This window comes from Sphaerodactylus townsendi, linkage group LG06, assembly GCF_021028975.2.
Source record: "Sphaerodactylus townsendi isolate TG3544 linkage group LG06, MPM_Stown_v2.3, whole genome shotgun sequence".
Taxonomy (NCBI): domain Eukaryota; kingdom Metazoa; phylum Chordata; class Lepidosauria; order Squamata; family Sphaerodactylidae; genus Sphaerodactylus; species Sphaerodactylus townsendi.
In genome coordinates, this window is record NC_059430.1 from 38121670 (window position 1) to 38193423 (window position 71754).

General features: G+C 43.8%; 2 protein-coding genes across 4 annotated transcripts in view; both read left to right on the top strand.

The window, feature by feature from the left end:
• The window catches only part of GGA1 (golgi associated, gamma adaptin ear containing, ARF binding protein 1), a 24607-nt gene extending 20627 nt beyond the window's left edge, over positions 1-3980 (top strand). For all 3 annotated transcript variants that reach the window (XM_048500765.1, XM_048500764.1, XM_048500766.1), the window contains 3 exons: positions 522-691; positions 2024-2134; positions 2320-3980. In XM_048500765.1, coding sequence (XP_048356722.1) covers positions 522-691; positions 2024-2134; positions 2320-2430 — 392 coding nt within the window. In that variant the 3' untranslated portion in view covers positions 2431-3980. The remainder of the gene's footprint in view (positions 1-521; positions 692-2023; positions 2135-2319) is intronic.
• A 5408-nt stretch (positions 3981-9388) lies between these two features.
• SH3BP1 (SH3 domain binding protein 1) lies at positions 9389-53174 on the top strand. Its single transcript, XM_048501530.1, has 21 exons — positions 9389-10007; positions 23065-23107; positions 25875-25979; positions 27117-27193; positions 27538-27649; positions 27857-27933; positions 29490-29625; positions 30743-30811; positions 31061-31151; positions 33766-33908; positions 34573-34684; positions 34891-34972; positions 35661-35741; positions 35931-36047; positions 37610-37707; positions 38702-38834; positions 42534-42646; positions 43702-44121; positions 46530-46606; positions 47192-47933; positions 51327-53174. Exons 1-21 carry the CDS (start codon positions 9946-9948, stop codon positions 51650-51652), a joined length of 3216 nt encoding a protein of 1071 aa, XP_048357487.1. The 5' UTR covers positions 9389-9945; the 3' UTR covers positions 51653-53174.
• Positions 53175-71754: the final 18580 nt, after the last annotated feature.

Sequence of the window (71754 nt, forward strand, 5' to 3'; positions counted from 1 at the left end):
TGCGGATTGATGGTCCTATCTTACAGCCCATGTAACTCTTGTGGACTAGGAGGGAGGGAGTAGCACACCACGTACCTTCAGTCAGAAATCTGCTGTGAATGTGCTCTGAGTCGTATAATTCGTGTGCACAAAGTACAAATACAAAGGCTGCATAGAGAAGCAACCATAGTGGCTGCGGTGGCCGTCAGTCTTCCTGCTCTTGGAAACTGGCCTCTCCCATCTTGAAGCCTTTTGCACTTGTTGCAAGACATTTACTGAGCCTGGCTTTTGGGGGCCAAGCTTAAACTCTTAAAGGGGAAGTACGTATTTAAATGTGTGTAGCTATGTGAATTGTAATGGCTTCTTTTTGTTGCTTTGATCTTTTGTAACCTACCCTGAGCGTTTGAGATCATGAGGATCTTTTTTTGTGATGCACAAAAGCTTGGGTAGAATGTCCAGGGAACTGGTGTTGGTATTTAGCTAGTAAGTGATTTTATTCCTCTCTCTGTTCTGTGCTCATCCTGACATGGCATTAATTCCAGGCAATATCCTCCCGGTGACTGTATATGATCAACATGGTTTCCGTGTCCTCTTCCACTTCGCCAAGGACTCTCTGCCTGACCGGCCTGATGTGCTAGTGGTAGTCATCTCCATGCTCAGCACAGCCCCTTTGCCCATTAAGAACATCATCTTTCAGTCTGCTGTCCCAAAGGTGATATCTTCATGGTGGGAAAAAAGCATAACCTTTTCTTTCCTCCTTCTCCTCCCCTATACAATTTCTCTATATCTAAGGGAACTGGTGAGGTAAAATTTGCTCTAGCAAAATAGATCACTGGTCTATTGCCAATGCTGCTTTGAGGAGGAAGACTGTGGGTCAGCTTCCCTTGCTAGAAATGCATCCTTTGAGCTGCCCGCTAGCCCTACAGCATCTGCTCCTTCATACTTTGTATGATGTTTGAAAATTTGGTCCAGAGGACAATGGTGTTTTGGGAGAGACCCTCAGCTTGGTATTGGAGAAAGTGACTTGCTTGGAGAAGGTTCCAGGTATGGTTCCCACAGCATCTCCACTGGAAGGATATTCTATAGAGGGCACGGGAAATCCCCTCCATTCAACCTTGGAGATCTGCTGAAGTAGACAGTATATGTTCGTTTGCTACCTCTCTTCCATAATGGAACCCAAGGCAGCATACATCAGGTTCCCAAGAGGTCTCCCATCCAGTCTCTGACCAGATCTAGACTTGTTTATCTTCAATTAGATGGTTGTTGCTGTATACTGATTAGAGCTGGGTGTCCAACTCTGGCGCCCCAGATGTTCATGTACTGCGATTCCCATCAATTGGCCATGCTGCCAATTGGCCATGCTGGCAGGGGCTGATGGGAATGTGGTCCATGAACACCTGGAGTGCCAGAGTTAGACACCCCTGGATTACAGGGTTGGACTAGGACTTGGGAGGCATGGAGTCATAACCTGACTTAATTGTGAAACTCATTGCTTGACCTCAGGCCAGTTACTCAGTTTGCCTACCTCACTAAGTTGTTGATGGTAAAAATGTGATAGATATTGTGTGCCTTCCTGCCATTCCCTGGAAACAACTGGTCTGACTTAAAACAAGGTAAATAGACCCATGAGTCACCGGTTGTGGATCCTTAAGTAGGTGCATTAATCGAGGCAAATCATTACACAATTCACATTTCCTGTGATCCATTGTTTGAACATGTTGCAACTTGTAGAGACAATATGAGAGAGAGAGAGAGTTGCTACAGTTATGAACCATTGAGATCTGGCAACTATTACTCTCGAGTGATCAAATATTTGTCTGAGAAAACCAACTATTTAAACCAGTGGCCAGCTAAGACCAAATAAGTTTTAAAGATTTTTGAGTAACAGTGGCAGATGAAATAAAAGGGGGAGAGTGTGTGGGAAGACACGTAGAAGGATCTTCATCCAGGTTATCCTATTGGCCTGATAGCCCAGTGCTGGGTGCAGGAGATTCTCTTAACTGGTGTGCTCTTAACTGATATGGTTACCCCTCATTTTTTTCAGGTCATGAAGGTGAAATTGCAGCCTCCCTCTGGAACGGAGCTCCCGCCTTTCAACCCCATTGTGCCCCCCACTGCAATCACCCAGGTCCTCCTGCTTGCGAACCCGCAGAAGGTAACAACACATTCTGAAGAGTGGGGTGGCAGCTCCTTCCGCTACCCGGTACCTTTTTGCCAGTGCTGCCCTGTGAGCCCCCTTTCACCATCGCCCCTCTGCCACCTTCTTTCAGAGGAGTGATGGCCACTGCCCTACACTCCTTCCTGCCCTCTTAATTGTTGCCTGTCTTTTCTTCCATGCAGGAGAAAGTGAGACTACGATACAAGCTGACTTTCGCCATGGCAGATCAGACCTACAATGAAATGGGAGATGTGGACCAGTTCCCCCCTCCAGAGTCATGGGGAAATCTCTAGGGCTGCAGCGGGAGTGCTGCGTCTGACTTCTAAGGATTCTGCCCCCCTAGGACAAGAGCCCACCCAAAGCTGGCTAGCACTCAGGCTCTGTCCTCAGACTAGAATACTGGCTGCCAACAGTATGCTCTGTGTGTGGAGGACAGCAGGCAAATGCGACGGGAGGGGGTGCTTGTTTTGAGGGTTGGTGGAGCTGCTGGAATGGCTTGAGTGAGTTGCTCTCTGTCCTGCGACCTGACTTTCGGAGCCCCCACCCTCACCCTGCTTTCCCAGTTGTGCTTTTCCTTTCACGGAAAGGCGCTGATGACTAGCTCAGGCTGACTCTGAGAAACCTGGCCCCAGGGATAGACTCTTCAGACCTCTTTTCTTTCTTGACCCTTCGGTTCTTTGGCCCTCCATGAGCAAACCTAAAGTGCTGGTCTCAATGAGTGGGTGCAGGGAGCGATGCCCCTCGTTGTGCTTGTCTGCCCCCAGGACGCAAGGCTTGATTGGTGGGTTTGCGTGGGCAAAAAAGTCTTGCTGTTTGTCATAGGGGCTCTCACTGGCTCATTCCTGTTTCCAAGGGCGGCAGAACCTTGAGCTTGCGGGGTAGGTGGGTCTTTCACACTCACAAGGTGCTCATTGCTCTAACAAAATGGCCTGGGGCTGATTCTCCCTTAGCACACATGTTGAGCAGAATCTGAGTAAGAAGTCAGGGAGGAAGGTAGCCTCATGTGTCTGCTCCAACATGCCTTATACAAGAAGGACTAGTGTTGTGGCCTTACAGTGCAGTTATGAGGCAGGGGTTGGACTTTCGTGGCCGTGGCAGCTGGCTGGGGTGACTTGAGCGTGGCTGTCCCACTCCATAGCTTCCTTGATCAGGACAGGAAACTGATGTTCCAAGTGGCTATTCAGAAAGAAATTGGAAGGAGGGGTGGCTCACTCATTGACGCTGGCTATGGAATGTGGCAACCCAACACCACTCCATATCACAAATCCCAGCAGTTAAGACTGTGTGGCACAGAAGGGGGTTGTGGAAGAGGAAAGATCGGCACAGCCAGCTCGGTTTCTCCACACATCCTTGCCAGCTGTAACCACTCCTTTTCTCCTTCTCACAAGCGGACGTGCTCACTGGGCGCGAGCGAAGAAGGATGCAACCTATATGACTAACCTTATTCTTGTGTCATGAGCAAACCACCTCTGGGAATGCCTGGCCTTGGCTTGCAGTTTGCCAGGTGGCTCTGCAAGAGTGGGAATTGGGCTTCAAGGGACAGGAGCTGCACGCAGGACTCAAGGGCTGACCTGACATTTTTACCCACACGGGATTGCGCACCTCTTTTTGGTGGGAAGGCCTTTCTGAAGTGGGGATTCTGCTGTGACTGGATGCTTTTACTTTCTGGTCCCTCTGTCAAGGTTATCCCCCCCCCCTCCTTTCTCTCTCTAGATTCAGTTTGGTTCTTGAACAGACTTCTGGATATTTTTGGTGCAAATTCTGCACATGGAAAAGGACTTTAAAATAGACTGTGTGTGAAATCTGCTGTATTAATGGGAAATAAAGAGATTTCTTCCCTAAAGTGTGTCTTAAGAACAAGAACTAGTTTGAGAAGGGTGTGAGAGCCCTGGGTCAAGAGCACCTTATCCGAGCACCTCATCAAAAGCATTTAATTCTTCCTCTGCTGGGAACTTGACAATTCATAATTGAGTTTTCAGCCTAAAAGAGCTGTGTTCAGATGATGACCATATTAGCAGCCTGCTAAAAGGACAAAGCAAACATCAGACTTAACAGAAGCTGAATTACATGGTTTACAGCAATGACACTTTCCAGTCAACTTTATCACAATTCCTACTTCAATACCATGACTTTCCAGGGTGATTTTTAGATACGGCTCTGCCCACCCGCACTGGGCCTCCTTCCCATACTTGTTACAGGGTAGTGATGGATGGGAACAGATCTGCAACAGCTAGAACAAAGTATTTCTAAGAAGGTGGGAGGGTATGGAGTTATTGCAAACGCTAACAAACTCTGGGAACTGTCCCCTTTTCCTGCTGCCTGGCAGAATTGGCTTGAGCTCAAACTGTGAACGTTCAGTTTGTGGCCAGATCTGCTGTTTATAGTCCCCACTTCCTCTTATTCCCTCACCCCGCTCTTTTTTGCAGGGGCCTCTGCACCAGTAATGGCAGTCATGTGATAACAGAGCTGGATTCAGCCACAGCTGAGAAAAAGATAGTTGCTTGGCATGCAACAGAGCAGCAGCTGCAGGGCAGGTGGGTGCCCAATTTGAGCACTGGGTAATGCGCCCATCAGTCACTCAGAATCCAATCTCTGCTGTAATTGTGATAAACTTACTACATGGAATTAGGTTACTTTTTCCATTCATTGAGACTTCCCTCACGATCATGCAGTAGAAATATAGTCAGAACTGGAATCTACTGCAATACAGTAGACTTACCAATATTTTGACAGACTGAGGTTGGCTTACAAAAAGGAAAGTGGATATTGCCTCTCATGGCATGGCTTCTTCATGCCATAATGTACAATACTTTGCATCATGCAGAATGGCGTGGTTGGCCACACCTTTCCCATGAAAATGACACTCGTGTACCACTGCCTAGACACCATTTCTAGCTTTCCTAGGTGGTAGAAGGAACTGTATAATTTATCAGTTACTATTGCCAGTTATAAAATGGCAGATGCTAGAACAGGGGTAGGGAACCTGCGGCTCTCCAGATGTTCAGGAACTACAATTCCCATCAGCCCCTACCAGCATGGCCAATTGGCTGAGGGGAATTGTAGTTCCTGAACATCTGGAGAGCCGCAGGTTCCCTACCCCTGTGCTAGAAGAAGAAGAGTTTGGATTTATATCCCCCCTTTCTCTCCTGTAGGAGACTCCAAGGGGCTTACAATCTCCTTGCCCTTCCCCCCTCACAACAAACACCCTGTGAGGTGGGTGGGGCTGAGAGAGCTCCGAAAAGCTGTGACTAGCCCAAGGTCACCCAGCTGGCGTGTGTGGGAGTGCACAGGCTAATCTGAATTCCCCAGATAAGCCTCCACAGCTCAGGCGGCAGAGCTGGGAATCAAACCCGGTTCCTTCAGATTAGAATGTACCTGCTCTTAACCACTATGCCACTGTTGCTCCCTATCTAGGATAGTACTATCTAGGATAGTACAGGTTCTATGAAAATGAGTGAAATGTTCAGGAGGACAAACAACAGAATAAAGGTATTTGTTTCAGTCAGGCTTGTATCCTATGTAAATAAAGTTTCTCTAGAGAGCACACAAGATGCTTGCAGAAACCAGCATCCCACTGTGCTTTTTGGGTCATATGGAGGAACGTACAGGGAGCAAGGGATAGCTCTACAGTGAAGCAAGTCAGCAGCAGCTTCTGGTTGTGGCTTTGCCCCCCACTTTGGTAGTGGCTTTGCCCCTAATTAGTGCTCCTTGCTGCCCCACGAGTCTTTCAACACATTGTGGCTTATATTGCACAAATATAGTTTGTCATGCTGTGACAGAAATGAGGAAGGAAGGAGTGTTAACTGTGGAAGAGTAGGTCTAACCTCAATTGACATGTCCTGTTAAGCCACCAGTCCTGGGAACCCCAGCTTTGGAGGCTCACTGTGATCACCATCACACAGATTTGATGAAACTGCTGTTGCTGTTCATTTGATAAGTTTCTCTGAGAATCCTGGCTGAAAGATGAGCAGCAGGCTATCATCTTGCTAAAATCAGCTACAATTCCTTTGCAAGAGGTATATGCCTTACCAAATACGACGTAACAGCTTGAATTTGAAGCCAAACTCAATCTAAACTGTCATTTCCCCTTAGAGTCAGCATCGCATAGCCTCTGAAATGCACAAATCAATATTGTGGGCTTCATGTTGTGAATTTGCAACAAATCTTTAAAACCTGGGGTCCCAGCTGCTGTGTGGGTGTTTCAGCAGCCCTCTGGGTGTTGTGCAAGGATTACTTATTGAAGTGTTGCTCCAGAAAGTATCTTTTGAATTGCACATTCCAGAAGGACAGCAGTGTTAGTCCTCCTCAATCAAAATAACAGAGTCTTATTTCACCTTAAAGAATTTATGGTGGCATGAGCTTTCTGGCCATAATAAATACATTTGACTTTGGTACCACAAGAATTGGCTCCTTTTGTCTGTGTAAAAATGAAACACAAGTGACTGGGAAGAGCTATTGCTTGCTACTCCCACCTTACTCAGTTTCCCACAAAATGGCCCCCTGCCAATATTCCTTCTACTAAGCTATTTCGTCACTGTGCCAAAGCTAAACCGATCAAAATTTTTAAAATTGCCCCAGAATATAGACAGTACCTGCATTTGAATTAATACACCTTACGACGTTTTGATAAATTCCAGTTTCCTGACCGTATGGTCCATTTTTAAGAGTCTGGGGTACAAAACTCCCATAACCAACCTTAGACAGGAGTTCAGAGAGACTTTCAAGGAAATATGGCTCAGATTGGAAAAGCCCGATTCTATTTCCCATCTTCTAGCAGACTAAGGACTGAAACAGATCTAAACTGTCCTTTTATAAAGTGAAGGTTAGAATGTCTTCGTGCATATCCTAAGTATTGCATCTGATGGATGTCCAGAGCCAGATAGGGGTTTTTTTGTTTTAGTTACATGAATTTCTTTAGCAGGCTCATTAGAAAACTAGTGATCTCCGCTCTGTCTTGGCTCTGTCTTGGCTGCTATTCAGTATGTTTTTAATTTTAAAAAACCCCGACACCTGCCATCAGGCTTGCCGGCTCTTTCTCTTTAGTTTCGTTCTGTGTATTGAGTGGCACTCGGATCAAAGGATGGCTTTAGTTCACTTGTGCTTCAGTTGGCATTGTAATGCAAATGTAAATCTTGCTTTGGCCAGTGTGCAAATTTGCATGACAAATGCAGTCCCTCTGCTTTCTTCTATGTGAATCCTGCAAAGGTTCATGATAATGTTGGTTAGTGCTTTCTGTTTCGTGAACAGGTAAGGAGTACCCTGAAAGCTTATGAAGCATTGCTAAAAGCTGCTCTTTTTAAAACAAACAGAAACAATCTTTTACATCAATGTGGCAGTGAGTTAGACCAGTTGTCAGTCTTATGCAGTCTTATGAAGTATGTGAATGCAAGATGTCTCGATTTAGCTATGCAGAGGGAGGTAGTTCCTTCTTATCATGTACCCTTTGTAGAACTTTGACCACTTCCTCACCAGGTTTTGCATTTGTTTGATCCGTCGTGATCCCACCTCGGTCTCTGTGGTTTTACTGCACCGAGTAGCAAATGGCTGCAAACTGGAAGGAAGACTTTATGTGCTGGGAGTGGTGGGGGTTGAAGTGGGGCTACCCCGCAGTTGGTGCCCCGGGGTACTCATCAGACATCTTCAGAAAGCCACTGCATATTTTAGAATAGCAACGCTGAGTTGTTCATGCCTTGTATGGACTTCGCTCTGTAGCCTCCATTCAGTGAGTTTCACAGTGACTCACACCTAAACACGTGAATGGCTTCTGCAAAAAAAAAAAAAAAAAAAGCACTGTTTTGGCTTGGTGCAGAATACAGCATGCACATCAGATTGAAATTATTATTATTGTTGGTTGATTTCACAAATGCCAGTTCTTTTGTTGTTGTTGTTGTTGTTTGCTGGGATCCGCACAAATGCTACACAGATACATTACAACTTCCTAGGACTTTGGGTGAGGCTCAAATTGTAATAAAAGGCCAACTACCAGCTAAAGAACTGGCAGCGGTAAAATCAACCATAACAATGATATAATAATAATATTAATAAAACCAGCTAAAGAACTGGCAGCTGTGATTTTAAACATTCATATCTTGTCTGCTGTAATTTTAAACATTCATATCTTGTCTTTTATATCCATAGTTCAAGGCCACTTACAATAATATACAATCACAATGTTTACAAATTTCATTTAAAACCAAAAGTATAATAGCAAACCCCAGGTCTCTCTGCAATGGTTGTTGTGCTCCTGTAAATGGTTGTTGATTAGCAGTGTTCAGCTGCTAGGGTGCCAGGTCCTCCCCGCCCCCTCACCAGTAACCAGCAAAGGATGGAGGGCTGTAGGGTTGCCAAATTCAAGGTAAGAAACTCCTGAAGATTTGGGGATGGAACTGGGACGGACAGGATTCTCAGTGGGGAACAATACCATAGAGTCCACCCTTCAAATAATACATTTTCTCCAGGGGAGCTGGTCTCTGTACCCTGCAGATGGGATGTAATTCCAGGGGATTCCCAGATCCCATCTGGCGTCTCTATTAGCCCTTACTGTCATTCAGTCATAAGAATGAAAGAATTGCTATGTTGGAGCTTCTTCTTTAATTAACAAAGAACCTGGGACATGCATAGCAAATATGTTCCCTGTCATGGAGGTATGGCCTTTCCCCTATGCCTTTCTAGGACGGAAATGACCCTACATCTTGCCAAGGGTCCCTAATGAGCTCGTGGCTGAGGCAAAATTGGTTTGGGTCCTTTTTTGAAATTGTTACTCTTAGTTATAGAATAAATTGTGCGAAGTACCGTTGTGTTGGCTCAACTGGGGTAACAGCGGTCAGCCTTTCTGGGTCCAAATCAGCATTTTCATGGGGCAGAATTTTTTACAGAAAATTCACAGCCCTAGAAGTAGGCACTGCGCAGGCAGGGAAGAATTGTTCACAAGGGAAGGAGGGATTTTTGTATTTTATAATTATGTGTTGTGTCCCGTAGTGACTATGACTGAATTAGTACGTTGGCACAAAGCACAACCTTTTTTTTTTCCTTTTTGGCTGTCCGGGAAATAGATTGAGGGACTTGAAAAACCAGCAGCTCTTCCCCAACCAACACAACTGGTTGGGCCAATAAATGAGAAATCCATTTTACACCGTGTTGCAAAAAAACACACACAAAACCCCCACACTATTTCTCTGCTGCTTATCAGTCAACCGTCTTCCTCCTTGTCTAAACCTCAAGCTCCGCTGAAGTGTCAGCCCCGTGCTGTCAAACGTAGCTGAGAGAGAAAGTAGGAAGTGCTACAGCCAAAGCCAAGCCGTTGCAGCAGGAGCTTGTTCTGCCTTGTTGCATGTTTGCTGTAATAATATTTCCCCTTTAAGGCTTGGCTGAAGTTATTTATACTTTTTGGGGTGGTGACAGGAACCGAGAGAAGCAGCAGCAGCAGCAGCAGATCTTACCTGAAGAGCAACCGAGAGAGGCGCTGAAGGAGGCTAGAAATTTGGCAAGAAAGGTAGTGCGGGGAGAACAATGAAGAGAGAGTGAAAGAGATCAGAGGAAAGGGAAAAGAGGGGAAATCAGTGAGGAGCAGAGAGAAGGTAGGAAAAAAAATCAGAGGAGTGAAGCTACAAAAAGAGAGGGAGGAATAGAAAAACAAGCAGGGAGGGCAGGATAGAGAATGACAAGGAAGTGACAGGAAGAAGCCTGCTGTGGAGGAGGAGAAGAGAGAGCAACTGATGGCGACAAGTGCAGCTGGCTTGTACTGAGAGAAAAGACCTGGCAGGTTTGGTCAATTCTTGCTGGGGACACAGCTCACTCTTTTCCCCAAGATGATGAAGAGACAGTTCAACCGGATGCGGCAGCAGCTCAGCCATCCCAACATTGGTGGACGGTAAGGACCAGCTTCTTGGCCTAATTTGCAGGATCCACCTCCTAACACTCTCTTTTTAGGCAGAGGCTCGAAATGGCACACAACACTCCAGCAGGCAAGGTGGCGCCTCAGAATTTGAGTGGGCAAGTTGTGCCTTTGGTGGGTGAGAGTCAAGTAGCGTTTCGGAACTTTGAACAAAAATTGAGCGGCCCAAACAAAAACGTTATCTGGATTTCAACAACTGCTAGGTAGGCAGTACCCACCTTTAGACTTACCTCAGGCCACCACATGGAGAAGTGCTCACCTGGAACTTGCAGTCTAGCAGGAAGTTCTCCACCTCCTGCATGCGCTTCACTGGGTTTCTAAATGGCCTACCGACAAAAATGTCAATTTTTTTAGAGCAGCTTGGAAGTAGTTGTCCAAAAAAACCCTCTTTTGTGATTAACGGTTGTCTGAATCCTTCCTTCAAATTATGGTCAATGCTTCTGCAATCAATCACCCTGGGCTATCAGTGGCAGGCTAGCTAGAGGGTATGTACACATGACCATTTATCAAGGTGTGCTTGAGGCTACTTGCTGGTTGTCATGTGGTGTACACCCTAAGATTAGCCAAGAATATGAGAGATTTTACTATGTCCGTTATCCTGAACTTCTTTTACACATCTGAACTGAGTCCTGAGCTCTTCTGATGTTCTGTGTACATGACTGTTATGCAAAAACTTATTCTGCTTTTGTGAGAAATTAGAAGGTACATGGAAGCTGGGCAGGCTACTGAAGTTCTTGCCCACTGCCACTGAAAACTTTGTTCTAGCTTCTGAGTTTTCATCAGGTATGATAAGAAGAGCTCTGGTAGAGCAGCCTGAAGGTCCATCTAATCCATCGTCCTGTTTCCCTCACTGGCCAGCCACAATATCTTGTGGAAGGTCACAAACAAGACAGGAAAGGAGTAGCCTGCTTCTGCCGTTGCCACCAAGAACTGGTGTTCAGTTGCATATTGGTTCTGGCCATGAAGGTTTCATGGGTAGCTAATGAGTCATTGATATGTATCTTCTCTTCATGAACGTGTTTGAATATTTTGAAACCTGAATTTACAACTATATGGACTAGAAACTTGTTTTTTATTTGAATGAATTTGAATGTTCTCAGGAAAAATGAATTCTGTGCCTATATAGAATCACAGCGTATGCATAGATTGTTCAGCCTGTCATACATGTGAGACACCCATATGAATTTGCTCTACTGTTACTTCCACTGACTGTTGACTGACCCCTGAGGGCAAATACTTTACATATTCTTCAGCTTGAGGGTGGTAGTATTAAGTAGAATATATTGGCAGTTCTGGGTATTGGGGGTATCACAAGAGGAGAGGAGATTTAGTGAAAATGGGGTGCATCTTTCCTGAAGAAAGTCACAGATTAATTCCCGGGCATCTCCACTAAGATGACCTCAAAAGAGCAGATTATGAGAAAGGCATTTTTTTGCCTGAAAATTTCCTATGTTACAGCAGCTAACAATAATCTAGGGGGATCAGTGGCTTCATATATTCAAATTAGATCTGGTCTCTGCAGCCAGCACCAGATAGGTTGATTTAATCACCTTTTTTTCATTTTAGCCAAGTAGCAGCTAGTCACATGGTAGAGTAGTAGAAACATGTAAACAGGATGAACAACATAGGTTTTAATTTTATCCTTCTCACTCAACATAGGTTATAAAAGACACTTGGGGTGCTATTACTCTAATTATTTATTAAGTGTGTGTATAATATCAGAGGTTTAAGAGAAGTTAATCTACATTGTCAGTTATCCATACAACAGCCTTGTAAAGTAGGCCAATAAGAGAGTCAGCATGGCGTAGTGGTTAAGGTGTTGAACTAGGACCTGAGAAACTCAGGTTCAAATCCCCACTCATGCCATGGAAGCTTGTTGGGTGACTTTGGACCAGTCACCCCCTCTCAGTCCTGACCCTGGCTAGTACTTGGGTGAGAGACCTCCAAGGAATACCAGGGCCATGATGCAAAGGCAGGCAATGGCAAACCACCTCTGAAGTCCTCTTGCATTGAAAACCCTAGGGATTGCCATAAGTTGCCTATGCCTGGATGGCAGAAAGAAAAGGTAGATCAATATTATCATTTTCATATTGCAGATATTTTAATGGACATTAGACTTTTCATTATTTCTATTTAAATAGAATAAAACTTAATGTAGTACTAGCTTCAGTTTCAGCTCTCTTCTTGCACCCATGTTGTTAATTTATTTTTCATTTGCCTTTTACAATAATAATTATTAATATTACTTCTCCTTCCTTGTTAGGTGTGTTCCTCCCACTCCCAGACACTGTGCTCTACTTTTATGAGCTCCTCCCATGCAAAACTTGAAAATGACATGATGTGACCAGTCTTCCTCTGAGATGTAGCTGCTTTTCCCGTCTTCCCTGTCTAGCTGTTAGTGGGAGGCGTACAGAGAGTGAACTTAGGTGTTACTCATCTCTTCCCAAGCTAGGCCAGCAGGAGAAACTGTTTACAGGCAGATCAATGGATATCTGTATGTGGGGAGTTTTGTTTTTTTTTTTGGGGGGGGGGGGTCTACATTTGTTGTGCAAGGCACATTGGAAAAGTTATGCCGATTATAACGTCTATTTGATTTTAACCCTTCTGTGTGTGTAGAGGGGGCTTATTGTTAACCCAACCACAACGATGAAGCTTTTCCCAAAGCTGCCCATCATTCTTCTTCTAGACACTGAAATAGGGTTCTGTTGTTCCAGTCCTTGTACCCCTTGGATATTGGTGTTGTTAAACAACTCAGAATTCCACTAGAAGGGTATGCTGCTAGGTGTTGGGCAGTGTGGTGTGGTGGTTAGAGCACAGGACTAAGATCTGGGAGACCCAGGTTCAAATCCCCGCTGCGCCATAGAAGCTTGTTGGGTGACCCTGGGCCAGTCAGACACTCGAAACAGTTTGCAACTCTCTCTGCCTTAGGAAATTGCTGGAGTTTGGGGGTAATGTAGGTTTCCCTACCTCCAGGTGGTCCTGGAGATCTCCTAGAATTACAGCTGACCTGAGAACAGTTTCTCTGGAGAAAGTGGCCCACTGAGGCCCATCTCCTACTCAAACCGCTGCATGTTGAGTGACGAAGAAGAGTTTGGATGTATACCCCCTCTTTTCTCAAAGACTCAAGACAGCTTACAAACTCACTGGCACAGAGGACCATCCGCTATCCTAGATTTTACCTTGGATTTAGGTATACCATAGAGGTCACCCTCCAAAGCAGCCTTTTTTTTTTCTCCCAGGAGAACTGATCTCTGTAGTCTGGAGATCAGCTGTAATTTCAGAAGAACTCCAGCTCCTATGTGGAAGTTGAAAGTCCTAAATATCAGCCTAACCTACCTCACAGGGTTGTTGTGGAGATGACATAAGAACATAAGAACAAGCCAGCTGGATCAGACCAAAGTCCATCTAGTCCAGCTCTCTGCTACTCGCAGTGGCCCACCAGGTGCCTTTGCAGGAGACTCACATGCTTAGGATGTAGGCATGAGAGCGCCAATGGCCTTCATCGCGGCTGTTGCTCCCAATCCCACCCTGGTCTGTTGATAAGGAAGCATTTGCAATCTCAGATCCAAAGAGGGATCAAGATTGAGTAGCCATAAAATCAAACTTCTCCTCCCATAAATCTGTCCAGAGCCCCTTTTAAAGAGCTATCCAGGTTAGTGGCCATCACCACCTCCTGTGGCAGCATATTCCAAACACCAATCACACGTTGCGTGAAGAAGTGTTTCCTTTATTGAGTCCTAATTCTTCCCCCCAGCATTTTCAATGAATGCCCCCTGGTTCTAGTATTGTGGAGAAAGAGAGAAAAATTTCTCTCTGTCAACATTTTCTACCCCATGCATAATTTTGTAGACTTCAATCATATCCCCCCTCAGCCGCCTCCTCTCCAAACTAAAGAGTCCCAAACGCTGCAGCCTCTCCTCATAGGGAAGGTGTTCCAGTCCCTCAATCATCCTTGTTGCCCTTCTCTGCACTTTTTCTATCTCCTCAATATCCTTTTTGAGATGCGGCTACCAGAACTGGACACAGTACTCCCAAGTCCGGATTCGCACCACTGCTTTATATAAGGGCATGACAATCTTTGCAGTTTTATGATCAATTCCTTTTCTAATGATCCCCAGCATAGAGTTTGTCTTTTTCACAGCTGCCATGCATTGAGTTGACATTCCCATGGAACTATCAACTAAGACACCTAAATCCCTTTCCTGGTCTGTGACTGATAGCACTGACCCCTGTAGCGTGTATGTAAAGTTTGGATTTTTTGCATAAAGGAATGATTTGGCACCCTATTGTGGAGAGAGGCAAGGTATAGATGAAGTAAATAAACAAATCATTGAAGTGAATGGGGAAAATGAAATACTGCACTTTCACGGGACAGGGGGTTGGGTGAGTCAATTTGAACAACATCCTCTATGTTGAAGTAGCAGTTAAGATGAGCATAATATATATGCATGCATGAAGGTTTGTGAGTTTTTAATCCACAATGCGATTTCTTAGGTCTATCTTTTCAACGTGGTATCATCATAGACCTTAAATCATCCCTGTATAGTTGTACTATGAACAAAAAACCTTAATACAATTTAGGAAGCGATTCTTTTACATCTATCTGGAGTTATTATCAAATGCAACTTTTTTAAAAATATTGAATTGCTTATCCCAAGTGTAGGGAACTTTAAAGGCACCTCTTCTCCCAGAGGGAAGCTAATACCTCAGAGGACAGAGTCAGAATTCAAAATTACCTGGACAGGTTAAAGAGCTGGGCCAAAACAAACAAAATGAATTTCAACAGAGATAAATGTAAGATACTACACTTAGGCAGAAAAAATGAAATGAACAGATATAGGATGGGTGACACCTGGCTTGACAGCACTACATGCGGAAGGGATCTGGGAGTCTTAGTAGACCAAAAACTGAACATGAGTCAGCAGTGTGATGCAGCGGCCAAAAAGGACAATGTGATTCTGGGCTGTATCAATAGGAGTACAGTGTCTAGATCGAGGGATGTAATTGTACCTCTGTATTCTGCATTGGTTAGACCTCACCTGGAATATTGTGTACAGTACCACAATTTAAGAAGGATATTGACAAGCTGGAACGGGTCCAGAGGAGGGCAACAAAGGGAGCTGAGTATGTTTAGTTTGGTGAAGAGAAAATCAAGAGGTGACATGATAGCCATGTGTAGATATTTGAAGGGATGTCATGTTGGTGAGGGAGCAAGCTTGTTTTCTGCTGCTCCAGAGACTAGGACCAGGAGTAATGGATTCAAGATGAAGGAAAAAAGATTCCACCTAAACATCAGGAAAAACTTCCTGACAGTAAGGGCTGTTCAACTGTGAAATGCACTAACTCGAAGTGTGGTGGAGTCTCCTTCTTGGAGGTTTTAAAACAGAGGCTGGATGGCCATCTGTCAGGAGTGCTTTGATTATGTGTTCCTGCATTGAAGGGGTTGGACTTGATGGCCCTTGTGGTCTCATCCAACTTTGTGATTCTATTATTCTTCCACTTTCTAGATCACATGAACAACACTGGCAAGATATATATTCCAGATTCAAAATTGTTGTGAGCCTCAGTTGCTTTATCTGTTGCTATAACTGCTCTCTCTTCCCCCACGCTACTATCAAAGCTGTTCCCTCCCTTGGTGGAGAGTTTCCTGTTCTTTGCACCCAAAGCTATTAAAAAAACCTGTTTCTCTAAACCAGAAGACACAGTAAACATGATCTGTAATTACGTGACATTAGAAGCTTATCTGTATTACAGGCATAAAAGGGTTTCGTTACCAGCTCCGGGTTGGAAAATTTCTGGAGATTTTGAGGAACGAAACCTGGGCAAGATTTGGGGAGGGGCGGGACTTTAGTTGGTATAATGTAGCTATTTTCTCCAGGGGAACTGAACTCTGTTGCCCGGAATAATTTGTAATCCCAATAAACCTACAGCTACCATCTGGAGATTGGCAACTCTATAATAGGCATTCTCCCCAGAAAACTAGAGAAGTAGTTGCGGGGAATGACTAAGAACCTCTAGTAGAGTGTTTTCCAACCTTTTCGACGTCACGGTACCCTTGACCTCACTCTTCATATTTCACAGTACCCCTGCCATCCCCCCCCTTCCCCTCCCAGTTTCCCTGCTTGCCACCCCCCACCTTCCCCTCCCAGGGTGAAGGGAAGCACGGGTGGGGGGGGGGGTAGGAAGTGGCTGCTGACCTTGCAGCAGGCCCTGCCCCCTGGGCCAGCTCCATATCCTTGCTAGTGCCGGCCTGAGACACCACAAAAGTGAGGGGGGCCGGTAGCATTGCCACGGTACCCCTGGGACATGCTCACAGCACCCCAGGGTACCACGGAACCCTGGTTGGGAATCGCTGCTCTAGTAGAATGTATGGCATCTTCATCAAACAACAATCCCTAGAATTCTTTGGACAGCACTATGGGAATTACTGATATTATAAACAGTATAGTTTTATAGTGTGCATATACCCTTAGGGTGCAACCAGATAATTTTGGAAGTAAAGAATATGTCTTTGTGTGAGTGAGAGTAAGTTTGCGTCTGAGTAATCAACACATAATTTATCTGTGTTGCATTATTGACAGTCATCTCAGAAGTTTTGCACAGTAATGCGTGCAGAAAGGCAATATTACCAGTGAAACCTTTCGTGCTATTCTGTGTTGTGGTAGGGGGATTGTGGTTGTGGTTGTATTCAGCCAACCCAGCTTCTCCTTCTGCTTTTACTGAAATGCCAAAAGAGCAGTTTTGTGTAAAGTGAAAAGACTTGGCTCCTTAGCAAGGAAGCCTGTAACCGATCTTGCCTTAGCCATGAATTCACATAGCATTACCATCTGTGGCTTGAGAAATCCTTGGAGATTTGGAGGTGATGCCTAGGGAAGGCAGAGTTTGGGGAGGGAAGAGAGTTCCGTGGGAATGCAATGTCATTTTAAGACTTCTGTTTGACTTTGTGACAGTCTTGCCCTCCAAATCTGCCATTTCGTCCAGAGGTAAACTGATCTCCACAGTCTGGAGATTAGTTGCCATTCCAGGGAGTGCTCTAGGCCCTGCCTTGAGGATGGTAACCCAATGAATCAGGTGGTTTGTGGCAAGCCACTCTTCGCCTCAGCCCTTCATCTGCCATTCTGGGGCAATAAGTTTATTGTAGGAATTTCTGAGATAGTAGATGTGATATGCTTTGAACACTCACACTTTTATTTGTTGATTGCCTGTCCCATCTTGTTAATTATATTGACTCACCTTGCGTCATCTGCCTTAAATTGAAGAGAGAAAGTGGACTATAAATAATGCAAATTTAAAAAAATTAAAAACAGATGTGTCAAATAGCTGTATCTTCTCCATATGAACTTATCAGTCCGTTAAGATAATTTTCAGAGACTCTGTACTATGTTCTTACACTGTTAGAAAGTGAGGTGGCTTAAGCATCAGACTTTGGAAATCCCTCACCACTTAAGGTTGCCTGGCACCAGACTTGCGCTCCTTCAGGCACCACATGAAAACCTTTTAAACATTTATTTAACCTTTATTTATTTATTTATATTTATTTTATTTACGTAATTGCTCTATATACTATGAATTATTTATCCAGTTTTTCCTACTGCTTTTGTGTCCACTGGTTTCTTGTTGGATTTTAAGATGATATGACTGCTTTTTTGGTCTTTGTACCTATGGACAGTTTTTTATGTTTTTATTTTGTATGTTTCATGAATTTTATGTAACGTCATAAGCTACCTCAGACAAGTTTCATGGAGGCAGCGGGAATATAAACATCTATCTTTATTCTGGAGATGTAATGAAGAAGCTGGGACTTTTTCATATGTGGTGGACTTGTAAAAATATCAAGAAGTTCTGGATAGAAATACATAAGAGGATACAGCAGATAATCAAATTTAAATTTCCTCTCGCTGCAAAAACAATGCTGTTGGGTATCCTTCCAGAAAAGCTTCCTAAGAAACTGAATGAACTGTGTTGGTACTTAATAACTACAGCAAGAGTTATAATTGCAACAAGCTGGAAATCTGATAGCCTTACAATAGAATGCTGGGAGGAGAAAATCAGAGAATATGCCATCATGGCCCAACTAACTAATCTCGTGAACTGACGCCCAAAATATGAGTGTGAGGAGAAATGGAGTCCTTATTTTTCATATCAATCCGACCTGACCATGTAAAAACAAAACATCTTGAAGTCTGGAATTTTAACAATGTTTAAGATATAATAAATGGATTAGTAAAAATGCTTAGAAGTATATAAATGATAAAGATTTTAAAACTTTATAAAGTCGCTCTAATAATTAGAAAATATATTGGAATCCATTATGTAATAAGTACCTAATATAATCAGGGTAGATCTTTTTCTTTTTTGATGTAATCATGTGTATTTTTTATTATTCCTTTTACTTTTCTTCTTTTTCTTTTTCTTGTATGTTAGATAAATGTTGAAAAATAATAAAACGTTTTTTAAACATCTATCTATATAAAAGGTAAGGCATGTTGGCAACGACTCACTTTTTAAAGAGCTGTACAGGCTTGAGAGCAGAGGGGTTGACCACACTTACGCAAGCGTGTGCAAGGCGTATTGTCAACAACTCAGTTTTCTAGAGCCAACTGTATTTTCTCACACAACGGGCTTTATAAATAGTTTTAAATAAATTGCTAGCTGCAGCAAGTTGGAGGGAAGGACCCAAACATTCTTGAAAATACACACACCAAAATTATTAGGGCTTATTTGGCAGAGATGAAGTGTATTTAAGGCTGGGTCACAAAATTTTTGGAGACTTGGGGGAAATGCCTGGCAAAGGCAGCTTTTGGGGAGGGGAGGATGCTCAGTAGAGAGGTCATACTGTACAGTTTGCCCTCTAAAGCTGGCATTTCCTCCAGAAGAAACTGATATCTATAGTCTAAAGTTGAAATTCCAGCATGACCTAGGTATTTTCAGGAGGCCTAAAGGAAGAACATATACAGAAAAAGCTCTCCATAAATGCTGTAGATTGGGTAGGAAACAGGTGTCGCTTATTGGTGGAGGGGGCGTCTGGGAAAGCAAAATTGCTTGTATTTTGGGTAAGGTGACCAGACGTCCCGCTTTTGGCGGGACAGTCCCGCCTTACACCAATCTGTCCCGCGCCCCACAGGATTTTGTACCTGTCCCAATTTTGCCTTCTGGGGCGCTCCTGTTTCCCGCCCTGTCACAGGGTGGGAATCCAGGGAGTGCCCCAAAAGGCAGTGTGCTCCTGCGACTGCGCGCACGCCCCCCCCCCGTCTCGGTTTTAAAAGGTGACAATCTGGTCACCTTAATTTTGGGGTGACTGTGAGAGGTATTTTGGCTTGTTCTGCTCACTGGCCGTGCCTGGCTTCCCACATCTATATTGCCTGAAACAGCAGGTTTTCAAACTGTCTTCACGTTCCTGTGTGGGACAAGATCAAAATGCCCTAGTACTACTTTATTTTATTCTCAAAAGCTGTAGGGGGGTTGGATGTCCATACTTGAGGTCCGTGTTTGAAAGCATAACATTTTCAAAGGAGCAATTGCTGGTAATTTCAGTCTTATCTGAAGTCCTTCAACAAGGGAAGACTTGCAATGTTGCCCTGTAATCAGTGGTGGGATCCAAAAATTTTAATAACAGGTTCCAATGGTGGTGGGATTCAAACAGTGGCGCCACCGCACACACGCAACTCCAGTCCCTATTGAGCAGGGAGGTTGCTTTAGTAACCCCTTCTCGGCACTCAGAAAAAATTAGTAACCACTTTTAGAGAAGTGGTGAGAACTGGTTGGATCCCACCTCTGCCTGTAATGGCTCAGGATGGCAGCTGGCTTTTCTTTTCCCTTCACCCAAGAGTCCTCTAGACCAGTGGTCTAGAGAAGGTGAAGACAAACAGACAAATGGACTTAGCAGCAGACAGAAAAGATTGCAAGGAGGACCCCTCACATCATTTTGTCAGGCTGAGTATAAAATTGTAACATGGGCTGCCTATGGATGCATAATCCTATCCCATACATACGTTTGAATGAGTAGGGGAAAATATTTCTGAAATGAATGATACAGTCATATCGTGGTAATGGAATTGCTGCCATGGCTGTTCCATCTCTGGGTCTGAAGATTCCATAAAACATATCCATTTCCTTGGGGGAATGGGATGGTAAAACCATTATGGATAGGTTTTTACGTCCAGATTTGAGCTCTGGCTCTGTGCTAATAAGTACAACAAGTAGTGCATTATCAGAGAACTGAAGGGCAGGCAAACGGGTGGGTATCCGTGTAGAACCCCACTGGCCTGTTATGTCGGTTAAATCTGACCGAGCTGTTATCTGCACCAACTGCAGCGGCGGCCTCTTAAGCACAGCAATAAGAAGTTCAAGAGGCCTTCCTTTTGTTGGAATTCAAGCATTTTGGTCCCTCAAGAACCAGTAAGATTCTAGATCTGGTAATTTAGCAGAGCACACAAGACCACTGTCAGAAGGAAGCCCAATCTAATCTCTATATGTGCCAGGAAAAAGAAAAACTCAGAACCTTTTGCCTATTCAAACTAATATGCTACATTTATTGTAGGAACTCCATTTCTGGATAGGATAGAGTAAATATAGTTTCCTAATCTAATCTAACTAGGATGGAGGGAGATACAGGATCTGTGTCCTGCCCTCATGGTAGCAAGATGGAGAAGTGGAGTGCGTGCGAGTGGAGGAGTGAGAAGAAACAGGAAGGAAGGAAGTGTCCCTGAGAGTATCAGGCCCTTTCCTCTCAGATCTGCTAAAATGTTTTGAAAACATTTTAAATCACACACACACACACACACACACAACCACTTTACCACAATCTTGTTCACACTCATCCCTGGAAATTATTCATGGCCAACATTACATGGTTTTCCCCTTTTATTTTAGTTTGTTGATAAATTGATGCTCCCGTCCTTCATAGCTTTGTGATGTGATTCTCCACACTTCACTTCGAAGATTAGCTCCCCAAAATAAGAAAAACTCATAGAAATGTACAAAACACAGGCAAGGGGGAACAGAGAGTAAGCTCACAAAATGGCCCCAAGGAGAAAGTTCAGGACTGGCAGAGAGGCATGGAAAACGTTTTAAAGAGCTTCGCACAGCAGGGAAGTTGTTTTGAAAACGTTTTCAGTCTCAAGAGCCATTTTAAAAGGGGATTCATTTTAACTGTTTTGAGGCTGGAAATAAAATGTTTTGAGATTCAAAGGGGGTAAAAACAAAGGGAAACTCCATGGAGGAAACATTTCATTTCCTGCCTCAAAACATTTTAAATGAATTATGCAGAAAGGGCCACAGTTTACACATCAAAGAAACAGTGTCAGAATATTTGAGAAAGGATGCTCAGTGCCTTGACCCTTCTATCTTTCTAGGTAAGTCCTCTTCTGCTGTCTAAGGTTAAGAGACAGTGCAAAGTCCTTCACTCACTTCCAATACTTTTGACAAGTTACTGAAGTGATACAGAGAGTTAAAGCTGGTTGCCTAGTTCTCTTGTTCAGGAGCTATGCTGGTTCCTTACACTTCTCACACTTTACCTTCCATTAAATATTACTTGTATTGTGCAAATATTCCAGTTCTTTGGGAATTCTTCTTCTTAACTGGAGGTCATATGAAGCCAAGAACACTTCCAGGCACTCTGTGTTTCTTACCTACCTAATATACAAAAAAAATGAGAGAGTTCTATCAGGGAATTAGACTCCTTTTGTTAGAAAAATATAAAATGTGAAAATGTAGCAATATTAGAGCCAGTGGGGTTATAGTGGTCAGGGTTATACTAGAATTGGCAGACCAGAGTTCAAATTCCTACTCAGTCTTAGAAGATACAGGCTGACTCTGGGCCAGTCACTCTCTCCTGACCGGACATAGGTTGTTGTGAGGGTAAAATAAGAGGTGGAGAGCTAAGTATGCTGTGCTGCGCTTGTTGGAAGAAGGATAGGGTAACAGTGTAACAGATAATACTACATACCTATCTGCCATCAAGTTGAAACTGATTTAAGATGACCCCAACAAGGGCTTTCTAGACAAGTGAGAAGCCATGGTGATTTGTTGTTGCCTTTCTTTGCAGAGTCTTCCTTGGTGGTCTCCCATCCAAGTAACCATTCCTACTTAGCTTCTAAGATCTGATGGGATCAGCCCATACAATAGCATTTCGAAACCCAGATAATATTAGCAGTACACAAATGTACTAGTAAAACAAATGCGTACATACTAAACAGAAGAGTAGCAAGTAGATCATTGGACTCAGAAAGGGATGAGACGGATTAAGGCACCCACTTGGCGACTATGCTCACTGGACAGCCTTTAGCCAGTTGCTCTCTTTCTCTCTCAGGGTTGCTGTCAGCATAAAGTGGGTTAAAACCTTCCACATGCACACACTTATACACACACTGCCTTGACTTCTTCAGAGAAATATACATGTTTACAACGAAATAAAACATGAGTCCAATGGCATCTTAAAGGTCAAAATTTATTGCAGAATAGTCACAGTTTGCTTTATCAGATTCATCGGTGCATGAATCCTGCAGACTAATTTATGTACATGACAGAAAAGTTGGGAGGATGTTACAAAGAGAAGTCAGTGCAGGACAAGTTCCAATCCACTTAATTTACCATCAGCATGCAACACTGTTGTTAGGCCAAGTGAAATGAGACAAGCAAATACAATAGGAAGTTACAATAGGAGGTTCCAATATTGTTACACAGCCATAGATAAAGGCAATTAACCTAGTAAGGGTTGAGATATGCAAGATATTAACACCTACAATGGAATTTCAAAGAGAGATTCCAACTTGAAAACTGCTGATTTAGAATTCAAGACAGGCCTTTCCAGCCCTGGAATGCTTAATAGTGATTTGGGATTCCTGCCTCCTTCTGGGACAGCCAACATTTTGCATAATCCTTCCCCATATAGATTTCTTTCCTATACACATAAATGCTGTCAGAGGGTTTGATTTGGTGTATTGTGGTCTGTTGTGGGTTATTAATTCATCATCAAGAAAGGAAGATGCCCTAAGTCTGGAAGATTTTGACTCTTTTGCTCTCTGTTTCCCAGAGCCCTGGAAACAACTGAATATTTGACTGAAGACATGTTACAGGTGAGATGTGGTGGGCCTGATCTGTCAACATGGGCTTACTTATGCCTGCACCTGCAGTCAAGGAGAGAGAGAGAGAGAGAGTACATGTGTTCTTATGATTGTGCATCATATGTTTTTCCTTGTATGAATCACAGGACAGCCGTAGGTTGGATCTGCCCACTAACTAAAGCCATGCAGCAGCCACGGAGATAGCTGTGCTTATCTATTACAGAAAAGCAAAACAAGAGAAACCTGTAATTCTAGATGGGTACCCTGAGGGAAGGTGACAGATACAGCCCATCTTATCAGATCTTGGAAACTTAGAAAGGTCATTACTTGGACAGGAGACCCACTGTGGAGGACAGCAGTGACAACCCTCCTGTCCTTCTCATTTGCCTTGCAGCCTCTTGCTGGGGTTGCCATAAATCAGTTGTTTGCTGGCATATGGAAACGTGTTAGCCTGTTGCAAAAACCTTTTTTCCAAAGAAGTCTACTGTCTCTTTAAAAACTGACATTTATTCCCACAGAAGCTTTTGTGTGTCAGAGCCAACTTCATCAGATGCATGGTAGTTCATCTGTTAGGCAGAAGTTTTTATACTAAAAGCAGCAGACAAAGGCCGTTTCCCCATTTAAAAAAAAAAAGCAGAGGCAAAATGGTTTTGTAAGCTTCGGGTGTTTTTGAGCACGCAGTCACGCTCCCCACTGCAGGTAGTTGCGCGGGGTTTCCCAAAAGGCGCTGTTCCGAACAGGAACAGAAATGACGCGCACTGAGGGGTCGCGAGGGAGGCAGGCAAGGGAGGGGAGTGAGTGAGAGGTGGCATGCAAGGGAGGGAACGGGAGGGGACCCGGCATCTGGGCATGGCCCACCCACCCTAGTGGAGGGAGGGGGAGGGGAGTGCCGCTCCGGTAGTGGGGAGTGCCGCTGGAACCTGCATTACTTGGAGCGAGTAGCGCACAACAAAAGGTGAGTGGGGAAACGGCCAAAAGGGCGAGGGTCGGGGGTGGAGACATTACAAATAAAGGCCAGCTGAAAATAATATCCTGTCAAAAGTATAATCTATTAACTCTCAGTAGGATTACTATAAAATAGATCTAGTCCCAGGTGACCTATTATGCAGAAGCATGATCTGCAGAACCAAGTAGAAAAAGATAGAAGTGCAGCAGAACAAAAAGTACAAACAAGCATAGTGTAGATACCTGAAGCTGGACCCAATTTTCCAATCACTTGTATGACTTTTCTCAGAATTAAAAAAATACTTCTATATGCAAGTATTGAACTAATTAGTGGAAAGACTTGTGGCACTTTAAAACATTTATTAAGATATAAGCCTTTTTTTGTTTACAAAAGTCCTTTCATTTGATGAAGTAGTCCATAAAAATGTATACTTCAATGAATATGTTCAAGTGACTGTTGTTCTAGGATGATCCCATGAATTGTAAAATGATAGTTGCTTATTATAGTGGGTGGGGATCTCAAGTGTTAATCAAACAATGTGTCTATTATTGCAAGCTAAGTACAGAAACACAATGGTACTGATTCAGAATTCATGGTCACATGCCCCCGCCCCAAAGAAAAACTTCCCTTCATTCTGCACCACAAAATCTGTGTTTCTACATTTCTTTTTATATCTACAGTACAATTGCCTGCCTCTAAACTAGTAAGATAAAACCAGCTGCTAATATATAGAAATGAAAAGCATAGAAGAAATATGGGCAAAGTGAAATAGTTCCATGCATTTTTTTTTCATACTTTCATCTGTGGCTGCCCAACCTGTGACATGGATGCCACATATGGCTCTCAGGATAACAAGAGCACATAATTGTTAATGATTATACTGTACTTTTTTCTTTTTTATAATAATTGTAACTATGTAACTGTGTTATTTTTTAAATTAATAATAAAGTCTAAAAAAGGATAACAAGAGTGCATGACATGCACTAGGATGAGAGCAGGAAGGACCACATGGACTATGGCTGTTGCAATGAATCAGACCTATATTTGTGTCTGCCCTATGCTACTGCCTGCTTCAGAGTCCAGCCAAGGGAATCTGTAGTTTCATATGAATAGTAATTCATGCTAGTACGGCATTTTCCGATTCCTTAAACTTGTAGATAGTTTGCCCAAGAGGCTGACAGACAATAATCTGTACTTTAGTATTTAGGAGTTTGTAGAATTTATAATATTTTCTTGCAAAGAACGCAGTGGAAGGATAGGGATGGGAACTGAGAAGCAGAAAAGCTTCATAGGCAGCAAAGGGCATGACGGGGGGGGGGGGGGCTTTCTTTTTAATCCCATACAGTTTTTAATTCTACTGGGATACATGGCAGACATTCGCCCTTGAACTACAGATCTGAGAATGTGGTTCCCTTGCACATTTGAGCTTCTTTCATTTCTGTGAAGGAAGGGGCTGATTTGAGCGCCCATTCCTGTGGTTGTTTCTGTATTTAAATTGGAGCATGCCACTAAAACATTTTTAATGAACAAGGGAAGCCCTGTGAATGTGATAGGAATCATACACATGTGATCATGACAGGAATCAACCTGTGGTCTGCATCTGTGAGTTTTTAAACCTGTGTCCATATCCTTGAGGGCAGAAAAACGTTCAGAAATCCAAATTCTACTCTACATTCAGTGTGAGATCTCTTGAAATAGAAGCAGGCCAAACCAGATCCTTGCATGCTGTCTTCCACGGGAGTTTTTGGCAAAGAAACAGTTCCTGGATCAGTACATAGAGCCTAGATTATGTTGTATTTCATTAACCATTTGATCTTGCCTCCTATTTTCAAGATTGAACAGAGAGTTGAACCTGCAAAGCGTGCAGCGCATAATGTCCACAAGAGGCTTCTGGCTTGCCTCCAGGGCCCGTATGGGGCTGATGTGGAAAAACGTGTGGTAAGTGCTTTTGTCTCTTGCCCACCACCAGTCTTGCCCTTTATTTATTTTTAATCTGGCCTGGAAGATGGAGAAACTTCTATGATGAAGAGACAGTGAGGGGCCAGATGTCTTCAATCCCAGGTCTTTAGCTTTCAAATCTCTTGCAGATTCCATTCAAAGCATTGCAAGATTTTTCCAATTGGGCAAAGGGGTGTAGATCTGGTCCAAGACAGGACATAGAATGGAGAATATGGTGATCTTGTAGGATTGCCAACATCCAGTTTATATCCGGAGATCTCCTGGGATTACAACAGATTTCCAGGAGACAGAGATCAGTTCACCTGGAGAAAATGGCTGCTTTGGAAGGTTGACCCTCCTAAGGCTCCACCCCTCCTAAGGCTCCACCCCCAAAATCTCAAGGTTTTTTCTAACCCAGAGCTGGGAACCCTGCCTCTATGGCTATATCCAGACTGGTGGATTTCGTGCAATTGCTGCTGTTGACATTGTTACATTCTGTTTCTGCTCAGCACTTCACTTCTGGTTTTTCTAAGGTATTAGCCTATATCTCTGTTAAAGAGGTAAATACCTTCCTGCAGTTTGTCTGTACTGGAGTCTCCTGCTATTCCTTTCTGCAAACATTGCTCTCCTTTTCCTCATTCATTTCCACCATCTTGTTTCATAGCTATCCACATGCTGGATTTACACCTAGGATTGCCAACTCCAGGTTGGGGCATTCTAGGAGATTTGGGGGATCGGAATCTGGGAATGGTGGAGCTTGAGGAGGTGAAAGATCCCAGTTGGTTATAATGCCATAAACCCACCCTCCAATGGCTGTTGCTCCCCTTCTCACTTAGATGCACATTTATAGTTTATTACATTGTGTAGGACTAGGTAAAGTTGCTGCTTTTTTTGTTAGGAAAATGTTTGTACAGTTTCAAGCTACCATTGCTTGATCAGTGCCGCAGCAGTGGTGATGATGGTGGAAAGGAGGACTCCTGTTTTATATTGTTCATTTTTTCCTATTGTTACTACCTATTATGATGAAAACATGGGCAGGTGGTGGTTCACAGTGGTTTGCTTAATTTTCTTGCAGGAAAATGTTGAGAACTGATCTTATCTATTCATTGTTTCTTCTCATTTTCCAATTTTGTGCAGAAAAAGTTGTCTTTGATGTCACTCTCTGTTGCCATGGCTGAGAGCTTCAAAGAACTAGACACTGATTCCAGCCTTGGGTAAGAATATTTATGATGTTCATGGACTAGAGCGTAACACGCACTCTACGGAGCTGGTTCTGAGACACTCTGTGGAGATCGTTGCGGTCTCTGCCCCCTTTTTATTTTAGAAAATTCCCACTGCATTACAAGCCAAGCATTGTCTTTTGCAAGGTGATAGAACTCTTTGAAAGTAAGTTCTATTTCCAAGAAGTTGGGTGCCCTTCATGTTCTTGGGAAAACTTTGCATTGAAGCAGGGGTACTGTGAGGCCAACAGGGTTTCTTTGGCTGTGTGATCTTTGCTTGTATGAATAATCTCTAGTTGTGGACACTAATAGTCTTTTTCTTCCTCCTTTGCTTACAGGAAAGCTTTAGAAATGAGCTGCTTCATTGAAGGCATGCTAGCCAAGATCTTGGCAGAGTGTGAAATGGCTCTTGAACGAGAAGTCCTACAGCCTCTAAATAAACTGAGTGAGGTAGTCTTTGTTTTTCCCCTGCCCGCCTCCACTATTTCTGTTTTCCCTCTTCTCAACTTGCTCTTTGGATTGCTCCCTCTCCTCATTGTCCTTTTCTGCTTTTCCAACTCTGTTGTACCACTACTGCATGCAACAAGTACACCGATTTTTCCTAACAAATGGAAAGGAGCTGCAATGACTAACTTCCGCCATCCCAATTTCTCTCAGGAGGACTTGCCCATCATCTTGAAACACAAAAAGAACCTTCAGAAACATATTCTGGATTGGAACACCATCAAGAGCCGGTACTGAGCGAGGGCTTTGAGGAGAATGGAGGGGGATGGGATGGACTCCCGTGAGTCCTACCAGAAATGATGGGTGGAGGAATTCTCTGCCTGAGAGCAGAAATGGATAGAATCCTTGAACCACAGCCCCTGCCCAGCTAGGATCGGAGGTGCATTTGCAATTGGTGCATCAGTGCCACAGTAGACGGTATCTGCCATTCAAGGCAATGAAATGCTTAGTAACAATACCCACAGGTGATCGTAGGCTGAGAGGCAGATGGTTTTGCTAGCTGATGAAGCATGTGTCTTTGAGTCATTGTCACTGTAAAAGAGGCAAGTCTAGAGAGAGCAAGGAAGGGAAGGCTCCATTATTGCTCTGCCAAATACATAGACGAAGGGAGGGTGGGAAAGAAACGAGTGCTAAATCAATATGGAAACTGAGTCGGGATCCAAATAAATATGCTTCTAATGGCTGCTTCCCTTGTGTATGCTTAGTAACAGTTTCTATCTGAGTGTGCTCCACCGCACACAGTGTCCTGTATTACTTCTTATTTTCACTTCCTGTCTAAAAAGCATACACACACAAAAGCTCTGATCTGGTGTGTTCTCCTGTATCTTTCCAATTAGCAGAAATTTATTCAGACATTAACTTCTGTGTGTGTCAGTGGGGAGTAAATAACTACTGTTCCTCACTAATTGAGAAGAAAGCTACTGGCTGTACCACATTCCCTTGAACTGCTTGGAAGCTACTGAGCGCCATCATCCACTGAAGCCAAAGGGCAGGACTCTGCTCGGGGGCACTGCAAGTCACCCAACCTGATCAAATGACCTCTGGCTCAGAACATCCAAATAAGATCTAAATAAGATCTGTTTGATGTATTGTCAAAGGCTTTCACGGCTGGAATAACTGGAGTGTTGTGGGGTTTCCAGGTTTCCCCATGACGTTTCACCTGCATCTGTGGCTGGCAACTTCAGAGGATCATCAGGAAAAAATGCTACTGGAACATGGCCAGACAGCCCGGAAACCCCATAACACTCCAAGATCTGTTTGGATCAGCAGCATTTTCTCACGCACACACGCACGCACGCACGCGCACAGAGAGAGAGAGAGAGAGAGAGAGAGAGAGAGAGAGAGAGAGAGAGAGTTTTGCAAAACCTAACACTAGCATGATCAACCATTCTTCAAGTATCTCAGGGCCAAGATGAACAGATCTAGATATGGACTCAAGTCTGACCACCAGTCAAACACAGTATGTTCAACTATTGAATGCATTTGTCACAAAATCTGTGCTATCACTAATTAGAATAGTTAGTGCTTGGGTCCCATTTGACATGCAAACATAGCAAGAGGTGGCTTGCTTGTATGTGGAAGCAACCTGTTGTGATGTGCCGGCCCTAATGGCTCACACACGAACACAGGGTGATGGCTGAAAAGTTGTTTTTAAGAAAAACTGGCAACTGCTGACATGCATTCAATCTGATTGTCTCTTTTTAAAACATGCTGCTTGCTCATTTTTGGAATGGCATCAACCGTCCTGTCCTGTCCACCTCTTTGGCTCTTCTTTGAAAACCTGAAGTCTGAACCAAGCGGCCAAAACCTCCAGTAATAGCCTCAATGCAGGCCCTGGCCCAGCACCATCCTCCGCTGCAATCAAACTGGAGAACCTGAAGGAGGAGGAAGAGGAGATGAAAAGGAGGGTTGAGCAGAGTAAGGTGGGTGCAAACTATGATTCTGTTGTTGTGAATTAAAGTTTCAAAAACAAATGTCCTTTCCCAATTCTGGAAAGGTAAAATACATTTGGAAGGGATATATAGGAAGGGTTATGTGAGTTGGCACAGCATCATGGTTAAGATGGCTTGGTGTGATTCAGAAGGTGCCTGGTTCAAACCATCTCAGTTGTAGACGTGCTAGGTGGCCTTTGGCAAGGCACTTTCTCACAGCTTCAGTCAACCAATCACCAATATGTGGCTAATAACATAGACTTCTCTTGCCAAGACACTTGTAAAAATTACTGGGACAACAGCTGCTTTCTGACAGGAATGTTGCCTTAGGTGGACAGTGGGAAACCCCCATTACATTTGAAAGTATCTCCATGACATTGTGCCCAATGCACAAACCACTTGTGTTGCTTCCATGTTTTTCCAGATGAGCTGGATTTTTTAAAGCCCTGCTTTAATCTGGCTCATTGGGGTGGATTCTCTGCCCACAGCCAATGCAAGAAGAGTGTGAAAGCTTTGCTTTCAAAATGGCTTCCATGATAGAGCAGGGGTATGATCCTGGTATCCTGGATCCTAATCTGACACTGCAATCTTTGCCATGTGGTTGCAGGATGAGCATTCACACTCTTTAAGTTCTTTCTTAGCACATACATGTCCCAAACATACAGTGAAACATACTTGTATTTGGAAATTAATTACTACTTAAATATGCTGTAGAACCAGCGTCATGTAGTTGTTAAGGTGCCGGACTAGGGTCTGGGAAACCCAAGTTCAGAACTGTACTCTGCTATGGAAACTTGCTGGGTGACCTTGGGCCAGTCATAAACTCTCAGCCTCATCTCTGGCAAGTATTTGGATGGGAGGCCTGTAAGGAATACCAGGCTTGTGACATGGAAGCAGGTAATGGCAAACCACCTCTGAACATCTCTTGCCTTGGAAATTCTATGTGGTTGCCATAAGTTAGCTGTGACTTCATGGCAAAAAAAAAGCTGTAACAGGGACATTGCAGGGTACTGGAATGCAGTAAATAACAAAAGGGAATGGGATATTTCTATGCTCAGTGTTTTATGAAGGGAACAAAAAACGATGCTCAATACAGCTTGTCTTACAGGATGAGTACATGGCAGATCTATACCACTTTTCCACCAAGGAGGACAGCTATGCCAAGTACTTTATCAAAGTAAGTCACTTTCCCTGTCCCTGTTCTCCCCTTCGCTGCACCCCCTGCGTGCCACCATCTCATCTTCCCAGCCCCTTGATTTAAGGCTGTAGCCTTTCACACAACAGCTGCTTCAGTTTGCAAAACCGTCATAACCATCTTTCGAAGCACCTCTGGCTGCTTCCCTATTTTGGGACTGACAAGGCTTGCAAAAAAAAAAACCCTACAACCAGAATACAAGCAATGTTTTTTATGTTTTGTATATAACAGTTGCTGGAAATCCAAGCAGACTATCACAGGAAGTCCTTGGGATCTCTGGACGCTACCTTGGCAGAACTGAAAGAGACTCAGTGTCAGTCAGGTATAAGCCATCAAAAGATGGGTAAAATGGTCAAAGATGGATCAAAATGTGCGTGGGTTCCTGTTGTGTCAGCTAGGGCTTTGGGGTATGAATAAAATGGATTACATGTGCTGGCTGCAGTCAGGCTCTTGTTATCTTCTTGGGGCCTTCATCCATGTCTGCTCTTGATGGCCTTTGACAGTTGCTGTATGTGTATTACAGTATATGATGGGAAATCAGGAGTTACAACCTCCCAATGTGCCAGGGTCAGCTGGGACTGGATCCAACTAAACCACCCTTACTGGGCAGGAACTCAACAAAAGGCCCCTTCTGCACATGCAGAATAATGCATTTTCAGTCCACTTTCACAATTGTTTGCAAGTGGATTTTGCTATTTTGCACAGTAAAATCCAGCTGCAAAAGGCATTGAAAGTGGATTGAAAGTGCATTATTCTGCATGTGCGAAAGGGGCCAAAAGAGGGCCTGAGGGAAGCAATATGGTTGCAGCCTGGCCAGAGGTCAAGTATACAGCTGGCTTCCACCAGAGCCAGGGCTTTTTTGGCCCTGGCAGCTACATGGTGGAATGCTTTTTTGGCAGACATTAGAGCTTTCAACGGCATCAATCAGTTCCAGAGTGCATGTAAGACCGAAATGTTCTGCCGGGCTTACAACTAAAGCTGTATGATGTATATCAAGATATGTGTTGGCCCGAAAGGTCATATTCCTCCCAAGGTGTTATAGTTTGGGTTTTAAAGGCAATGTATTGATTCACCAACATCTAAGGACAGCATTGTTAGAATGTTTCAACTGTAATTATGTAATGTATGTAATTCACTGGTTTGAATACTGTTATTTTAATGTTTGTGTTAGCCACTCTGAGGCTGGCTTTGGCCAGGGCGGGTAGCGTATAAAATTGAATAACTAAAATAAAATAAGTATGACAGAGAAACAACAGTCCGTGAATGCAGGGGCAGGGTCACAGGCAGGCAAGGGGTCACATTCATTATAGTGGGTGATCAGATCTGAGGCAAAAGATGTGGTTGTAGGTAGGCAAGGAATCAAGCCAACAGCAACACCAGAGAAGCAGATCTCAATCTGTCTATATCAGACAAGTTAAAGACCAGTTTATATAGTCCCAGTTCTGCTCTGATTGGCTCCTTCAGGCACAAGGTTCTCCTGGCCTGGTCCAGTCAATCTTGTCTCTTTATTTGATAGACTAATCTTGTCTCTCTTTTTTTTGATAGATTGACAAGCTTGGTAGACAAAGGGAATGCTGTGGACATAGCATACCTTGATTTCAGTAAGGCCTTTGACAAGGCCTCCCATGATATTCTTGCAAGCAAACTCGTAAAATGTGGACTAGACAAGGCTACTGATAGATGGATTTGTATTTGGTTGACTGACCGAACCCAAAGGGTGCTCACCAATGGCTCATCTTAATCCTGGGGAGAAGTGACTAGTGGGATGCCACAGGGTTCTCTCCTGAGCCCAGTTCTATTCATATTTTAATCAGTGATTTGGATGATGGAATACAGGGCATGCTAATCAAATTTGCAGGTGACACCAAATTAGGAGGGGTAGCTAATATGCCAGAGGGCGGGGTCAGAATTCAAAATGACCTGCACAGATGAGAGAGCTGGGCCAAAACTAACAGAATGCATTTCAACAGAGATCAATGTAAGATACTCCACTTAGGCAGAAAAAAACGAAATGCACAGTTGACACCTGACTTGACAACAGTACATGTGAAAAGGATCTGGGAGTCTTAGTAGACCCCAAACTGAACATGAATCAGCAGTGTGCTGTGGCAGCCAAGAAAGCCAGTGCAATTCTGGGCTGCATCAATAGGAGTACAGTGTCTAGATCGAGGGAAATAAAGTGTCACTCTATTCTACATCGGTCAGACCTCACCTGGAATATTGTGTCCAGTTCTGTCATTGAAATTCAAGAAGTCATGACCCACCATTTGGGAAACGCTGGTATAGATGTTTTTGTAATCATCATTTTCTATATTTTTAGAAGACACAAGCGCGTGTTGTAGGACCGACTTGTAGGTTGCAAAGTGACAAAGAGGTTCTTGAGTCAGCCTCAAAGCACCAGGCATATGCAATGGGTGTGGGGGAAGGAGAATGGGTTTTCCATACCACTTGCTCCCACCAACAAGCTGCCTGTTGCCTATTTTTAAAGCGCCATCAGCAGCTTTCCTTTGAGTGTACTTTCTGCTGTCCTTTGGAGAGCAATCCTGAGTAGATCTACTCAGTTTCCTACTCAGGTCTTTTCAGTGGAACTTACTCTTAGGCAAGTATTCTTAGGATTGCACCGTCACTCTCTGGGAATAGAAAGAGAAGCTGGGAGTGGGCAGAAATCTGCCGCCTTGATGCCCTCTAATGCTGTGCTTCCCTGCTGATGCTGTCTCTGAGAGGGCGTCATTGCAGCACTGGAAACTTTTGGCTATCTGTCCTGCAAGAAAACCAGACAGACATTCCTTCAATTTAACCTTCAAAATCTGGTGAAATGGTCATCCATTGTGGAAATCTCCCAGCCAATGTATTAAAGACATGAAAAATACAGTCTAGATCATCTGTCCCGTGATCTTTACCCTTTGTCTCCTACAAAATGTTATTCTGTTTTTCAGACTCCCCATTCCTGATGGATACAGCTGTGCTAGGGGTATATGGGATGCCTCTAGAAACTCATCTGAAGAACTCTGGGAGGGAGATTGCACTCCCCATTGAAGCTTGTGTCATGATGCTGTTGACTTCAGGGATACAGGAAGAGGTACCGTGTTTCCCCGAATATAAGACAGTGTCTTATATTAATTTTTGCTCCCAAAGATGCGCTATGTCTTATTTTCAGGGGATGTCTTATTTTTCTGTGTTCTGTTCCATCAGGCATGCTTCCAAACAAAAACTTTGCTACGTCTTACTTTCGGGGGATGCCTTATATTTCGCACTTCAGCAAAACCTCTACTATGTCTTATTTTGGGGGGATGTCTTATATTAGGGGAAGCAGGGTAGCTGCCTCCACTGTCTAGTCTTTCCTTTAATGTAGATCCCAAGTCTCACCATTTCCCCCCTTATCCATAATACTAGATCTGGAGGACCTTCAATTAAAAAAGATGGGTAACAGAGGATATTTCTTCACACAACCTTTAAGTAACTTTTTGGAATTTACTGCCATAATAGTTCTGATGCCTTCCCAAAAGACATTAGGCCTAATGGATAGCTCAATCAACAGCTATTAGCTGTGATACCTAAATAGAACCTCCATGTTCAGAGGCAGTGTATCATTGAATACCAGTTGCTGGGAGAAACTACATAGGGAGACAGCGGCCCTTCTTGTAGGTCTTCCAGGGAATCTGGGTTGTCCACTGTGAATTAGACAGATCATTAGTGTGGTCCAATGTGGTTTGTCTTGCATTTCTCTCATTGCCACTCTCTAGGGGCTCTTCCGATTGGCAGCTGGGGCTTCTGTGCTGAAGAAGCTGAAATATTGTCTTGCCAGTGGCTCAAGTGCTCTGGACGAATTCTATGCAGACCCTCATGCAGTGGCAGGTAGGTACTTAAACATCTAGACATCTCAATACAAAGCAGTCTGTCTTCGTCTTCGTCTTCGTCTTCGTCTCCGTCTCCGTCTCCCTCTCTCTCTCTCTCTCTCTCTCTCTCTCTCTCTCTCTCTCTCTCTCTCTCTCTCTCTCTCTCTCATGATGGCTAGAGAGGTTGCAACATTTCTTAAATGCGATTCTTTGCTTTCATTTTAGGTGCCCTGAAATGTTATCTGCGAGAGCTGCCCCAGCCCTTGATGTCCTTTGAACTCTACGATGATTGGCTCAAAGTTGCCACGTAAGACAGATGTTTTTGGAGGCCTTTTCCAGCAGCTGCTGAGATCCTTTAACTAGAGATGCCAGAGAATGAGCATGGAACGTCTTGCATGCAAAGCATGTGCTCTGACTGAGTATCCTGATGATTTCATTTCAGTGCTAAGTATAGGTTTATTCAACTATCAGATGCCTATACTGTCTGGGCTGCTGGAAACTCAATTTGTAGATGTCATATTGGACAGCATTAAAGAGGGGTATTTGTTCTCATCACAAGCAACACATGAGTGAGTGTTACCCTCCAACCATTTTTTAAAAGAAAAGAATGCAAATTTGTTACATTTTCCAATTAAAGATGCAATTCTTGCAGTCCTTATCCGAGATTGAGAATCTTTAAACAATTAAACTGGCATCCAAATAACTGTCTGTCAGTAACCATGGAGGATTTTTTCCATCACTTGGGATAGTGGATAGTTACCATAATATCACACTGGTTAAAATACAGCCTAAATTAAGGCCTAAATATAATGTGAAGGCACATATTGTACCACTTTTGCTGTAGCATAGTACATCTGGGACCAATCGATGCATGGATTATAGATTTCCTGGGAATGCGATGTATGTGATCCTGAATCTGTGATGGAAAAATGGGGAATGGAAATGCAATGAATTAATAAGATTCTATGATTACTTTGCACATTCCTCTCTTTCAGTGTCAAAGAACCAGAAAGTCGACTGGAGCTGCTCAGGGACTCTTGTAACCATCTCCCCAAAGACAACTACAACAACTTGAGGTAAGGCCCACTGGTCAGCTGAAAATCTCAAGGTTTTAAGCAAAAAATCAGTAGGCCCCATCACAGGTGCCCTGTGCTGGGGGGAAAAAAAGCTTTGTCTTTTAAATTTTGTCTTCCCATGCAACAGATAAAAACACTAAGGCTTCACTGAAAAATCAAGACAATATTTCCTGGTCCTTCTCCCAACAGATATCTGATCCGGTTTTTAGCCAAGCTGGCTGAACATCAGGAAGTGAATAAAATGACTCCAAGCAATATTGCCATTGTCCTAGGGCCCAACTTGTTATGGCCCCAACAAAATGAAGGGTAAGGAATGGCGCTCCCAGGAAACAATTCCTTAGGTGTTGTGAAAATGTTTTGTAAAAAGTAAGCTTTAATTGAAGGGCTCTGTTACCTCCTCGTTTGGCTCCTCCTGAGTGAAGCACTGAGAGGGTGCACACTTTCTGTTTTTATAGGAAACTTTGTGGGAAACAAAATACATCAAAAGGGGGCAATCTTGTTGTAAAACACATCTGTATTCTTCAGAAGTACATAATAAACCAGGAATTCAAAATAATAGATCAAAAGAGGTTAGTTTGCTGATACCATCACAACATCTTAGGATAGATAGAATCTTTAGCCCTTGATGTGGGAGAGGCATCGTTCTGGAAGGGGGATTCCTTTCCTTGCACAATGTTTGCCACCCCTTACTCTGTCCTCTCCCTCACTCCCCTTCCCTTGCATGCCACCCCTCCACCTTCCTCCAGCCCCTCCCTCTCCTTGCATGCCACCTCTCACTCACTCCCCTCCCTTCCTCCCCTTTCCTTGCATGCCACCACTCCCCCTCCCTCCCTTCCCCCTTCCTCCGCTAGGGTGGGTGGACCATGTCCAGGCTCCCTCCCTCCTTGCATGCCATCCCTCCCTCCCTCCCCTCTCCCTTTGCTAGGGTGGGGGGGCATGTCCAGATTCTGGACCCCCTCCTCCCCTTCCTTGCATGCCACCCCTCACTCACTCTCACCCCTCCCCCCTTCCTCTCCATCCCTTGCATGGCACCTCTCCCCCTCTCTCCCCTCCCCCTTCCTCCGCTAGGGTGGGTGGGCCATGTCCAGATGTCAGGCCCCCTCCCTCCCCTCCTTTGCATGCCACCCCTCACTCACTCACTCACTCCCTTCCCTTCCTCCCTTTCCCTTGCATGCCACCCCTCCCCCTCCCTTCCCTCTTCCTCCACTAGGGTGGGTGTGCCATGTCCAGAGGCTGGTCACCTCCCCCTCCCTTGCATGCCACCCCTTCCTCCCCTTCCCTTGCATGGAATGGGGAAAGGGCAAAAAATGGGCTGGGCAAGCCAGGACTGGGGAAAGGGTTAGCAGCTGATGACAGCTGTCAGATTCCTGATGAAGGGTGTGCTTTGCTGATGGGTTCTTCTGTTACCTACATGTCTGGCTCCTTTCAAGAGCTTTTTGGATTTCTGGTATCATCATCTCAACAGGTGGCCTGGCTTAGTGAGATCTTGATCTCCCCAGAAGTAGTCACCATGACCACCTTGTCTTCAATGGAGACAAGGCCCAACCATGACAAGGTGAAGGGATAAATCAGAAGTCAGTAGGCAGGAACAGGGAAAGCGTCAGGCAAACAACAGTCTTGTATAGCTGTAACCCAGTGTCTCTCCTCTTTCACCTCTAGTAAGGTTGTCAAATCCAGACACTAAAAGGGCTCCTTTGGAGCAATGTAAAAGGCTTAATTCCACTTGTATTTGCACTTTTAGTCCACTTGCACATATTTTGTGGAAAACAGTTAGTGAAATTCAGTTTTATGCATTTCTGTGTCAGGAAGGATGGGATATTGGCTTTGTTAGCTGCTTAACATTATCCTTGATGGCTTTTCTTTCCCAGGAACCACGTGCAGCTAGATATAGCCTCTGTATCCTCCATACAAGTTGTGGGAGTTGTGGAACCCCTAATTCAAAATGCTGAGACCCTCTTCCCAGGAGGTAATTAAATATCTATTGACTTGATGGGACTGAGACCAGTTCAGAGACCAGTTCAATAATCAATAACTCATTGTTACTGAGAGTGGGAAAAGCTTCTGCATTCTTATAGAAAACCCTTGGTGTTCATTGAGGGTTAAAAGTACTCTACAGTAGGGGGTTCCATATATTTCTTATCCTCCTTATCAGAGCTACGTCGGAAATAATGGAATCATAGGTATGCTGATCCAAGCATTTTAGAAAACTGGATGAATACAAATTAGCTAGACAAAAGTACATATCTTTGAAAGTTGTATTCTTTGGGTTAAACCAGAATATGATATTTGAACGACAGCCATTCCTTGTTTGTGGAGTAGAACTTAGATCAGAGACAGAACTAACAGGGGTGCAGGAAATAAATGGAATCACAACGTTAGTGATATTTTTATATGCCACTTTACCAAAACTGCTCAAAGCTGTTCACAAGATGCTTCATTAAAATATACACTCCAACTGCAAAGTTAATTGCAGCATTAATATAGGAAGTTATAATCAGCCACGCACTATTATGCTGAATTTTGTTTCAATTTGATTCCTCCCCACATCTCAGCAGTTTTTGTTTCTGTACATCATACACTGTACACTGCACTAATCTTTTAAAAGTTTTCTATAATTGATTCAATAACCTACACAACTTTCTGCAAAGTCCTTTCTTTTTAAAAATGGCTTGCTTTGTTCTTCTTTTCCAAATCATTAGGGGCCACTCTGTTGGTAAGGAATTCCAGAGTGAGGATAGGCCTAAATTTCTGAGGCTTTTGAAACCAATAAAATGCAATTAATTAATTAATTAGATAACTGTATTTGTTTAGAAAATGCCACTTTCCCAAACTTTCAATATATATGGTGCTTTAAATACAAAAGGTAAGAAGGCCATGGGGTGAATGGGAAAACTGAGGTGCTGAACCAGTGGCTCAGGGGGCTTCGGGTTGTCTCATTCATTTTGTTGGTTGTTTTCTAGATATTGACTTCAACATCTCTGGCTTGTTCACTCCTCCTGTACTGGAAATCAAAGATAGTGAAATTCCTTCTGTGGAACAGCCCACATACTGCCTTCATCCTAATGAGCCAGTTTCCTTCTTGCCTGGAGAAAGGTAGACATAGTTACATCGCATATTATGGCTACCTTGTTCTAGTCTTATCTGAAGCAGTGAGTTTTCCCACAGTGTAGAATTAACTTTTGTAAAACATGAACTATCAAAAATGAACTTTGCTTTCCCTTTGACCATTTATTTATTTTAAAATATTTATGATCCAGTTTTCCACAGCAGTTTAAAGAACAACCTGAATTCCTAAAGTGTTCCTTAGATTACATCTACATGGAGACTATTCTCTATGTAGCTCACACTGCTGCTGTGAATGTAGACACATTTGCACAGCGGCAATGAAGCATCCACAAGAAAGGGGTTTTTTTTGCACTTTTCTTATTTCAGCTGTCCGTGGCTGCTATTTCTCTTGCTGCCACTTTGAAAAAAAAACAATAGCTCATATCATTACAGCATTAGAAGGTTGTAATGATCTGTTTGAACAATGTACTCATTCCCAGCTTTCATTTTTTGTTTATAAAATAAATCTTTAGCCCTTTTGGTTGCAGAATTACAGGGGGAAGGATACTGTCTGCAGATTTGCCCTTTTAACTCTGCAACCAAAAAAGTTGGACGCTTTACAAAAAAAATCAAAGATGGAAATTAGGGCATTGCTGCAATAGATTGTACTACTATTATGTAGCTGCTACCAAATTTAAATCCCTCCTGACCCCCTGGAGTGTGTGTTGGAGATGGGATACAGCAGTTGCATGGGCTGAACCAAGGAAAATGGCACCAATATGGATGGGACCTGGAAAAAAAAAGTAACTTGCCTACCCAAATCATCCAAAGGCTCTTGACAGACATCTCTCCCAAAAGTCTGTATCAAACCAAGGTTAAGAAAAATACCGTAGCAGCAGAGCAGGGGAAGACAGGGAAACAAGACAAAAAGCAGTGGTTCTCAAACTGGGGGTCTGGACCCCTTTGGGGGTCGAACGACCCTTTCACAGGGGTCGCCTAAGACTCTCTGCATCAGTGTTCTCCATCTGTAAAATGGATAAATGTTAGGGTTGGGGGTCACCACAACATGAGGAACTGTATTAAAGGGTCGTGGCATTAGGAAGGTTGAAAACCGCTGACAAAAAGAGAACGGTGTGCTGCAGACGCTCCTGAAAGCGGCACTGCAGCAGGGAAACTGAGGCAGAGCAAAACATCTGTGTAAAAATAGCCCTTACAGTGCAATTCCATGAACACGTTCCTTGGCTAAACCCCATTAAATAAAATTGATCGTGCCTCTGATTTGACCAGCTTTGGCTTGTTCCCCAAGTCTCCCTCAGAAAGGTTTCTGCATCATGTGCCTTCAAATCACATCGTATTGCTGGACACTTTTACCTGTTTCTCATTTGCTTTATTATATTAATGTGTAAATTTGAAGTTACTTTTGAGAGTCAGCTTGTCAGACAGTATGACACAAATACTTTTTAAGTGAATACAAGACCTCTTCCGCACATGCAAAATAATTCCCTTTCAATCCACTTTCAATGCACTTTGCAGCTGTGTGGAATAGCAAAATCCACTTTCAAACAATTGTGAAAGTGGATTGAAAGTGCGTTATTCTGCATGTTTGGAAGTGGCCCAAGTAAGCCTTTGGTTTTAAGCAGTTCAGATACGTTTCAAATGCTTTCGAAATTTAAGAAAACCAGTACCACCACTAAAAGATCTAGTGTAGTAACACACAAAACTCAAATATACAAGCCATTTATATTGGATCCTGCCTGGTGGATAAAAAGACTTCAGGAGGTGGGCTTTGGGGGTAAAACAGTAGGGACAGGAAGAACCTAGTGGCTCTGCCTGTACAACCCTAACCCCACCATCCTGCTTTGAATACAGTAGTCACAACATTCCTGTAGATCATTTGAAAGAAAGTGTATTTAAACTAACGATAGCAATGGAGGGTAGAGCTACCCAGCTTGGTAAATTCCTGATGATTTGAAGGTAGTGCTTGAGGAGGACAGAGTTTGTGAGGAAGGGGGCTCAGCAGGGATCTGATGCCATAGTGTTCATCATCCAAAGCTGTAATTTCCTCTAGTGGTACTGATTTCTGTAGTCTGAATTTCAGCTTTAATTCTAGGAAAACTCCAGGTCCTGGGAGTTGGTAATCCTAAATAGAGGGCATGTAGATTTGGTCTTTCAGGAAATTTCTGGACCTGTTTCAGTCTGGCTTCAGGCCAAGATTTGGAACAGAGATTGCTCTGGCTGGCTTGATGGCCCCTATTGAGAACTAGATAGGGAGAATGTGACCTGCTAGTTCTGATGGATTTATCAGTGGCCTTCAATACTATCTATCATAATATTCTACTGAGCCATCTCTCAGCTCTGGAAATAAGGGGCCCCATGTTATGGCGGTTCAATCAAGTCCTAACTGGGGGGTCAGTTGCACAAGGTTGTGTTGGGGAATTCCTGCAGTGCCTCATGGCCTGGGTTGGGCCCCTCCTCCCACTAAGGGGTGCCACAATGGTCATGATCATTCAAAAGTGTGATTCTTTTCCCCAGCTGACATCACTAGCAGGAAGCAGAGGTGGAATGCAGCCTATTCGCACCTATTCGGTAGAACCAGTTACTAAATTTTTCTTAGTTTGGAGAACCGGTTATTAATGATTAACTCCACTAGGGACAAGGGGGTAATCTCTGTCCCTGGGTACAACAAATCTTGTCAAGTGGGGGATGCAGAATCGCCCCCAGGGTCCCTTGCGGCCCCCCTGTCCCCCATGGCACCCCCATGTGTGTATGAACTGTATGAAATAATACAATATATAGTAATTCTATTTTTTTGTTCATTGGTACAAAGGTTGGGAAAGTATTATAGGTAAAGATTTTTCATTTTCTTTTTTCTTTTGAAATTTATATTGGAAAGAGAAGAGTTTTAAACTACTTTTTTAGATTAAGGATTTTGGATCTCTCCCTCTGTTAGTTTTATTTCGTGGAATAGATAAAGTAGTTATAGGAATCTGAAGGGGAAGTAGAAAGGAGGGAGGGAGAAAATATGGGAAGGAGGGAGGCAATATAGGATGTTTTAGTTGGGGGAGTTGAGAGAGATAGACAATTAGATATGTTTGTAACAATTGTAAACAGTTTTTGGTTTCTCTCCTTACTTATGTTATTATTTAAAATCAATCAATATAATTATATAAAAAGAAATATACACTACCTTTCAGTATATTGCTTTTTTAATACTTTAAACAGTCATTATTTGAATCTGGAATCTAGAAGGGGAACTGCACCTGGGGCGCGCATGCCCTGCGTCCTTGCCACAGCCCTGCCCAGGAATGCCACGCCCCCGAAATGCCTGGCCATGCCCCCGTTGTGCCCCACCCAGCCCCATTGGCGCTACACCAATGTTTGAATCCCACCACCATCGGAACCTGTTACTAAAATTTTTGAATCCCACCACTGGCAGGAAGTATAGTTTTCATGACTTGCCATGGCCTATTGTTAGGATGCCTCAGATGTTCTCTTACAATATGAGCCTCCATTTCAGAGTGCTCCTCACTATTCTCTTCTTTACTCCCCTCCTCCATCACTTAAAACACACATCCTCCTCAACTGTTTTCTTTTCAAGCAGCAAACACAAGTGTCATAGTTAGCACACAAGATGTATTCCTTTTGTGTCCCGTCCCCGCCACCATCTGTTCTTTCTCTGAAGACTGACAATTGAGATGTTCGTATTGCACTACAAAGATCTTTAAAGTCTTTTTTTTTAACTGACAGAACAAATCCTGAGGTGGCCACAGGAACGGTTCTCCCAAAGGCGACTCCAACCTCTGCTGAAGCAGCAGTCTCCTTGCCAGCTCCTGCTGATGATGCCTCATTCTCACGCAAATGTAAGTTTTGTCTTGAGTCACATCTGTTCCTTGGAACTTATATAAGCCAAAGGGGCATGGGGCAGGGGTCACTACTAGGGGTATTGGGTGGAGGTAGGTGTGAATTTCCTACATTGTACAAAGGTTCGGACAAGATGACCCTGGAGGTCCCTTCCAACTCTCTGATTTTATGATTATTTAGAAATGCCTCACATCATTTTTTGAAAACAGTCTCAGAAGTGGCATAAGATTCCAAACTAAAAGGAATTCTTGATATCACTTGTAAACACGCACTTAAAAGAGAAAAGTCACACATTACAAAGTCCACTCTGGGTGCTGTCACTCAAATATACTCTGGGAAGTTCCGTGCTTGGAATTTAATTCCCAGGCACAAGTGGGCCTCATGTCATATGCCAGTGGTGGCGAACCTATGGCACTCCAGATGTTCATGGACTCCAATTCCCATCAGCCCCTGCCAGCATGGCCAACTGGACTCCAATTCCCATCAGCCCCTGCCAGCATGGCCAACTGGACTCCAATTCCCATCACTGGAGTCCATGAACTTCTGGAGTGCCATAGGTTCGCCACCACTGTCATATGCAAATAGAAGTGGCTTAAGCCCCTCTCACCCATCCCCCACATGAGAGTTCCTGGAGAGTTCCTGTTACCAAAATGGAACTTTCAGATTACTTATCAACAGAACTTGGATGGACTCACGAGGGACCTGACCACTCCGTAATGTGTGAATTTGTTCTGAAATCACTTGAATATTGTGGAGCACAATACAGTTAAAATATGCTTGTAAATCAACCTTCCTGCACAGCCAGCAGTCAGTTCAAAAGTACGGTACATGTTCCTGTAGAACTACCTTACTTTCACATGTGCACACTGATAGTGATGGAAGGGTTGCAAAGTGCTTTCAGTGACATATTTCAAGTTGGCCTTTAGAATAATAGTTGGGAGAGGAAGAAAGTGGTATGGAACAGGATAGCTATGTAAGGATCAGTTGGGTAGTACACAGTATTTGCAAACAACTTTTTCAAAACTGCATTTGGTTTCATATTTTCACTTTGCAGCAAAAAGGGCGGCCCCACCCCGACCCGCAGTACCTCCACCCCTAGCCCATCCACGGACCCCACCTCCTGTGCAGCGTCAGAGCCAACCTCCTGCCTCAGAGTTGCCTCCCATTCCTAAGGCCCTCCCTCGAAAAACAGCAGGAGCCGTAACACGAGCTCCATCCGTACCACCACCACTTCCGCCACAGCCAACCAGGCGCCAGAGTCGCAATGCTCTATCGTCTCCAAAGCCTCCTTCAGAACCTGTGAGCAATGAGGCAGCAACAATAGCAGCTGAAGAACCTCCTGCTGATGACTGCAGTATAGAAACATTTGATGATCCCATTCCTCTAGCAACAGGGCACAATGAGCCAGCATCCGCTGGAGAAAACAGCTCTCCATCAGCATCTGATCCAATGGTCGAGGCATTGGAGAATGACTGAGTAGCTATACAGGCATTATTACTGCCAGCCAGTTTCTAAGAAAGGAGAAACAGTAGGATTTGGTGCAGTAATGCACATCAAATACAGCTAGCAGGTCCTGGTGGGCAACACATGTGCCACGTTAACTCCTCTTGCTGTTCTGCATTGGAAGCCGCTGTTCATGCCTGCAGTCTCAAAAGCAGTCTCTTCTTCCATGTGCCTCCTTTTCCCGGCTTTCCTGTCCCTGAGTGATGCTTCTCCTTTTAATAATTCCATCTTTATCTCCTCATTGATACTTCCTTCCCCAGTCCCTCCAAAGCTACAAAGCATTCCACAGAATACATTCCACAGAATGAGACGGCAGAATTCTAAAGTGTCTTTTTTGAATGCCTACCAAACCTGCACTTAAATCCCCCAGCATCTAGTAAATTAGGACATCACATTTAGAGTAGTCATGTTTCTGATGTGATATTACTGAATATTCCCAGCACGTAGAAAACAGCCCTCTCTTCCTCCACTGGCAGCTTGCAGTTCAGGTCAGATGTATACTCCTTTAGTCTATGGCCTCATTCTATATAATGTGCAGATGAGCATTTAAGGGCACAACAACACATTTGTGTAACTTCATAAAGCGCAGCCAATCAGGGTACAGTATGAAAAAGAAGAAGAGTGTGGGGCTTCTGATATTTTTCTCAGATCATTTTTTTCTCCCATAAATTTTCCACTGAGCTGTCTACCCATCAGGCAAAAATCTGTTCTCTCTTTCCCCCCCCCCCCTCCCACCCACCAAAGCACAGTAAGATGCTGGGCATGCATTCAAACTTCAAGTTCTGAGTAAGTTAGAGAAAAGAAACAATGAGCATCAATACCTATTTTCTTTCCAGTTGCCCATAATGACATATTAATTCAAATCATCTCAGCAATTATTTTGACTTCTTTTTTTTTAATTATTTTGACTTTTGAAGGCTATGGCATTACAAACTGTTGAGAACAGAACTTTCTTTGACAAACAGCTCTGCAAGTCCAGGATGTGCCAGATCTTTCAACATACTCATAACGGGCAGGAGGAGCAAAGTGTTGTCCAGATGGGAGAGTTTGTGAATAGGTGCACAGAAAAGGTGTGACTTTCTCTATCATAAATACTCCAGGGACAGCAAACACTGCCTTTGGTGGTATTTTCCCTCTTACCAACTCTAAAAGGCACAGTGGTCTTCTAGGGATCTGTACCTGGCAACTTTAAGCATACAGGTTTTTACTGTGGAGAACAAAGACATAGGGCATACACACATACAAGTACATCACTAAACTTAAAGTTGCTTACTGACAGATGAATGTGTGAACTGAACAGCTTTTTTGTCTTTTGTGGGAGAAGGGAATAAAATCTTGTTTGGACCTCACAACCCAACATTCACAAGTAAGAAAATACATGCCAACCAGCCCTATATTAGGTGAAAGATGGATGGTGGATCTTTACTCGGAATGCAAAAATAGAATTCTTGTGTTGTGGATCATTACTCCTACAGGCCAAATCTGACAAACTATTTAGCTATCATTACTTAACCAAGAAGAACTAGGTCATACTTTTGTAAATTCTGAGATCCCTGACCATTCAAAGAAGTATGCCTCCTAGGATTTGGAGGAAGACAAAATGTGTGGCAATTAATTACTAACATTTGCAATGCAGATGCATTAAGAATCTCTTTACATTAGTTTTCTCAGGCTTTCACAGAGGGTGGGAAAACTTATTTTTATAAATAATTGATAAATTATTTTTTAAATGTGGGGTCCTATTTATGACTAATGTGAGGTTTCTTCATTTTAAAGAATGTCTCTCTTTTGCTTGAAGTAAGGATTATTTTCAACAGAACTGTAAACCAATAGAGCCTTGTGACAAATACATTGTGCATAAGCATTCATGAACCCGAGCCTACTTCATTAAATGCAGTTTATAAAATGTTGCTTTTTAGTGTCATGATTTTGCAGCATCTTCTTTTAGCAAAATAAGTTATACAAATAGCCAATGTTTAATATACTTGGTATCTGGTTTCTGTATCATGAGTGAAGCACAAAAACTAACTTTCTGAGCTCTGCAGTGCGAATGTGACTTTGGTCCACCTTGTACAGCCATTGATGTAGTAAGAAGTGCTGTTAGAACTATCAGTGCCTTTCACATGGGCACTGAGAGCAGAAAAATGGCTGGAGGAATTCAAGTGGCACTTGTGGCTCTGATACATACAAGAGTCTCCAGATAAATGACCAGGTGTGGCTGGGTTACTCAGGAGTGGGAAGGTCCCGGTTCAGCACATTCTTTCTTAATACTTGTCCTGTTCCAGCATGGTCCCTTACAGACCCAATCCTGTTAAGTCCCATTGACAGTGCAATGCAAGAATGGATATGAAGGACATAATCCCCATTCGCTGCTTTTAGATACAAACTCTGAGCGGAAGCGCCAGGGAAACCTGTCATCTTCTGCGGTGCTTGCATGTGGTCTTTTCCGTCCGTCCGTAAGAGAACCGGTCACCTATTGGCCAAACCAAACCGCCACTTTACTCATCCTGGACCGGCATAGGCTGCAAAACCAGTCACTCTTCCTTTCCCCCGCCCAAGTTCGATTGTTTGTTTACCACTTCTTAAAAATGCAGTTGCCATATTAGGCCCGCCTCCGTTTTTCTTCCCCATTGGTAGAGGTTCCTGTCACGTCAGCCAATCAGCATCGCTAAGATTCCCGTTAGACCTATGTCATAGGCTACGTTCCTCGTCACTCTTTCATTTTTCTACCTGATAGGTTTAAAACGGTTTGCTTTGCAAGTCGATGTATTTGTCTCTTCCTGCAAAATCAGCTAACATAGTAAAGGAGGGGAAAGGTTTTCCGTCACAGCTGCCCTCCTTCCTCCCCCCGCAACCGTCCCAGATTGGGGCAAATGGGGCTTGTTAGCACAGGCCGCAAAGAAACGCATCCCTTCCTCTTCGCTACGGTGACGGGTCGCCATGGCAACCCAACCCTGCCCTGGATCCTCCTGAGCCGGTCAGAAAAGGCTCCTCCTTCCAGCCCGCCAATCATAGTTCCCGAAACCTAACTACACCCGGAGTCAGGAAAGACGCATGAGCACGTTGCGTCGTCGTGCACCTCGATTGGTCCGCGGTCGCCCCGCCTCTTGCGCTTTTCTGCTGTCTATCACGGGGGCGGCGGTGCTCCGATTGGCCGCGCCGGTCCTGCGGGTGGCGGGGGCGGTGACGGCGGCGGCGGTGGCAGCATGGCGGGCTGCCGGCGGTTGAGCGGCTCGAGCCTGCGCGAGGTGCTGGGGGAGGCGCAGGGGGTGCTCTTCGACTGCGACGGGGTGCTGTGGACCGGGGAGCGCGCGGTCCCCGGAGCGGCCGAGCTGCTGGAGCGCCTGAGCCGTCACGGCAAGGCCGCCCTCTTCGTCTCCAACAACAGCCGCCGCTCCGTGACCGAGCTGGAACGCCGCTTCTCCCGCCTGGGCTTCCGCGGCGTCCGCGGCGAGCAGGTCTTCAGCTCCGCGCTCTGCTCCGCGCTGTTCCTGCGGCAGCGGCTCCTCGGGGACGCCGCCGGGGACTCGCCCGCCGCCGGCCCTGTGTTCGTGCTGGGCGGCGAAGGGCTGCGCGGGGAGCTGCGGGACGCGGGGCTGCGCCTGGTGGGCGACCCGGAGGAGGAGCGGGGCCCGGTGCGCGCCGTCCTCGTCGGCTACGACGACCAGTTCACCTTCGCCAAGCTGTCCGAGGCCTGCGCCTACCTGCGCGACCCGCAGTGCCTGCTCGTGGCCACCGACCCGGACCCCTGGCACCCGCTGAGCGATGGGCAGTGCACGCCGGGTGAGTGAGGCAGGGCAGAGGGAGGCCGATAAGAGCACCTCTGAGCATACGCAGACGGCCTCCCCCTCATTATCGCCCGTCCCAGCTGCTTGGCTTGGGAAGCGAGGCTTTCAGGACAACGAGCGTCAGTCGCTTTTAGGTCTCCAGTAGGACAAGGAGACCAGTAGTTTTGACCAGGCAGACGGTCTGTGCGTTACAGTCGTAAGACCCCATAATTGGAAGCAGTTGTCCAAAAAATCTGGGTGATCGCGATTAGGATTGGTTGGCTGGCTTGTTTGGGGTTTTTTATGGTCTTTTCTTCCAAAAAGAAAAATCTTAATTGTACATGTAAGCTTCTATCGTTCTATGCGTGTCTCCTCTGGAGGAGCTGTGGCTCAGTGGCAGTGATGTAAAAGTTCCAGAAATCTTGAAGCCACAGGGGAAAGGTATTTTTCTATTTGTTTCTATTTTGGGAGGGGGGGGGTTAGAAATTTAACAATGCAACATGCATAATTTATAACTTGGCATATAAAATTACTATTTGCCATGTCTTCATTACTGTAAGAAAAATTGCAAGCATGCCTGATGAAGAGATGTAAATGACTTGCACTCTGTGTTAACCTGTCTAATTTTTGCCTCCTGAATGATAAGAAAACATAACAGTTGAAGACAGAAACATTTTGTAGTAAACAAGAAAGATTGTTGTTTGGACATAAACTCTCCTATGGTCACAGTAGGTAGTACTGCCAGCTTGTTTGAGTGATGTGGAACTATCATCATTAAACATTGCCAGGATTATTCAATTTAAATTAAAAAAATGTTGAAAATGTGTCTACAGTACAAGATTTTTTTCCAGTGCTTCTCAAAATTGCCCAATTTTTCCATTGTGTTCATATTGTGAAAAACCTTCCTTTAAGAAGCATTGGGGACAGCCTTAGCCTCTGTACGCCTTGTGGATCCTCCAGAGTTACTGGTTGGCCCCTGCGTAGGACAGGATGCTGGACTAGATGGACCACTGGCATGGTCCACCAAGGCTCTTCTTTTGTTCTTATTTTTGCTGCTAATCTCAATATTAGACAGAAGTTCAGCAGTTCACCTTCATTTCCCATCTTCAGTTAAAAGAATTAGATGTGAAAGATGTTTTCTTGGAGCTCTCAAGAGCCTCTGCTAGTAAAAGTAGACAATAATGACCTTGGAGCAGTAATGGGACAGGCGGCATCATGTTTAAACCCCCCACCTGTGTTCATCCAGTGCAAATGAGCTTCAGGAACCTGAGAAGTCTCTTGAGATGAGCATTAGTTCAATTCTCATCCCAGAACTAGAGATGGTTTTATCTCTATGAAGAATTTGCGGTACATTTGTTACATTGTCAGTGCTGAAAGATTAAAATTAAAGCCCTTTTCTCGGAATAGTTTATCAGGTTTTTTTAAACAGGTGTGTCCACAATATGGAGTATCTGGAAACTACACAGGCCATGGCATAGTCAATTTACAGCTTCTGATACAGCTCTGAATAAGGGAGTCTGAGATGCTTACTTATTTCATCTGCTGTGGGAATTATGCTAATGATTTGGTATGTTGTGGTGTACTGGTGTATGTATATCCCAAGTGAGAGAAACCATGATTACTTACGGTGTTCAGTAAGCTACTCATGAATCAGTTTCCATTTACCTATTTTCCTTGCATGGAGCTCTGATCCTAATTGTACTGACTAAATTGACAAGCTGGAATGGGTCCAGAGGAGGACAACCAAAATGGTAAAAGTTCTAGAATCCATGCCCTGTGAAGAAAGACTTGCGGAGCTGGGTATGTTTAGTTTGGTGAAGAGAAGGTTAAGAGGTGCTATGATAGCCATGTTTAGATATTTGAAGGGATGCCATGTTGGCAAGGGAGCAAGTTTGTTTTCTGCTGCTCCAGAGACTAGGACCAGAAGTAATGGGTTCAAGGTGACAAAAAAGAGATTCCACCTAAACATCAGGAAAAACTTCCTGACAGTAAGGGCTGTTCGACAGTGGAATGTACTACCTTGGAATGTGGTGGAGTCTCCTCCTTTGGAGGTTTTTAAAGAGAGGCTGAATGGCCATCTGTCAGGAGTGCTTTGATTGTGTATTCCTACATGGCAGGGGGTTGGACTTGATGGCCCTTGGGGGTCTCGTCCAACTCTATGAGTCTATGATTAGGCATGCCATCTCTTTGGTGTTTATAAGTTTGTCTTCTTGTATGGCCAAGGTTCCTTGAACATGGACCCCTGTTACGATCTGTAGGATTGAACTTTTAAAAATCCAGTCTCCTTAGTTCATGGTCCCTGTGGATGCTATGATGCCCACTGACACATTTTAGGGCACCCACCAGTTGTTCTAGGACTTTGCCCAGCAAGGCTTCTGATTTACCGTTGGAAATTTGATTGGCCTTGCACATTTTTTAAAAAAAGTGTTGCTTTGGCTACCTCAGCACAAGAATAATCGCTGTTCCTGAAGTTAAGCTGTGGCAAACATTTTGTTACTGGTTCCACCATTTGCGACAGCCATTTTGTTGCTGTTTCTGCCATGCCGTGTCAGAATTCCAAGTATATCCATGGGCTCAAAATGGTTGCGGACCTCTGCCTTAGCTTATGCTCCAATTTCATGCTGTCTTCATCAGAGTTCTAGTTTCCCATTCCTGAGGCTGATGTGGTTTTTCATGGTTCCTTCCAAAATTTCTGCTTCTGAGTTTAAGAAATCTCCATAGTTTATCAGTTCACCCATACACCCATCTTTACCATATAGCACTTTGTCCAACTGAAAATAAGAGGAGAAGGAAGTGGGTACCATATGGGTTAAAGTGAATTTAGTAGTGCAGAGTTAAACAAAACTCAAGTTTCTAGTCTAGTGGTTCAGTACCTTCTGGAGTGTGAGTTTGTGGAGTAAAAGCTGTGGGGTGTCTCTGACTTCCAAGGCCTAGGCCCAATACGAACAAACCCTGAACTAGCTTCGAATTCCTGCTTTAATCCTTAGATTGATGCTTTATTTTCTTTAAGGTGAGCAATTTGTGTCTAGACTGTTCTACTTCAGACTGCAGAAGGGTGGCAAGTTGCTGAGTGGTTGAATGTTTCTACAGCTGTTTGCATACAGCTCTTTTCTGGAGAGGGTGTTCTTGATCATCTAGTTTTATGTGTAGAAGGAAATAATTCATATGAAGGAGCATTCAGTTACATGAACCCACACCTGCAATCTGAAGTGGTACAGCCCAGACACAGGCAAGTCATCTCAATGAGAAATACGCCTAATTAGTCCCACTCTTCTGTGGTGGTGGTTGCGATTCTTCATTCTTTCTACAAGAATTTCTACTGTTAATTTCATCAGACTGATTCAGGTGGATGGCTGTGTTTTAAGTGTGAAAAGACTGATCTTCACAAGTGTTGTCTCTTCTCTCTCAGGAACTGGAAGTCTCACTGCAGCAGTTGAAACAGCATCTGGGCGCAAGGCAATGGTAGTTGGGAAGCCAAACACATACATGTTCGAGTGCATTGTGGAGCGCTTTGGTGTGGATCCATCTCGCATGCTCATGGTGGGTGACCGGCTGGAGACAGACATCCTATTCGGCAAGAACTGTGGCCTCGATACGGTCTTGACCCTGACGGGTGTTTCACGTCTAGAGGAGGCACAGGCTTACATGGCCAGCGACAGCCCTGCTGCAAAGGACCTGGTGCCTCATTACTATGTGGACAGTATTGCAGACTTGATACCGGGCTTGGATGAGTAAGAGGGAATGTAGGTGGACAGAAGGTCCTAGTCCCTTTCCAGATGTCTGTATGTTTCATTGATTATGGGTTTATCACATTCCAGTGTTTGTTTGGGCAGGAATGGAGAGTTACTTCCTTTTATTCTTGGAGCTCATTCCATATTCATTTTAACCAGAAGTAGGGGAACAAGGAGCTGTATGTGAAACCACAGAGTATTTCCAGGCCAAGACTTTATTTATTTACCTATTTATTTATTTATTTATCCATCCATCCATCCATCCATCCATCCATCCATCCATCCATCCATCCATCCATCCATCCATCCATCCCTTTGCCCTTCTCTTGGCATAGTACAGCTATATTATTTGAATTATTTTTGTTCTTCTTTAGCCACTAGAGGCCTTTGCCATTGTCCTCTGCATTGTTTTGAAGAACCACAGTGTGCTTTTTGTGGTATTTGTTGTTCTGAAGCTTTAATGAGGCAACATTTGTACCAGTGTTGTTTTTACCTTTTTTTTTCAAATCGCTGCAACCGTTACATAGTAGTTTGAGGATCTCTTGTCCCAGAACTCTTAAAACATTAAATAGGGATCATCAAAAGCCATGTCAGAAGTAACATTGCATCGCTAGATATTTGATATTGGAATAATTCCTGTAGGGATTGATTTTATCAGGCTAGAAACAGTTTGCTCAAAATTGAGGCAGGTAGAAGCTGCCTTTCTTGATGAGTCTGAACCATGGTATCGTTTCTTTCCAAGCTGCCCATGTGATCTGTCCTTATGTCACATTATTTCTGTGCACATCCACAGGAATTGCCCTGAACTGTTAGGCTCTGCAAGGCATGCGTTCTCAACTGGCTCAATCAGATATAATTCCCAAGTTGCTGAACTTGGGTTCTGTACAACTCATTAAGCTGTGAATAAAATATGAAGGAATGTTTTTATGTCATGTCATCTTGAGAGGTTTCTTAGGTAACAGAATTTTTATCACTTCTGTTTGATTTTGTATGTTGGGAGAGGACTGCTATTGTAATGAAATAGTGAACTGTCATTGTGCCATGATATTCTGAACTGGTTATCACTGCTTCTCAGTAATCTTCCAGCAATAGTCTCCAAACACTCTTTGACTGCATAGAGGCAGAAATGCATACCGGTTCTCTCCCTACCCACTTTGACTAGGTAGACCAACAAAACACTTCAAAAAAGCATTAAGATCCTGTCTATTCCTGGTGTCCCACCACTCATGGTGAGGATGGTCCATCCTGTCTGTACCCTACTCCAGGATGTTTGGTTGTGGGATAGTGTTGGCATTTCCAGTTCTGTGAGTGTGCCACAGCCTCCAGAAATCAGTCCTTGCTGCTTGTCTTTTTATTGTTTACCATGTATTTATTAAAAGTGTTTGTATAAATTATGCTGATCAGTTGTGCCAAGGTGTGAATGTAGCCTCTGAGCCCACTCACTACTTGTAGCTCGTTGTTGTTGTTGTGATTTTCTGACACTCGTTGTCATTCTGCATATAATAAAGTGCGGGTGTGAGATGGAACTGGGTTTCTCTTTTAACTACTTAACCAGTTGCTGTGCATTTCCTGAAATTAGAAATAACCGTGTATGTGAATAAATAGTGCAGTCATCATCATAACAGATGTGATCCTGTTGAATGATGTCGGAGTAGGTAAAAGCAAGACAACCAAGTAGGCAGTGCTCAACTTGGGACATAGGATCAAATTAGCCAACCCTCCTCTTGAGCAGTTTCGGGGGTCTCTGGTCCCAAAAATACATACAGTGACTCTATTATACACACACACACAGAGTGTGTGGAGTGACTCATCTGATATAATAGCTGAGAAACTGGATTGAAATTAGTATGAAATTCTGATGTGGTGTTATAAAGGTGTATTTGACCTTTGGAAAAGGCTTTCATGTTTGGTTTGTTTGCTCTGCTTGCTGTCTTTTATTTTTCAACTCTGATCTTTGTAAAGGACAAAGTGCTTCCCAACGCAATAGTCAAATGCTGCTCTGATATTAGACCGGGTCGAGAAGTGAGGTAATAGGATATGAACATGTAGTACGTAAAGAGGAGAGCAGATACTGCATTGTTATTCATTTTTGGGTGGTGACGGTGGAAGTCTGCAGCTTTGGTGAAAGATTGAGAAGGATACGGAACTTTATTTTCAATAGAAAAAAAACCAGTTGAGATTAACAGTGCCTTCATGAAAGGTATAATGGGTATTTTGTTTTTTTCCCCAAAGCTAAATGTGGCTAGTAACACTAAATAGCTGTCCAGTGAGATAATTTTTATTGCTCAGTAGCTGTTTAGCTTGACTCATTGAAAGACACTCTAAATAAAATGGATTAAATAAAATCATCTTCAGCTGCCTCCTAAAGGTCAAAAGCGAGGGTGGCGGGTAAATCTTTCTGAGGGATTGTCCTATAATCGCGGGGCTGCCGTTGAAAAGGCTTCTTCTTGTTATATCCAAATAAACACACTTATTTGATTAATGGCACAGTCGAGAGGGTCTCTCCATTGGATCTTTATTCCCAGGCAGCAATTTATGGGAGAAGATGGTCCCTTCTAAGCCATGTAGGGCTTTAGCGGTCAAAACCAACACCTTGAATTGGCCTTGGGAGTGGATCAATAGTCATTGTAGTTGTTTAGGTCAAGTGCTCCCAGTAGCTAGTTCCAAGTAGCAGTGTTTTGCACTAGCTGAAGCTCCTAAATACCCTTCAAGGGTAGCTCTAAAGTAGAGTATATCACAATAGTCCAGTTTAGACGCAACTATGGATCGCTGTGACTAAATCTGACAGGTATAGTTGATGTACCAGCTGAAGCTGGGCAAAAGCATTTTGAACCACAGAACAGTTGCTGAGTTGACATCAGGGGCAGACCCGTGTGGAGACCATTATAGTTGTCCAGCCTTGAAGTTACTATGACATGAATCCTCGTGGCCAGATTGACCAGCTCAAGGTAGGAAGCCATCTTCTGGGCTGAGATGAAGAAAACATTTGTTCACAGCTGTTTCTCCATGATAATACTAGCTCCTGCGTAACCCCTAGGTTCAGCAAGTGTCAATCAAACCCCATCAAATGTGAGAAGCACAGCATCCTTGAAGACCTCAAGCTTCCTAACCAGCATCACCTTTGCCTTACCAGGATTCAGTTTTGGCTCATTCATATTTAGCAATTTGAACACAGCAGTCAAGCAGAGGTTCCAGGAGACCTCTAGAGCAGTGACAGATTGATTTGGACAAGGAAATATATAACTGGATGTTGTTGGCATATTGATGGCTGCCAACTCCAGAATCACAAATTATTTCCCCTCGTGGCTAAGACTGAGCATTGTGGAACCACACAGGACAGGTCCCCTACTGACAACAGGTCTCCAACAGCAACCTTCTGAGTCAGGTCCATAAGGAATGATTTAAACCAATCTAAATTTAAACCAATAGCGTTGATACCCATGTCTATCTTCAACTGTCTTAACAAGATGTCATGGTCCATTATATCAAAGGCAGCCAATAAATCCAAAAAAGGGAGGCATTTGCTTTCTCTTTCTACTACTGGTAGAAGGAAATATTGAAAACACCTATACTCAATCCCTGTATCATTGCTGTGGGACTACATAAAGGTTCCTCTCTCCCAGTCCAGGCACCACTAGCTTTTGACTTTTATCTTTTCATTTGCAGGACTCCCACAGGTTACCTTTCATTTTGAATCTCAGCTTCAACAAAGCAGTGAAATTGCTTGCTTATAGACTTGCTGCTCATATTAAATGTATCTTTAATTCATCCTTTCTCTACAGAAAACAGGAAAGGCTTTGACCTTTGAGTTCTTTGAGCTACTAGGGAGCCTTTTGTGGACATAATTTAGTTAGAGTTGAAAGAGGCTGAATTCAAGCCATGTGTTATGGTTAAGCTACCTCCTGCCTTTTGTAGCTGTTCTGGTAACACTTCAGAAAGAAGTGCACTAACCACCTGCCCCACCCAGATTGACCTTGTAAAGTGCAGGTAGCTACATAGTAAGAGGGAATTATGCCTAGTGGGCAGGTAAACTACCCATTGCCTCTGGGTTGTAGTACTGTGTTTAAAAGCTGAGTATGTTCACGCCCACCCCAAGATTGACTGTGATATAGGTCCCTTGCTCATTAACTGTGATGTAGCAAATTGTGCCAGCTTTAGAGCTAATGATCAAGTGAGCTAAGATATACCTATAATAAAGGACTAATACAGTGGCAGAAAGTGCTGTCAACTTATGGTGATCTGGTAGGGTTTACAAGGCAAGATATGAGCAGATGGTTTGCCATTTCCATGGGCTTCTTTGGTAATCTCCCATCCAAATACTAGCCAGGGCCAATTCTGCTTAGCTTCTAAGATAAGACAAGTTCTGATTGTTGACAGTAGTTTTTAGGTTGCCCCAAGATGGCTGCAAAGAGCTAGTGTTTGCAACCTGTCTTAAGACAAACTTTTAAACTTTTCCGACCATCCTCAGTAATGTGACAGTGAAGCTGCTGAAACCATCTCAGCTGCCACTTTCAACTTTGTGTGGGTGGCTGAAAAAGGTAAACCTGCAGGGATGAATGGGGGAGGGAAAATCTCATTGCCTCCCCACCTGCTTGCCTTCCTTTCTGCTCTCTCTTCAGGCCAGGGAGTCCCATTCCCTGAATCTACGGACCTCCCTTTGCTCCCTCTTCTCACTTTCCTTCCTGTTCCTTCAACCAGAGGCATATCTACAGAAAATGGTCCCTAAGGCAAACTCTCAAATTGAAAACACGCACACACACATCCCTCCAGCCTTTTGCAGTCTGGTTGTTATTGATACATCCCAAGATTGTATTAGTCTTTTTAAAGTCACACTGGATGCTCATACTTAATTTACTGTCCACCTGTACCCCAAGATCTTATCCACACACTGCCACTTAGTAGTGTATCCCCCATCCAGAGAGAAAGTGCGGGGAGGAGAAGGAGGGCAGGGGAAAAAATTGCCCACATTTCTTCCCACTGCAAAAGTAAAAAAGGCACTGGTTCAAAATTAAGCTTAGTTTGTTTTAGATGAGTGGTGCTGCCGCTGGGAGTAGACTGGGAGACAGGCCTGGGAGGATACTCTTTCCTGGCCTTCTGCCTGCCCTCGATCTCCTCCCAGCCGCCGCTCTCCCAGAAGTAAACTAATCTTAATTTTAAAGCAACCACAGGAAAAAAGCCTGTGATTGCTTTAAAATTAAGATTAGCTTACCTCTAGGCAGCGAGACCAGGCTAGATCAACTGGGGTGGGGACTCTTCCTGCATCTCCCTAAGGAAGGCTGGACTCGAGTCCCCCACCCCCTTGGTTACCTGTCTGCCCCCCAACGGCTACCTTGTCCTTCCACCTAAATATAATATAAATATAAACCTGGAACACTGCATAAAAACCAGGTTTCCCCTATCTTGACTCTGGTTGGATGCAGGGCATTGTTTGTTTTTGCAGGTCATTTTCAGCACAAACATTGTTGAAGTGTTAGGAAGAAGTGAAGCAAAAATTAATGAGGTTGAAGAATGAAAGGCTGCAGCCCAGCTACTGAGAGATGATCAAGGATTACAAGCAGCTGCAATACTGCAGTCCAAGCTGTGCTCAAGACATGAGTTTGATCCCAATGGAAGTCGGTTTCAGGGAGCCTGCTCAAGTCTGACTCAGTCTTCTATCCTTCCAAGGTTTGTAAAATGACCACCCAGCTTGCTGGGGGTAAAGTGGAGAAGACTGGGGAAAGCAAAACCAAATGACCCCGCAAATATTGTCTGCCTAGCAAACATCACCCCATGGGTCAGTAATGACCTGGTACTTGCACAGGGGACTGATTATCTTTTCTTTACCTACTTCAAAGAATCCTTCTTCCTGCATCATTTTTTTTTTGCAGGTGATGTCCCTGATTCATAATCAGATATATGATGCTGTAACGAACTTGCCCCACCCTGAAGGGCTGGCGTACAGCAGGCCAAAGGGAGAAGGCCTTAGCAACAGCCAGAAAAAGAGAAAAGGCTCCACAAGTATAGAACCGACCTGATTGGTTGAGAAAGGTCCAGTAACGTTTGGCAAAAGCTAGGGGGAGCCAGTGGGCTTACAGGACTGAGAGGAGAGTTGAGTGCTGATCGGGGTCGGTCAAGGAGAGCAGAGCAGAGTCTGGCAGAGAGGAGTCTGTCAGCTCTGGAAGAAAAGGATTCTGTCTCAGCAGAGTTGGCTGACAGAAAGATCCCAGGTCCCTGGGTTCTATGCTGATTGTATGCTTGACAGAGAGAGGAGGCCCCTGACTGGAGTGCAGATTGAAGTGCCAGCTAGAGAGACTTGGCGGTTTTAAAGCTGCCCAGACTCCATCTAGTCTGCACTTGCCCTGGGTGTACATCACCAGAATCACCAGTCTGGGAGAAGCCAGGGTCCAGAGGCAGTGAAGCTATATTAGGACTAGTGGGAGAGAGGAGAGGCCAAGTGTGCCAGGAATCTCCTGGAGAGGAGGAGGCTTGGACTGTGCTGTTTGGAGTGTGATCAGTGGAGTATTTATTGGGAGCAGTGAAGGTGTAATAGTAAGTCCAAAGTGATGCGTAAGGGAATTTATTAGTTCAAAGCTAAATCTTCCCTTAAGAGACACCTGCGTGTGTCGGTGTGCATATGAATCTGAAGTAACATCTTAAGACAAACTTATTCTGAAACCAACAAGCGTAAAACCTCTCCAGTTTACCTGAGAAGCCTCTTTGTGAAAGCCAGCAAATAAACGTTTCAGTTTTGTTCATCTTTTAAAACCTTTCCAGTCATTAGTATTTTTGTCTGTGTGTCGGTGTTCCCCAGTCAGGGTGGTGGCCGTGTGGAAAATCAGTATTGAGTGGGCTATATAGAGGAAAAATATTATTGGTGGCAGCGCAGAAAGCAGAACTTATATATAAGTGCCCTTTACGTTACAATGCCATATCTGAAAGTAAAGGAATGTGGGTATAGCTTTTGTCCGTGTGCATGCTTGTGGCTATCCCTTTTTAAAAAGACTGGGGAGGGGTGATGTGCTGCAGCCTAAGTGAATGGTGGTATTCTGGCAGTGCTTGAAAGCATTGGCCTCTCCTCAGTGATACTCCTCAGCAGTATTTCGAATCGGTCAGGTTAAAAAACAAAAATTGTTACTTGCAAATAGCATCTTTATTCAGTAGAGGGCGCTCCAGTGTAGCTGTCGAAACGAAAATGCCACTTTGGCCTCTCCAGATTTATTGGTGGCTGCAGGATAATTGTGTGGGATCCCTTTTTGTAGATAGCAAGAATGTCTTATTGAGCAGAGCAGAAAAGAACAACATCGTAACGCTGGACTATATACAGCAGAATTTTTGTTGCTGGTAAAGTGGAATCCAGAGGGAAGGAGGAATTATTTTCACGAGCTTCTTTCACCACAGAGATAGCTGGGCCAAGTATGATCCTATCATAAACAAACCGTGTACCAACTGTTGTAATCCAAGCACTGAAATAATTACAATAGTTACAAAGATGTAGAAAAGGCAGTAGAGTAAGAAGCACAAGTAGAAAAAGGGGGGTTGGGTCTTAGGCTCTTAGCAGCAAAATCTAGAAGGAAAAAGAGTCCAAAGTTACAATTCATTGGTTCCATGATTACAGATTGCACCAAGTATGTGGCTCCTGGCAAGCTGTAGGCAATGCTCATTCATTTTTCCACACTGTGGCTAAGCATTCTTCTCTAGTATGGCCTCAAGAACATATGTCCCCTTTCATTTTTGGCCAAAAACTGAAATGCTTCTTTCTGCTGGTCTTCGTTTAGTGTTCATATGTTTTTCATACCCGAACTGTATGCAAACCTTTATTTTAAAATCTAGTTCCTGTGCAACACTAGTTATTTAAAAGTTTTCTAGCCCATCTCCTAGACGTGGTTTCCAAGGTTCTTAACAGCAACACAAAAAATACAATTGAAGTTAACCAACACTGTCTTTACTTAATCAATTACCTAATCAAACGTTAATCTGAAACCCAACATGAGAAAACTAAGCTAATATTATTTCAGTATTAGGGATTTTTTTTAAAGCCACACTAATAAAAGCCTGAATCCTGAAACATAAGAGGTTGAATGCCACACAGATATCAGAAACTGAGCCCCAATAGTTCCATCCCACCCTTGCCTTGGAAGGAAAGTGTGCACAGATCATGGCCTCTGGGGACGATTCTGTTGCTGGAAAGCTCTAATGGGGAGAAAGCAGTTCATGAGTATTGTGTTCTTAGTGTATTTAGGATTTTAATTACCATAATCAGGACTTTGAATTGTGACCAGGAGTCACAGTAGTTCTTCAAAAACTTTTTACATATTTATTTACATTTGTACCCCACTTTTCTCCCCCCCCCCCCCGGGGACCCAAAGCAGTTTACATTATTCTCCTCACCCCTATTTTATCGTCACAACAATCCTAGGAATAGGTTAGGCTGAGAGCATGTAGGAATTTGAATCTGGACCTTCCAGATCTTTATTCAATGCTCTAACCACTATACCATACTAGCTCTGTTTTTTGGCAAAGTTTCAACCATTGAAAGGTTTGAACAGTGGGGTTTCCCTGTTTCTCCCTCTTGCTGCAGCTGACGCATCCTGGAATTTTGTCCCTGGTTGACCCTGAGCTCTCAGGAACAGTATAGTGAATAGGAGAAATAAAGGGAAACCATTGCCTTCTACTACAAATGAACACGCTGTTCTGTCAGACGAGTTGCATGATTGGATACATGCCAAACTTTCAAAGAAATCTCAAGAAGACACTTCCATTGAGAGGTATACAGTTGGAACTTGGCAAACATACAAGTCCTGTTCATGAATATATTCATAATAGCAAATCTGAATTGGAAAATTAGCAGTATTTGGTAATATTAGGAAACTTTCACATCTGGTAAACTATTCCAGTGCCTGGCTTAGAATTCAAGAAGGTTAGAAAGAGTTGTTGATGGAGAAGGAAAGAGAAGGTGGAAAATTCACCCTATTTCCCTCCTGACTACAGTTCTTATGTAGGGTGATGTGTTTTGTTTACAGGGGTCCATTGAACCACAAAGAGTTTGGTGACAAGCTGAGAAGAAAGGAAAAGACAGCGAGTGATCTTCTGTACTAGTTCATTCCAGCCCTTTGCTTGCACATGCTGGTAGGCAGGCTGGCAGTGTTGCAGACTGGGAAGAATCCACACCTATTCCTGTTCTCTGCCATTCTATCTCATGTCCATGTCCACGCACTGCAATGAGAAGAAGAAAAAGACAGATGGGACCCAAAGTAGATGAAAAACAAAAAACCAGCTCAAAGCATAGAAATGGAATTTTCAGCATCTTTAATTTTATTTGAACGTGCCTGTGGCATTTTTCCAAAAAAATCACTGCTTCCCAAAAACCACACTAAAAAAAGGCAAATTTTTAAGCACAGCTCCAGTTTGCATATTTTAAATGTGTTGGGCTCTGTTTCTTTGCAAAAATTATGAAGCTTTCAGTAATTGATAATTCTTTGTTCTTGCCTGGATTAACCCAATGAGGTGGGACCCATCCTATTTGTTACCATCTTCTAGGAACCTTAAATATTGTCTGAGGTTTGCTCTGGATGGGCATGTCTCCCTTTTAAATGATTTGGGTGCTCCATATCTGACCAATTTTATTCCAAGAAATGGGATGCAGTCAATGTCACTTGTCTTGGTAACAAAAGGATCCAGAGGAGAGCAAGGAAATTACAGACCCCACTACCTAACCTCCATCCTTGCTAGACTGGTAGAAAGCATTTTTAAAGCTATAATTATGAACTATGTATCGAAGACATTGTCCTACTGAGTGTGGGACCATTCATGTGAGAGGACTCACTCCACTTCTCTGTCTCCTCCACACTAGATTCACAGGATTAATGCCACCCCCCAAGCATTCTGCCTTTTCAGTGACTTGGGACACCAGTTTTGAGCTTATGTATGTTCATTGGGGGAAGGGGGTATGCTTCTAGCTCCCACCTATGTTTCTCATGTTTGCTGTCCAACTCAGCCTAGCCAGGAAGTTGTATCTTCGATATAAAAGAAGCAGCCAGCCACTCTTCGAAAACCATCTGGAATAAATTTTTATTTATTAGATTTGTACCCTCCCCTTTCCGGCACAGCTGGGATCAGGGTGACTTTTGACAATAACAAATACAATGTAATATTAAAACACATAACTGATAATGTTAAAACTGTGAATCTGTTCTAAAAACACAACCATATGCCTGGCGGAACGTCTTCTTACACACCCTGCGGAACTGGGCTGGGTCTGGCAGGGTGTGAGTTTCATTCGACAGGTCTTTTATTCATCGTAACACAACTTTACTCAAAAGCACAAAAACATAGGGGAAAGTATATTACAGTTCTAAAGGACTATTGCTGAACTAAGAAAGGAAGTAAACCAATTCCTTCCAATTATTGTTCTTTAACCATTGCCATGATGGGAGCCCACAGTCAGATAAAATGAACCAGGCAAGTGGCTCTTTAAATATTCTGTGCTATAACTGTTGCCAAATATTTGGCCACTTGTACAGTAATGTGGTTTTCTGCATCTCTTAATAACCAAGAAAAATTTTTCATCCAGGGAATCATAGCCAGCTCCAAATAATGGGAGAATTAGCTTTGATATTAAATCTGAAAACACAGGGCAGTCTAAAACGATATGATCCATAGCATCTATTCAATCTGAACTGCACGTATATAATCTGTCTGAATGGTATACCTTGGTATCTTCCCATTAAAACTGCAGACGGTAGTGCATTCAACCATGCTAACATATATGCTCTTCTATACCAAAGTATTGTCAGCCGGAAAAAAAAATCATGGTATTTTAATCAGAGAGGGAATATTAACAGTAAAAGCAGAACACACTCAACGGGCTCTAGCAGTCATGCTTCTACAACCTGAATCCTTCAAATTGCGTTCTATCAAATTGCTCAGTTCCTGTTTTCCCAGGAGCCATAATTTCATTTGTTATATTTAGACATAACAATTTGCTCTCCACCATCCTGTCCCAATTGGATTTGTAAGGATCACGTCCAACTAGACTCAAAAGGCCTGTCACACTATTAGATTTTAAAATTTGGTTCGGGTGTGGAGGCGCTCTGCTTTCTTTCGTCAGAGGCAATTGTAGGCAGCTGGTCTGACAGGTAGAGCCCAATGGGGAGGAGTGGATGATGCTTAGCCTGCAGCGGATTCACTATGAAACAAAGCCTCTAGAACCGCACCTGGCAGAGCAGGTGCCTGAAGGAGTTGGGTTTTCCTTCACCAAAACTGCTGACACCATGACAGATTTCCCTTCCTCTCTACCAGCCCCCAGCTACACTGAACCCACAGCTCATTGAAAGTCTCATCAAGACCCCATCCAATGACTGTGTGGCAAATGCCATGCCTCTGCCGATCCCTACACTTTGTGCCTGAGCTCACCTGCCGAGGCCACACCCTTTTCTTTCCCCAACCAAATTGTTTTTCCCATTGGAGCTTATTTGAGACAGTGTGGTGTAGTGGTTAGGTGTCAGACTAGGATCTGGGCAACCCAGGTTCAAATCCCCATTCATGCCTTAGAAGCTTGCTGGATGATGTTGGGCTAGTCACACACTCTCAGCCCTGACCCTGACTAGTATTTGGATGGGAGACTGCTGAGGAGTACCTGGATCGTGATGCAGAGGCAGGCAATGGCAAAGCACTTCCAAACATCTCTGGACTTGAAAACTGTACTGGGTCAATGTAAGTCAGCTATGACCTGATGGCAATAAAGAAGGTTAATCTAAATGATCTTGCTCACCTACATCCCACCCTCCACCCCCACCCCCAATTCCCGTTTGCTTACCCAACTATGTCTCCAAACAGATTATGCCTTGCCTGTTCCCTTCAGGGTGCTAAAATGCAGCTGGCCAACTGGCAAAGAATCCAACACAAACACTTGGTGGAAGGAGGCCAGGGAATGCAGGGAGTGTGTTAGAAACACTGGGTGGTACGTGCTCCAGTTTATATGTGGATAGTATCATAAGCATTGTTACTCTTGAGAAGGTAGTTTAAAGATTGCTTTCCCTAGCCTGGCTGTATTCTCTTCTGGCTAGCAGCTAGAACCCTGACACCACCCAGAAACCCTAAAAATACCAGATATTTAAATGTCCAGTATTTTGTTTTCTTTTTTTCCCCAGGACAGTCAGTGCAAATACTGGACTGTTTGAATCAATACTGGACACCTGGCAATCCTGTGGGCTGAGCACAAGCCGGCAGAAACTTAAAAATAGAGGCTGGTCAGGGCAGATGCAGAGGTGGGATCCAGCAGGTTCTCACAGTTTCCCGAGAGTAGGTTACTAATTATTTGTATGTGCCCAGAGGGGGTTACTAATTGGTGATTTTGCCACGTGATTTTTGCCTTAGTTACGCCCCTCCTCTCAGCAGTAGCGCGCAAAACTTGAAGCAGTCTAGCAGGAGGTGTACCGGCGTGCATGGCAGCTTGTGCCTGCGTGCATTTGTTTCCAGCCCAAGGAACAGCGCAGCGGCTGCGTCCTTGCCACAGCCCTGCCCAGGAATGCCCTGCCCCCGGAATGCCTGGCCACGCCCCCGTCGTGCCCCGCCCAGCCCCATTGGCGCTACACCACAGTTTGAATCCCACCACCATGGGAACCTGTTACTAAAATTTTTGGATCCCACCACTGGGAAGATGCCATTCTATTCCCCATCCCCCTGGGTTCCTCGTCCTGGCTTGAGTACCACCAATGGAGTGTCCAAATCCTTTAACCCCTCCTGCCCCAGCTGGATGGGTTTCATTCCTGAATTGGGGAGTCACTCATTGCCCTGCTCAGGTCATCTAAACAGCCATCCAGCTTGCCCTGTCCCGGCAGATGGGCAAACTGGTATCTCTGCAAAAACTCATCTCAATTCAGCTGGCAATTTAAGCAGTTTATTATTCCCTTCCCCATGGAACAGAGTTCTGAGATTAGGATCCCTGGGATGTAATTCCAGACGCCCTGCACTTCCCTGTCTCAACAGAAGCTGTCTGCTCAGAAGCACCAGCATGACTTGCACAAAGGGAATTCCTGTCTTACTAATTTTTAAGATTTATTTATTTATTTGCTTTTCAAACTTCACTTATACCTAGTGCTGGATTTCGATGAAGAGAGGCCCTAAGGTATTCCACTGGTAAGGCCCACCCCAATCCCCCACCCTCATGACTAGAGAAAGATGGAAGAGAGTTTTAAACAAAACTTGAGTTAAGCTAAGAAGAAGAGTTGGATTTATATGCCCCCTTTCTCTCCTATAGGAAACTCAAAGGGGCTTACAAATTCCTTTCCCTTCCCCCCTCACAACAAAAACCCTGTGAGGTAGGTGGGGCTGAGAGAGCTCAGAAGAACTGTGACTAGCCCAAGGCCACCCAGCTGTGGTGCGTTGGAGTGTACAGGCTAATCTGAATTCCCCAGATAAGCCTCCACAGCTCAAGCGGCAGAGCGGGGAATCAAACCAGTTTCCTCCAGATTAGAGTACACCTGCCCTTAACCACTACGCCATTGCTGCTCCTAAGGATGAAATCCTGCAGTTCACAATTGCTCCTCTAAAGGATATAGGATGTTATTGGTAAATACTTTAGTGATTGGGGGAAAATTAATAAATGTGCAAGAAAGGCCTGTGGCAGTGTCAAAAATATTATACACTTTGGCTGGAGGCCCCCTAGATTTTGAGGCTTCAGCCTGCCAAGCCCATAGGTAAATCTGGCACAGCTTATTACCCACCTTTCTCCCTTCTGGGGACCCGAAGTGGCTTATACTGTCATTTTCTTCATTTTATCCTTATGCCTCAGTTCCTAAGAGAAGCTATAATTCCCTGACTGTTTACTTTATTGAGGGGCCTTTTGGGGGGACCTTAAAGTTTTTCCCATCCCCCAACAAAGGCCCCTCAATAAAGTAAACAGTCAGGGAATGATAGCTTCTCTTAGGAATTGGCTACTGGTTAAAGAACAGGAAGCAGAGGTAAGATTAAATTTGTACTGAGACTGCTACTTGTAAGCTACATAAATCATCTGGTATCAAGAGACAGCAATTGAGTAGCCAAGTTTGCTGACTATGCCAAATTATTCAATGTGCTGAAATTCAAAACAGGCTGTGAAGAACCCAAGAACGAGTGAAGAACAAATTGGTAAAAGATTCAATGTAAGTGCAAAGCTATGCATATATACTGATGGAATTTGAATTGGAAGGGCATACACAGAAAACAGATCTTGGGATCACAGTGGACAAGTCACTAAAAACACCAAGTGTGCAGTTACAGTGAAAAAGGCAAACTTTGCATTGGCAGTTATTAGAAAAGGGATTGATATTGGGAGGAGAATGCTGCACACAAAATCCTAAGGACATAGGTAAGGGGTGGGTTCACAGGTTCAACACACACACACACCCCCCACACACACACTTACATGTCTGGCTTGCTTGAAAGCAGAGGCATACCGGGGTAAATGACGCCAGGAGACAAATTGTCTCTGGCCTCTGCCCCCACCAGCCCTCGCCTGGAGACGAGGCTCCGCCCCCTCCTGCTGCCCCCCCCCCCCCGCACCAGCTGGGCTCCCAGCCGGCAGTCCCTTTTGCCCTCCCTTCCAGGCACGCCTCCCCAAGCCCCACCCACCCCATCTAATGACTACTGGGGGCACTGAACCCACCCCATTAAAAACTATACCTACATCATTGACATATGGTCAAAATATGCAAATACCTTGACAAAAAAAGCACCCTTCCTCTAAGGGTCAGAAGCCTGTACACATCTGTGTTTAAGATAAATATTACTGGGATCATATCGCATGGTGTAGTTTCTAAGAGCAATAAGCTCTAATCTGGACAAACTGAGTTTGATTCCCGACTCTTCCACATGAACTCTTATCTGGTGAACTGGAGTTGTTTCATCACTCCTATACATGAAGCCTGCTGGGTGACCTTGGGCCAGTCACAGTTCTCTCAGAACTCTGTCACCGGCTGTTGAATCCCTGAGCATTGAAAAGCCACAGCCAGAGCACCAGGGAATGATAGTTTCAAGTTCAACATAAAACTGCATGGCAATATAATTCTTAGCAATAAAGCTTGGGAATATGACATGCACAACTTGAGCTTTTCCTCCAAGTCAAATAATTAGATATCAATTTTATCTTGATGAATATAGATGCTCCCCCTTCACTATACAGAATAAAAGTGGAATATCTTTACGTGACAACAAATTGGGTGAGGCAAGGAATGTTTCTCACACTCCTTTCCCAGAGTCCTGCTCCCATGAAAGCCACCTTTGAGATGAAGGGATAAGTGTGTTGTTCACATAGTTCAGCTTCACAGTAAAATGATTGTCAATAAGAGCAAACAGGCAACAAGTCAATGGAATAAAAAATATAAATATTATACCCATTATTCTATCATAATTATGAATTTTACCTCATGATAACACAAATGCAAATAAACATTCATACTGGGTAGTGTGGTGGGCAGCAGGGGGTTCCATCAGGCATTCTCATATTTGAATTAGCTTTGGAGAGATTACCAGTAGCAGCCAGGAACATCTGTCTATGCATGAATTATGCAATGTTTATTTGCTTGGAACATAATGAATTCTACTGAATACCTTTCGAAATTAAACAGTGGTTTCACTCACCAGTAGTCTATGCATCATCTCCTGTCAAGTTCCAATCTATGTATCACCTCACATTGTGCAAACTTTCAAGTTCACCATAAGTCTTCCTCAGGCCAGATGTTACCAAATGTACAAGATGGAAAAAAAACCAGATTTTTAAAGTCATGGTTTTCTTCATTATGCTAACTATATATATATATATATAATATCTACATATTATATATATACGCTCTCTCTCGCGCGTGTGCGTGCTCTGTTTGTGTGTGTGTGTGTGTGTGTACGTACGTACGTACGTACGTACAGGGAGGGAGGAAGAGAAGGTTTTTATATTCCATCTTTCTCTAATTTTAAGAAGTCCTAAAGTAATCACCTTACAATCTGGGATGCTGTGTGGTTTCCGGGCTGTATGGCCGTGTTCTAGCAGCATTCTCTCCTGATGTTTCGCCTGCATCTGTGGCTGGCATCTTCAGAGGATCTGATAGTAGGAATGGAAAGCAAGTGGAGTATATATACTGTGAGGTCAAAAGGTGAGGCCATCTGAATAGAGTAGCCTGGCATGTGAGTCACAAAGAAGTCTGTAGCATGTGAGTAACAATGAAGATAGCAAGGTCAATAGGTGAATGCATCTGAATAGAAGTATCCTGGTCTTTGTTCCCTTTGATTGCTAGTGTCTATAGTTGTCCTGTGTTTGTGTGGAGCTGGTTAGTTACTGTCTTGATTCTAGAGTTTTTCAACACTGGCAGCCAAATTCTGTTCATTTTCATGGTTTCTTCCTGTTGAAATTGTCCATGTGCTTGTGAATTTCAATGGCTTCTCTGTGTAGTCTGACGTAGTGGTTGTCAGAGTGGTCCAGAATTTCTGTGTTTTCAAATAATATTTTGTGTCCAGGTTGGTTTATCATGTGTTCTGCTATTGCTGATTTTTCTGGCTGAAATAGTCTGCAGTGCCTTTCGTGTTCTTTGATTCATGTCTGAGTGCTGCGTTTGGTGGTTCCTATGTACACTTGTCCACAGCTACATGGTATGTGGTAGACTCCTGCAGTAGCTAGAGGATCCCTCTTATCCTTTGCTGAACGTAGCATTTGTTGAATTTTCTTGGTGGGTTTGTAGATTGTTTGTAGGTTGTGTTTCTTCATCAGTTTTCCTATGCGGTCAGTGGTTCCCTTGATATATGGTAAGAACACTTTCCCTCTAGATGGCTTTTTATCTTTGTTTATGTGGCTTGTTCTTGGTCTTGCAGCTCTTCTGATGTCTGTCGTAGAGTAACCATTAGCCTGTAGAGCCCAGTTTAGGTGATCCAATTCATCTTGAAGGAGGTGAAGAAAGGAAGAAACAGAAAGGAAGAAACCATGAAAATGAACAGAATTTGGCTGCCAGTGTTGAAAAACTCTAGAATCAAGACAGTAACTATCTTCATTGTTACTCACATGCTACAGACTTCTTTGTGACTCACATGCCAGGCTACTCTATTCAGATGGCCTCACCTTTTGACCTCACAGTATATATACTCCACTTGCTTTCCATTCCTACTATCAGATCCTCTGAAGATGCCAGCCACAGATGCAGGCGAAACGTCAGGAGAGAATGCTGCTAGAACACAGCCATACAGCCCGGAAACTACATAGCACCCCAGTGATTCCGGCTGTGAAAGCCTTCGACAATACACCTTACAATCGCTTTCTCTTCCCCTCCCCACAACTTTGTGAGGTAGGAGGGCCTGAAAGAGTTCTGAGAGATCTGTGACTGGCCCAAGATCATCCAGTAGGTTTCATGTGCAGGAGTGGGGAGACAAACCTGGTTCTCCATATTAGAGTCTGTTGTTCAAGTGAAGGGCTGGTTCTCCAGATTAAAGTCCGCCATTCTTAATCACTATGCCACGCTTTGGTGTCCAGCAGTGACGGTGAACCTATGACACATGTGTCAAAGGTGACATGCTGCAACATTCTGGGTGACACACCAGCATTCACCAAAACCTGATAACAACTATTCTCCCTGTTTGAATCTGAGTCATAGAATCATAGAGTTGGAAGAACCCCAAGGGCTATCAAGTCCAAGTCCAACCTCCTGCAATGCAGGAACACATAATCAAAGCACTCCCGACATATGTTCATCCAGCCTCCATTAAAAAACCTCCAAAGGAGGAAACTCAATCACTCTTCGAGGCAGTGAATTCCACTGTCGAACAGCCCTGATGGTCAGGAAGTTCTTCCTGATGTTTAGGTGGAATCTCTTTTCCTTCACATTGCATTCATTACTCCATATCCTAGTCTCCGAGGCAGCAGAAAACAAGCTTGCTCCTCCTTCGACATGGCATCCCTTTAAATATTTAAAACATAGCTAAAATGCCCCCCCCCCCCTTAACCTTCGCTTCTCCAGACTAAACATCCCCAGTTCACTAAGTCTCTCTTCGTAGGGCATGGACTCCAGACCTTTTACTATTTTGGTTGCCCTCCTCTGGACCCATTCCAGCTTGTCCATATCCTTTTTCAATTGCAGTGCCCAGCACTGTACACAGTATTCCAGGTGAGATCTAACCAATGTAGAATAGAGAGGTACAATTACATCCCTCAATCTTGACACTATACTCCTATTGATACAGCCCAAAATCACATTGGCTTTCTTTGTAATGTCATTTTTGTAGTGATGTCATGTTTCTTTATATAATACATAGCACAACACATTAATGGATTGTATTTTTAAAAAACATAAATGAATAAATAAATAATTGTTTCTCTTTTGTTTGGTGGGGGGGAGGTGACAACCCAGGCATTTTCCAAATTTTTGACACGCCGAGTCCAAAAGGTTCGTCATCACTAGCATATAGTGATAAACCTAGTGGTGACTTTTTAAAAACTGGTCCAGAAAGCTTTCAGAGGCATAGGGAAGGGACTGGCAGATGTGAGAAATTGGGAGGGGAAACCAACTGATCACCCTGTGGGGACATGCCATTGCTGCTGCTTCAAATTCTTTTGCATTCCCCACAGCATACACAACTGGGCATCATCTCACTGGAGAGCTGATTTTGTGCACTCAGGCATTTTTCTCATAGAAATGAATGACAAAAAAGCATTCATTATATAAAAGAAATTAAAAGGACATACCACATTATAGGGGGTTATGTCATCTACTCCTTGCTTCTTAGCAACTGGGAACCAAGAGAGTCAGTGTAGTGTGGTAGTCAGAGAGTCAAACTAGGATCGGAGAGAACCAAGTTGAAATCCCCACTCTGCCATGGAAGTTTACTGATTAACCTTAGACCAATAACTCTCTCTTAGCCTAACCTAACACACAAGTTTGAGATAAGAGTGAAAATGCAGAAGGGGTTCCTATTGCGGAGAAAGGTGAGGTATAAATGAAGTAAATAAATAAAACAAATACAAATCAGTCCTCTTTATGCACAGTCCCTGTCCTAGATGCTGCTTTTTAGCCACACAAAAGCCTTGGTTTTCAAACTGCATTCTTGGAAGCCGTGAGTCTCCTCAGGGATTCCTCAACGAGATCGATAACAGCAGATAAGCTTCCTAGAGAGATAGTGTGTTGCTATGTTGCAGTTAATTAACAGAGTAAACAATAGGGCAGAGATGTGAGTGAGTTGTTTTGTAGAATTTTACTGGATAACAAATGAACCTACACTAAATATAGGAACAGCAAACTCTGTCTATGCAAGTGCTCAGTCTGGGTCTCTGTGCAGTCTATCTGAGCCGGTGTCTGCCTCTCCTCTTTTTCTGGAAGAAAGGAGAGATCTTTCCAGAAGCTCATGTGATTCTAGGCATCTGACTTCAGTTAACTCTTGCTTGACTGAATGAAGCAGGTGCTTGTAAGGCACAAAATCCAAACACATGTCCACCACTTGCTTCCATAAGAAGAGTCTTAGGTGCGCACTCAAGTCCTATAGCAGGGTGAGGCCCAGGAGTCCTGGCCAATGAGTTGCATAAATTGAGTGTGCAAAGTGGAACATGCCCTGGCATTCTATGCAACACGTAGAAACACCAAGGGATTCACCAGCACATTGACAACAACTGTGCTGGAGTGTGACTGAATGCTATGAGACATTGGGTTCAGGAACATTGCAAAGCCCTGGTGAATAAATCCAAGAGGGCCCTATAATTTAAAATCCTGTTCCTAATAATGGTCAGTCAGATCCCTCTGGGAAGCCATGAGCACGACATGAAGGGTTTTTTCCTGACTGACTTGAGTTCCAGATGAGAAACGCCACAAGGCTGACTTGAACCATGCAAAGCAAAGGTACGTGGGCAGAGTGGAGGAGGCATATGTGCGAAGTTTGCGTGGTTACTGTTTGTCCTATACACAAAACAGGGGCTAGACAGACACCCAGCTCAACAGGCTCTTCGGTTTCACAGGCTGTGAGCTCACCTGAGGAGAAGCCAAAGAATTGGGAGTTTGCACAGGCTTGTCAAGCTGCAGGCGAATGCAGCTGTGGAGCTTGGAAACCAGGGAAAGGGTGTGGATACCCCACATAGCTTTCTTTGCCTTAACTGCACAGTCCTCTCACCAATTACACAGGAGTGTA

What these genes read in the sequence shown, in the direction of transcription:
- SH3BP1 (XM_048501530.1), top strand. Translation starts at nt 9,946, where the DNA reads ATGATGAAGAGACAGTTCAACCGGATGCGGCAGCAGCTCAGCCATCCC. An exon ending in GACAACTACAACAACTTGAG is followed by an intron (nt 35,742 to 35,930) that starts GTAAGGCCCACT and finishes TTCTCCCAACAG; the next exon opens with ATATCTGATCCGGTTTTTAG. An exon ending in CGAGGCATTGGAGAATGACT is followed by an intron (nt 44,122 to 46,529) that starts GAGTAGCTATAC and finishes CGCTGCTTTTAG; the next exon opens with ATACAAACTCTGAGCGGAAG.